The following is a 60,460-nucleotide window of genomic DNA, read 5'->3' as shown; positions in this document are numbered from 1 at the left end:
TCCCTCAATACTCCCTCGGGCCCTACCATTCATTCTGAATGGCCTCCCTTACTAGTCCACCCAAAATTCATCACCTGACAGAGGTTGAACAGGTTGTGACGTTTTTCATTGGAGTGTAGGAGACTGAGGGGTGATCTTATAGAGGTGTATAGAACTATGAGGGGTGTAGATAGGGTGAATGCACACAGTCTGTTTCCCAGGATTGGGGGATCAAGAACTAGAGGGCAAAGGTGAGAGGGGAGAGATTTAGTGGGAACCTGAGGGGCAACTTTTCCCACCAAGGAAGTGGTCAGTGTGTGGAGTGAGCTGCCAGAGGGAGTGGTTGAGGCAGGTACATTAACAACATTTAAAAGGTGCTTGGACAGGTATATGAATGGGAAAGGTTTAGGTGAAACACAGGCACATGGGACTGGCTTAGATGGGAATCTTGGCCGGCATGGAATATCGGGCCTGTGTGACTCCATGACCTTGCACTTCCCTCGCAATTCCATCTGCAGTTGCTCTGCCCATGTTACCAACTCATCCTGTTTGTGTAAGAACCGATCGGTTCTGATGGAAGATCATCCACCTCAAACAATGATACCAGTTCTTACCCCCTCCACGGATGCTGCCCATTCTGCTGGGAATTTCCAGCAGACCCTGTTGTTCCACATTTCCACCCAACCTGTTCTTTGTCCCTTTTCCCTCTCTAATTGTCGGCACCGCCTCTTCTTACCCTGACGCCACAGACATTCCTTCCGTTCTCTCTTCCCTGCCCCCGCCCCCATCTCCCTCATCAGCTTCAGAGCACATTGTTTACTTGGTGCTCCCTGTTTGGTGAGGAATCACTGACCTGAACTGCGAACTTTTATTTCTCCTTCCACAGATGCTGCCTGACTTGCTGAGTGTTCCAGAAATTTCTCTTTCAGATTTCCTGCATCTGCCGTACCTTGCTGTTAGGTGGATTTGAGACGATGTTCAGCAAACATATTGCGGGATAATAATTACCAAATATAATAATCATTTCAAAAGGCAACTGAGAGTTATTAAATCAGAATCTCTGTCTATAGTACACATTCAATGTATCCATCTGGCTGTAACCTGCTCTTGTGACCTGTTTTGTCTTAAGTGGCCTCAGAATTCATCAAAGTTTAACCCTGCTGTGGAATTTACTGAGGTGAAGTCACTGGAGTTGGCAGGAAGGACTGGAAGAACGATGGGGATGAATGAAAGAAAACACAGATGGGGGTCGTTTTCAGATGTTGAAGAGCTGACCTAGAGCTAATGAGGACTCTATTTATATTTTGTTACATACCAGCAACAATAGAAACACAAGGAGCCATGTATGTGTTAGAATCTATTTATTAATAACTACTTGTAATAATAAGAGAAATAAAATGTTAGATATTAAACATTGACCCCAAAAATATAAACTCAAAGTGTATGTGTGGCTAATTCCCAAACCCCAAGTCTAGGAATACTTCTCAAAGTTCAGTTCAGCAAGTCATAAGGTAGAACGTGAGCAAAGGCTTCTGCAAAACCACCGTTGACTGGAGAGAAAATGTAGAGAAAGTTTACGAAATCCACATGTTCCACGATGGAACCCATATGACACCTCAATCACCGAAGATCTCCACTGCTTTGTTCCAAAGTATCTGCCACACCGAGGGCATTCAATACATGGCCACCCACAGAAATACCTGCTTTCCAGCACAGGTTAATGACAAAGTCGACTCCACTTGTTTGCTCCAGAAATCCATACATGGATTGTAGTGACAGACACAGCTACTGTTCTTCATCCATTGATAGAGAGACTGGCAGTCAGTTTCTCCCTCTCCCTCTCCCTCTCCCTCTCCGACTCTCTATGCAACAGCCAGTATGCTCCAGTTATAGTCTTGCAGTCCTTAGATAACACCACACACACACACACACACACACACACACACACACACACACACACACACACACACACACACACACACACACAGCTACACTACTGTCCAGGTGGCTTAAAGGGACATTCACCAAGTAGCAACCTGGCTCATAACAATTGGAACAGAATGTATGAAAAAAACCATGTTGGTTATATCCATTGAACTAAAATTCCTTCATCGGAACTGCAGCTAACCATGATACCCAGTAATTTCTGATTGCTGCTTCAGTTCCACATTCCTATGAGATTCCTGGGTTCAATGAATTCAAATGTAGCCTCAAACGTACTCAAAGTCTGGACGTTGCTCTTGGGCAGAGAATTCCAAAGATCTGAACTCACCAAGGGGAGAAACCTCTGCACATCCCAGCCCCTAGTGACCGAGACCCAGTCCTCAGACTACACCCCAGAATGAGGAAGCTCTCTCAACGTCCACCCTCTCCATCCACCTCAGGGGATTGGGGGCTTCAGTGGGATCACTTCATGTCCTTCCCAGCTCCCGAGAGCTGCAGGCCTGCTCACAGGACAACCCCTTGCCCCAGGAGCCAGGCTGACACACCTGTGGGCACCACCTCTAAGGCAGTGACTAAACCTGCACCTGGTTCTCTGGGTGTGCCCTCACCAAAGCCCACTGAAAATTCAGCAAGCTTCCTGACCTCTCTCCTCTCACTCTCCTGTTCCAATGGCCAATGTAGAGCCAATGGTCTGAGACCCATCTCTGCTGAAATACAGTAGCACAGATATCAAACGGTGTTAAATCTCCTCAGGTGGAGTGGTGGGGATCATGGTGGGGTACCAGCTCCCCTAAACTCCTGTCACTAAATAATTTCTGCTTCCACAGCTGAACGGACTCTGCCATCAGCCATGGTGTGTCTCCCAGCTCTTCTCTACGGAGGTCTCCCTGGTATCTGGTCAATGTTCATACTGCATCTGCCTCCACTGCAGAGGTGATCTGGGCAGCACCTCTCTGCTGCTGGTGGGATCTTGCTGTACACCATCTGGCATCCTACAAGTGATTTCACTTCAAACTGAACTCATCGTCTGTGAAAATCTTCCAGAGATCCAGAGGTCAGGAGATGTTGTTGCACCCAGAATGTGGCGACTCCCTGAAATGCATTGTTGTAAAGAGAGAGAGAGAGAGAGACAGAGACAGAGACAGACAGACAGACAGACGGAGAGAGAGTTAGAGAGAGAGAGTTAGGAGACAGAGAGTGAGAGAGTTAGAGTTAGAGTTAGAGAGAGAGTTAGAGAGAGAGAGAGTGAGAGAGGGAGGGAGTTAGAGAGAGTTAGAGAGAGAGAGAGAGTTAGACAGAGTTAGACTGAGTTAGAGAGAGTGTTAGACGGAGAATTAAGATGATAATCCCTCAATAATGTCCCCAGGTGGACACCACCTCTCTCTCTGCCCCTGACTGATAGATTTTGCACCCTCAGCATTCAATATTACCAACGTCCATCAACAGGCGCTTTATAAAATCCCCTTTAAAGCTATGACATAAACACTACCCAGGACTATATTTCTTTTCCTCTCTCTCAACGCAGTCATGTCGTTATGATTATTTTGTGGTGTAAGTTAAGTATAATTCATGTTAGGTTAAGTGAATGTTAACTAGTGTTTGTCATGTCTGTACTGTACTGAGCTGCCGCTGCTGCAAAAAACTGATTTTCATGGCATTTATACCCCGTTTGCCCGTGGCAATAAATTTGACCTGCACCAACTTCACCACACGGCCAGTTACTTTGATGTAAAATTAAAACAAAGTTTGTTAGACACAATTTGCCTTTGATAAACCTAAGGTGACTCACACACATTGATCCTTGCAATCACAGTTCAGAATTAATTTATTCCTGGTTTATAGTTTCTCAAAGTGTCCTCGCCGCTGTTGACCCCCCCACCTCTCCCCCACCCCCACCCCCACCCCACTCCCTCACCACCTCCCACCCCCCCACCTCTCCCTCCACCTCCACCCCACCTCTCCCCCACCAACTCCACCTCTCCCCCCACCCTCACCCCCACCCCACCTCTCCCCCACCACCTCCCACCCCCCCCACCTCTCCCCCACCACCTCCCACCCCCCCACCAACCCCACCTCTCCCCCACCACCTCCCACCCCCCCCACCAACCCCACCTCTCCCCCACCACCTCCCACCCCCCCCACCAACCCCACCTCTCCCCCACCACCTCCCACCCCCCCCACCAACCCCACCTCTCCCCCACCACCTCCCACCTCCCCCCACCAACCCCACCTCTCCCCCAACCCCACCTCTCCCCCACCACCCCACCTCCCCCACCTCTCCCCGACCCTCACCCCCACCCCACCTCTCCCCCACCACCTCCCACCCCCCCCCACCAACCCCACCTCTCCCCACCACCTCCCACCCCCCCACCTCCCCCACCTCTCCCCCACCAACCCCACCTCTCCCCCACCACCCCACCTCTCCCCCACCACCTCCCACCCCCCCCACCAACCCCACCTCTCCCCCACCACCTCCCATCTCCCCCCACCAACCCCACCTCTCCCCCACCACCTCCCACCTCCCCCACCAACCCCACCACTCCCCACCACCCCCCCCCACCCCACATCCCCCCGGCTCTCCCCCCCCCCCTGTAGTTTGAATGTCTGCTGTTCTCGACCTTGAATATATTCAGTCACCTCCACCTCCAAAGCCCTCTGGTGTAGAACATCTCCTCTGAAAGGAAAAAGACCCCCGCCCCCTCACATCCAGCTTCAATGGGTGTCCGGTTGTTCCAGAACTGTGTCCCCAGAGATCATATCTCAGTCCCAGGCGCTCCTTCAGCGACCGTGATGTCTGTGTACACTTTGGACGTGGCAAGGTATTGGTATTGGTTTATTATTGTCACTTGTACCGAGGTACAGTGAAAAACTTGTCTTACATACCAATCGTACAGATCAATTCATTACACAGTGTAGTTACATTGAGTTAGTACAGAGTGTATTGAAGTAGTACAGGTAAAAACAATAACAGTATAGAGTAAAGTGTCACAGCTACAGAGAAAGTGCAGTGCAATAAGCTGCAAGATCACAACCAGGTAAATTGTGAGGTCAGAGTCCATCTCACCGTATAAGGGGACCGTTCAATAGGCTTATCACAGTGGGGTAGAAGCTGTCCTTGAGCCTGGTGGTACGTGCCCTCAGCTCCTGTATCTTCTGCCTGATGGGAGAGGAGAGAAGAGAGAATGTCCTGGGTGGGTGGGGTCTTTGATTACGCTGGCTGCTTCACCAAGGCAGCGAGAGGTAAATACAGAGTCCAAGGAGGGGAGGCTGGTTTCGGTGACGCGCTGGGCTGTGAACACAACTCTCTTCAGTTTCTTGCGGTCCTGGGCAGAGCAGTTGCCGTACCAAGCCGTGATGCATCCAGATAGGATGCTTTCACTGCCTTCAGTGCACTCGCTGTCTCTGTGAAATCCTCCAACTTCACGGGGGCTTGGGGGGGGGCTGGGGGGTGGTAGGCGGGGGGCGGTGTGGGGTGGGTGGTGAATAAGCGGAATAATGTCAGTGCTCTGTCCCGGGTCAACTGGCACAGCCTGCATAGGTCTGGTTGGTCTCCGTTGGATAGACAATGTCGTTCACACGCTCGACACCGGACTCTGGGAACAGACAGTCTATTCCGAGCTCTGGAATTGGAAGAAATGGACTGGAAGACCGAGGAAAATATTCAAGGGGTTCTCAAAGGTCTCCCTTGGAGAACCGCAAGATTCCCACTGACTCCGGCGCTTTTCCGTCTCTGGACCGCTCAGGGTGGGGAGGAGTGGGGGGGGGGGGGGTCACTCGGATGGTCCCTGTGTCGGGAACACACGGGCACTCGGAGTAAGCGGCGGATGGAGCCCCCCGCCCACCTGCACCGACCGGCAGCTCCTCTGCCCCCATCCGCGGGAAGGGTGTGTGGTTGTCACGCTGACCTCCTCCGCCATCCCCGGGACCCGCCGGACGGGAGTGGAAGCAAGTGGTCCGGATCCCGAGGGATCGGTGAGGAGACGCGGGAGGACTGACCGGTCCCTCCGTCACCTGCAGCTCCCGCCTCTATCAGCAAACGGAGCTGGAGCTGAGGCCGATACAAGGAGCAGCGTCTGTGCTCACACACGGGGGGTCCGTCTGACCGGGCTTCAGTGGTGCTGAGGCCAAAATATTTGCGAATAAAATTTATGAATATAGTGTCGTCCATTCTGTACATTTATAGTCGAGAAATAATTCTCCCACTTTACGTAATCCCCACCCCCGCCCCCTTCTGCTCAACCACACCCCCCACCAGCACTATGATTCTTCTTCCATTTCCTTGCCTCTTGTTTTGTACCTTCCTCTGGTGGGTGAGTCCAGGACTAGAGGGTACAGTTTTAGAATTAGAGGGTACCCATTTAAAACAGATATGAGGACAAATTTCCTTAGCCAGAGGGTCGTGGATTTATGGAATTCGTTGCCACATACAGCTGTGGAGGCCTGATCATTGGGGGTGTTTAAGGCAGAGATTCATAGGTATCTAATTAGTCAGGGTATCAAGGGATATGGGGAAAAGGCCGGGAACTGGGGCTAGATGGGAGAATAGTTTAGCTCATGGCGAAGTGGGAGCAGACTCGATGGGCCGAATGGCCTGGTTCTGCTCCTTCGTCTTGTGATCTTGTGACCTTTTCCCCTTTCTCTCCTTACCCTTGACCCATCCCCCGGTGGATCTGCTCTCCCCTCCTCCCCCGCACCTGCCTATCAATATCTCTTACCTGCATCTACCTATCACCACCCTGTGTCCACCCCGCCTCCCCTCTTTTGTCCACCTGTCACTTTTCCCTCCAGTATACTGGGCTTCCCCTTTTCCTATCTTCGGTCCTAAAGAAGGGTCCTGACCCGAAACATTGACCGCCTGCTTTTCTCCAACAGATGCTGCCTGGCCTGCTGAGTTCGTCCAGCGTCATCATGTTCTTCATCTGTATGTTTGCAGTGTTGTCAACTCTACACAAATCTGGTGTCATCAAGTTAATACAAAGCACCACTGCCACATTTGGACAACACACCCTTCACATGTCTGTGGGGCTGTTACCCCAGACCCAGCCCCTCAGTGCCCAGTAGTGGCCGGACCTCGGACTGCGGTCCTTCCCCACAGAGTCCTCGCACCTCTCAGCCCCTCTCCCTGCCCAATGTAGGTCACTTCACTGTCAACCTCACCAGCAGAGGTGGCATGGAACTGATCCCCACCAGTTGTCCCGAAGTGGTCCCTCCAGGATGAGGCTATTTGATAGGGTGCAACATATTGGGTTTCTCATTGGGACTAAAGGCCATGGAATAAATGGGAAGGAAAACTGGGCCAGTAATGGGATGGAAACGAAGCAGAGGAATTGAAAGTACTGGAGGAATGTACTGTGGAGTTCCCCGGGGTCAGTACTGGACACTGCTGTTGTTTTTGTATATTGATGAAATGGACGGTGTTCAGGGCGCAATATACAGACCTGTAGATGACAGTGGTGTCATGAACCGTGAATATGTCAAAGATCGTGGGGGTGGGCAGGTGAGAGGCAAATGACATTCAATGCAGAGAAATGTGAAATGTCACTTTTTAGTTCAAAGAACAAAAAGAGGCAAAATAAACTCAAAGGGAACAGTTCCAAAAAGGGGTGCAAGCATTGGGGCTTTGTGTGCAAGTGAGCAGGAAGAGAGGTGATGGGCCAAACAGCCTGCTTCCCTATTGTAACCATCCTGTTCTTGAGAAATCTTAATGCCGGTGTGAGATTTTGAAGTTATCCCCCTGTCACTGATTATTCCGTTTACGTTGATTGACTGGAGACAGCCTCATGGAATCTACACGCCTCAGAGAAATGGACCAAGTGCTTGCTGCTGTGTTGAACGTTCCACGAACCTTCACACTTTGTTATCTTACCTGAAGTGGAATGTTCAGTGTCAATTTCATGATGTTCATGGGGCAGTTTCAGTGGCCCAGATACTCTCAGTCAGTCTCATTTCTTGGCTCAACTTGCGTAATCTGTTGGTCATTTATGTCATGGTTCCGAGTGCTGGTTCTCGATTCTGCCCCTAATCCCCATTGATGGTGCCTTGTTGTGCAGCACATGGTTTCCATGCACTACTATTTGTCTAATGACACACACCTGAGTGCCATCAGGAGACTAGTATAAGATCCCTGGTTTCACAAACACTGGTTACCAAATTATTGGTCTATCTCTGGGTATACTTTGTCTCCTGGCTGCTTGGCGCCATTAACTCTAGAGCAGTCCTGGTTTCGTGGTTTCTCCTAGAAAACCCTTTTTGTGTAAGGAGTCCACCTCAGAGACCCGAGGCAAAATTCCTTCAGTTTATCGTTCTGTGCTTGGTACTGAGGAAGCATCCTGACTTCAGTGTTCTGCATTTGGATTCTCTGCACTCTCGCTCTTTGTGTGACATTGTGACAATTTAACTCTTCAGTTTTTGAACTCCACGTTGTTTGGGACTGAGTTTAATGGGGTGGATTTTAATCTTTCTTTTCTTCTCCTGAAAGAGACCGGCATTAGTTCCTTTCTCCTGAATTGATAACTGTAACCTAGAGTCAGTCTGGTTGACCTAGTCCCCATGTTTTCCTCAGTTATTTCTGTGCTTTGAGGTTTTGTTTTCCCTGTATCTCACCAGTGTCAGGACCTGAGTTAGCAAAATCCAGAAGGTCAAAGTCTGCCTTGCCATTAACTCATTGTTAACTGGAGCATGTGTGGCTGCTAAAGCACAGCAGAATTAAACAACTAATGCCCCATGTAGGAGAGCTAGAAAACTAGTTGTTCACCAAAGCTCACTCAGGTGTTTTAAGTTAAATGTAAATACATTTTTTAATTGCATTAACCGGTTGAAATCCTTCATAGAAATAAAAGGCAGTGCAAATGGTTAATATTGTATTATGTAAGTGTTTGCCATTCTGAACTCTTACATTTCAGCTAAGGTGGTCTATGCTTCCAGTTAAACTGTTTAAAGTGGACACTGTGGATGAGCAGAAGGTTCCTGCAGCTGTATGTTAGGGACACTGGAGCCACTGTCTCTGGTCCCCACCACAAGCTCAGTTCCCTCATCACCAACTGCACCCCTCTTCCTCCAATTACCTGAGGCTGATCTCAACCATTACATGGAACATAGAACAGTACAGCACAGAAACAGGCCTTTCAGCCCACAATTAGTAATTAAACACCTAACTAAACTTATCCATTCGGCTGAAACTCTGCCCATATCCCTCCATTCTCTGCACACCCATGTGCTGGTCTAACAGCCTCTTAAACACCTCTATTGTATCTGCTTCCACCACCACCATCCCTGGTAGTGCATTACAGGCACCCACCACTCTGTATTTTAAAAAAAAATTGCCCAGCCCATCTCCTTTGAACTTAACCCCTCTCACCTTAACTGCATGCACTCTAGTATTAGACATTTGGACCCTGGGTAAAAGATGCTGGCTGTCTACTCTTGCCTCTCATAATCTTTTAAACCTCTATCAGGTCTCCCCTCAGCCTCTGATGCTCCAGAGAAAACAACCCAAGTTCGTCCAGCCTCTCCTTATAGCACCTGCTCTTATCCAGGCAGCATTCTGGTAAACATCTGCTGCACCGTCTCCAAAGCCTCCACATCCTTCCTATAATGGGACAACCAGAAATGAACGCAGTACTCCAGATGCAGCCTAACTGGAGTTTTATAAAGCTGTAACATAATGTCCTGACTCTTTACACTGCTTACACACTTGGTGTTGTGATCAATCCCAACACCCACATCAGCAGAGACAACTGACTTCCATCTTATAAACATTGTCCAATTCCGGCCTGCCTTGGCCCATCTGCTGGAACCCTCACCCTTGCCATTGTTCCCTCGAGATTCCAATACTCTCCCAACCAACCTCCCTCATCCAAAACTCTGCTGCCCATACTCTGCCTGGTACATGGTGCCAGGTTCTGTTCACCCATCAGCCCTGTGCTCGAAGACCAATGTTGATTCCTGGTTTGGCAGAACCTCAGACTTTGGAAGCAAATGTCTGGAACAGTGTGCTGGTAAAGTTTCATATTCTTCCTCACTTTCCTGACTGGGTAGCTGATGACTGCAGCTGTGTCGAGCTCCTTATGAGCTGGGATGTTCTGTGCTCACTCACTCAGTTTGATGACATCCTTCCATAGCAGGGTGACACCCAAACCCTTCAACTCCTCAACAATAAACTCAAAGTAAAAGTCAAAGTCACGATTATTATCATCTGCATGAGTACATGTGTGCACAGAAAAACATACATCCAACATAAATTCTACACAATTTTTACAAGAGAGAACACAATTAGAACCAAAATGAATTAAGTCCATTTTAGTGCAAAGTGATCAAAGTGGTCCTCATGTTGCTAAACTGTAGTGATTAGAGTTTAGCAGGTTGGTTCAAGAACTGAATGATTGAAGGGAAGTAGCTGTTCCTGAACCTGGTGGTGTGGGACTTCAGCCTTCTGTACCTCCTGCCTGATGGTAGCTGTGAGAAGAGGGCATGGTCCAGGTGGTAGGGATTGTTGATGACAGATGTTGACTTGAGGCAGTGCCTCCTGTAGATACTACTGCTGGTGGGGAGGGATGTGCCTGTGATGTATTGGGCTGAGTCCACCACTCCCTGCAGCTTCCTGTGTTCCTGTTCATTCAAATTGCTGTCCCAGACTATGATGCAACCAGTCAGGATACTTTAAGCAGTCCATCTGTAGAAGTTTGAGAGTGTTCGGTGACATGCTGTAATGAAAATATTTTAATTTGTTCCTTGTTCTTTCCTGATTCAGCAGCAAAAGGTATTTGCAAACAAAGGAGGTACTGTACATGTTATAGAAACTACTTTACTAGAGTTATATGAAGAATAAAATACAGAAAGGAGGAAGAATACTTACAATACAGAAGGAAGCAAAACGATACTTATCAACCAATGAACTGATCTATAGACTGCTGGAGGGAACCTCAGGTGTTCGACAGCCTTTCACGCAGCCTCTGTCTGTGTCTCAGCACCGGTCGTGACCCAGCCTCAGGTAAGGTCCCGGTTTGCACAAAGAAGGTGCCCCTTTTATAGCCCTCACAAACTTAACACAACTTTTACCCCAGTACTTTCCCATTCCTCAGTGATACCAGCCTGTACCTGCTTATCACTCGTGACCCTCAGACTAGACACGTAACTTGGAAACACAACAGGTCTGCAAAGACGAAACATCCTTCACCAGTATCTAACATCAAGGATGTGCATCTGTACTCCTGTAAGTTCTCAAAACATTCCCACAGTCTGAGCTGACACCATTTTGCTACACGCTACTGCACGTACCAAGGAGGAATCAGAAATGAATTTTGGCTAATTTAACTCTTTCCTTACACAAGCTGAACATCCTTCATTTCCTAGGAAAGTAAAGACACTGGTGTGCCTTCCTTGTCGTTGCATCTGTGCTGGGCATCTGATATGTTAACTCCCAGGAATTTAAAGCTGCTGACCCTCTCCACCACTGATTTCCTCAATGTAGACTGGCGCACGTTCACCCTCCTTCCCCTTCCTGAGGCCAACAATCAGCTGTTTAGTTTTACTGACGTTGGGCGAGAGGTTGTCGTTGTGGCACCGCTCAGCAGTGCGATTGGCCGTGTCGATGTGGACTCGAGGTTGCTCCCGTTCCAAAATTCCAACTCTTTCTAAACTAAAGTACACTGGGAATTATCATCAGATTGGGTGACAACTTTAAAAAAGGAGCTGTGTTAACCATTGAACTCAATCACCTGTCAGCAGACAGGCAGAGGTCAAGAAAGAAGCACATTCTCATTTGAAGAGAGGGGGTGTGACAGAGGGAAGGAAAGGTTGGGCACTAAGTGTGCCTCTACTTCCTGGTCTCACTGGGTTACTCAGGACTGTAAACTTTTTCCTGCAAATACTAACAATTGAGTTGGGAAGTCATGTTACAGCTGTCCAAGAGGTTGGTGAGACTGGGCTTGGAGTGCTGTGTGCAGTTCTGGTCACCACACTATAGGAAGGACAAGATTAAGCTGGAGAAGGCGCAGAAAAAAATTCACAAGGATGTTGCTGGGGCTGAGTTATAAGGAGAGGCTGGACAGGCTGGGAATGTTTTCCCTGGAGCGAAGGAGGCTGAGGGGTGACCATATAGAGGTTTATAAAATCATGAGCGATGTAGATAAAATGGTCAGTCTTTTCCCCAGGGTAGGGTGAGTCTAAAACCAGAGGGCACAGGTTGAAGGGAGAGGGGGGGGGGGAGATTTAAAGGGGACCCGAGGGGCAAGTTAGCCGCACAGAGGGTGGTGGGTCTGTGGAAGGAGCTGCCAGAGGAAGCGGTAGAGGCGGGGACAATTACAACATTTGAATGATATTCGGGCAGGTACACGGATAGGAAAGGTTTAGAGGGACACGGGCCAAATGCAGGCAAATGGGACTCGCTCAGGTAGCCACCTGGGTCGGCATGGATGAGTTGGGCCGAAGGTCCTGTTCCCTTGCTGTGACTCTGAGAGCGGTTGGGCAAATCTCCAGCACGTTCCCCAGTCTGTTCCCGACCGGCCTCTACCGTTCGGGAATGGCTCTGGCCCCCGAAGGTCCGCAGGGAGCCGCCGGCGTATCCAGCACAAGTGCGGGCGGCTTTTCGGGACTGCTGGAGGAATGTGGGAATCCGCAACTTCCTGGCCGAGCTGCGGAGATGTCCCCCTGCGCCGGCCGCGGGACTCTGCACCGAGCCCAGGGCGGGAGCGGACGGTCCCTGGTTACAGAACCGCAGGCTCCATCCCTGGGAACGGGCTAGTACGGACACAAGGAGAAGAAGGGCCGCTGCAGCCGGTGTTTGACCACACGTTGAGTGTTGCTGAGTGGGGGATGCCTGCGGTGTCTGAGGTTTGCGGACGGCTTTGTCCCGGGGCCACCCCCATCAGCCCGTCTCACCGCCCGATCCCCGGCTCAGCAGCTCGGCCCGGGGACGGTCTCCACAGCGGGACTTTGGCCTCCCGGGTCCGAAGAAGGTCCAGCCGGGGTGAGGGTGAGGGTCGGCGGGAGTCTCCACTTGGTCGGACTCCTGGAGGCAGTGAGGGTGAGGGCGGTGGGACCTTTGCCAATTCTCATCCGGAAATCCCGGAGCTCCCGCAGACCAGAGTCCGGAGCAGGTCTGGGTCGGGCAGCAGAATCCTGCTCCTTGTTCCTCGGCTCCCGGGACAGGGGAAAACAGATGTCCTGAAATGCGTTGTTCTGCGGCGGCGTTGCAGTGCAGGACAGAACAATTACTATTGATGACAACACTGAATAAATAGTGCGAAAGAGCAATAACGAGGCAGTGTTCACCGTTCCTTCGTCGGAGCCCACATTCCAGCATCGGCAGTGTCCTGGGCCGCGCTCTTTCAGAACTTTGCAGGTTTTTGATAAGATCTCCAATTCTTCTAAACTCCGGAGAGCGCAGTCCCGGGCCGCTCAATCTGCCGTCACACGGGAACCCACTATCGCTGGAACCGGTGCAGTGAAGGGTCGTTTTATTCCTGACAGGCAGAAACACGGGCGCAAGACAGGGCGCATAATCTGAACACGGACGGCAGGTACTTAATTGGTAGAAATGTTTACTGTGTTCCTGCTGCGTCGTTGGGACAAATTTCATTGACTTCTGAATTTACTGACACGCCAGGCTGCTGACCGGGATCTCGCTCCCACTGTCCCAGTCCCTCTCACACCAGCAGGGTCAGAGCGAACCCCGGCCATTCCTGTGACCGCGCATGGGATGCGGTTGGGTGGAAAGCAGTGTTTGGTTTCGTCGCTTCTGTGCTCAGACACTCCCGCAGTTGAAGCCGAACACACAAGAATTTCTGCAGAGATCCTCCCGACCCCTTCGGTGAATCCGAGTCTCCGGGACTCGCCGGCGCACACACAGCATATCATGGATCTGATAGAATCACAAGACACGGTGGTGGAGCCACAGCTGACGGCACCGGAGGCCCGGGTTCGATCCCGACCTCCGACGCTGTCTGTGTGGAGTCTGCAAGTTCTCCCCGAGGGTTCCCCCGGGTGCTCCGGTTGCCTCCCACATCCCAGAGACGTGCAAGTTGGTAGGTTATTTGGGCACTTTAACCTGTCCCCAGCGGTGGGTGAGTGGTGGAAGTACAATGTGGGGCAGCGGATACAAATTAACGCAGGATTGCGGTAAATGTTGAGGGTGCGGTTGGGTCGCCGGGTCTGGATCAGCGCTGTATCCCTCCCCGACCTTCCATGAACTGCCGGGAAGCCCAAAATAGGAATAAACGGGTCTTTGTCGGGTTTTTAAATTGATATAAACGACTTGATGAAGGCACCCAGAGAACGGTTGATGAGTGGACGATACAAAGACAGGAAGGAACGTAAATTGTAACGGCGACACGGGAAGATATGGGCGGGTTCTGAATGGGCGCAGCTCTGGCAACGGGCGACAATGTGGGAAAGTGGGGAACTGTCCATTTTGGAAGAACTTTCCTGGAAGAATATTGGCGGTTATTGCCACATTTATTACCACAATATTTTATTGTCACATGTACGGAGATACAGTAAAAAATACGTTGTTTTAGAAGTATAGAACACTACAGCACAGTACAGGCCCTTCGGCCCACAATGTTGTGCCGACATTTTATCCTGCTCTAAGATCTATCTAACCCTTCCCTCCCACATAGCCCTCCATTTTTCTATCATTCATGTGTCTATCTAAGAGCCTCTTAAATGTCCCTAATGATTCTGCCCCCACCACCTCTGCCGGCAGTGCGTTCCACACACCAACCACTCCCTGTGTTTAAAAAAAACAACTTACTCCTGACATCCCCCTTATACCTTCCTCCAATCACCTTAACATTATGTCCCCTCGTGTTAGCCATTGTTGCACTGGGAAAAAGTCTCTGAAAGTCCACTCGATCTATGCCTCTTATCATCTTGTACACCTCTATCAAGTCCCCTTTCATCCTCCTTCTCTCCAAAAAGCCCGAGCTCGCTCAACCTATCCTCAAAAGACATGCTCTCCAATCCAGGCAACATCCTGGTAAATCTCCTCTGCACCCTCTCTAAAGCTTCCACATCCTTCCTATAATGAGGTGACCAGAACTGAACACAATACTCCAAGTGTAATCTGACCAGAGTTCTGTAGAGCTGCAACATTACCTCACGGCTCTTGAACTCAATACCCCAACTAATGAAGGCCAACACTCCATATGCCTTCTTAACAGTGCGTAGCCACCTTGAGGGATCTATGGACGTGGACCCCAAGATCCCTCTGATCCCTCTTGCGTGCCATCCAGACAGATCATTCCAAACACAAGTACATCGAGGTAGTACAAAGGGAAAAGCAATAACAGAATGCAGAGTGTAACAGTTACAGAAAAGGTGCAGGGAGACAATAAGGTGCAAGGGGCCACGATGAGGGAGAGCGATCCTGAGTTCATCTTTATCATACAGGGGTCTGAAATGGAGCCAGGTCTGGGTACTCAGTGCACGACTCACAGAAAGCCAGTATCTGGGTGTAGCAGACAATTTGGAAAGGCAACAGACTGTAACTGTTTATTGCAAGGAGGGTTAAGTAGAAAAGTAGGGTGGTCGTGTTCAGTTGAATGAGGCATTGATGAGACCACAGCTTGAGCAGAGGGTCTTATACCTGGAGTGAGTGGGGTGTATTTTGGGGAAAGGTCATACTGACTCACCCTGTGCTGGCTGGAATTGAGAAGAGTGGGGGGGGGGAATGTTATTGAAATAGTTCTGACCCCCAAGAGTCCTGACAGGGCGGGTGTGGAGGGGACATTTCCTCTTGTGGGTGAATCCAGAACCAGAGGGTCACTGTTTAAATATGAGGGTCACCAGTGAAGAAAGAACTGAGGGCATTTTTGTTCTCTCGGGGGGGGGGGGGTCTCGAATCTTTGAAACCACCCCCCCCCCCCAACCCCTGAAAGGGCGGTACTGGCAGAGTGAATAGTTTTTATGGCAGAAGTAGATAAAAGATTGATGAGCTGGGGGCGAAGCATCACTGTGGACAGGAGGACTCAGAGGAGGTTGTGATCAGATCAGCCGTGATTGATTTGAATGACAGAGCTGTCTTGGGGCCGAGTGGCATACTCTTACCCCCCACCCCCAAGTTCCTTTGTTCACATGTTTGTTAGTCGGCATGTTATGGCATTTCTCCCACTTTAACAGTAACTACAGATGTTCAGCAGGTCAGGCAGTATCTGTGGAGAGAGACACGGGGGGAATGTTTCAGGTCAACCAAACTTCATCAGTTCTCATTGGGTGAGTGTACTCCCAATTGAGCCAAAGCAGGGTCATAAAGAGAGTTTTTGGCACTTTGGCCTTCATCAATCAGGGCATTGAGTACAGGAGTTGGGATGTTATGTCGAAGTTGTACAAGACATTGGTGAGGCCAAATTTAGAGTATTGTGTGCCGTTCTGGTCACCTACCTACAGGAAAAGATATCAATAAGCTTGAAAGAGTGCAGAGAAAATTTACAAGGATGTTGCCGGAACTTGGGGACCTGAGATACAGGGAAAGGTTGAGTAAGTTAGGACTTTATTCCCTGGAGCACAAGAGAATGAGGGGAGATCTTATAGAGGTATACAACATTATGAGGGGTATAGATAGGGTGAATGCCTGCAGGCCTTTTTCCCCCAAGGTTGGGTGAGACTTGAACTAAAGGTCATAGGTTTAGGGTGAAAGGCGAAACATTTAAGGGGAATCTGAGGGGGACCTACCTTCACTCAGAGGATGGTGCGAGTGTGGAATGAGCTGCCAACAGCAGTGGTAGATGTGGGTTCAGTTGTAACATTTAATAGAAGTTTGGATAAGTGCATGGATGGGAGGGGTTTGGAGGCATATGGTCTGGGTGCAGGTAGATGGGACTAGGCAGAAGATCAGGTCGGCATGGACTAGATGGGCCAAAGGGCCTGTTTCTGTGCTGTAGTGCTCTATGACTCCGAGGGTACTTTGAAAGACATCTCCCAAACCTTCGACTTTGGCCAACTAGGAAGCCAGCACATCGTCAGCTGCAGGTTCCCCTCCACCTGACTGGGAAATATATCACCATTCCCTCATTGTCGCTGCTTCTAAGTCATGGAATCCTTCTCAACCAGCACTTGTGAGATCACCTTCGCCAGAGGGACTGCGGCTCACCACCACCACCTCAAGAGCCACCAGGAATGGGTAATAATCTCCAGCCTCAGCAGCAAGGGTCGTATCTCATAAATGGAAAAGAATAGCCTTTAGCTTCCTGCTTCCACCACTAGGCGGGGGTCACGAGCATTGCTCATGCCTGCCGCACTCTGGATGGACATCAGCCTTGGCTTGTCACAGTGAGAAAAATCCCAGTGTTTGATTTGAATGTCTGCTGTCGCATTACACATTTCACCTCCCCCAGTGAGTGGGGATGATATTCATCAATGGCAATAGGTGAGAATAACCGCAGGGAATCGGCCTCGAGAAAACATTGGAGATATTGAAATTCATTAGAACTTTCACCTCCTGGCCCAAGCTGACCAGGCAGGTATCCGCCCCTCTGTCCTGCACATGGGCGATGGTATCCCTGAGCAGCGCAAGGCTGTCAGAGATTTTCCTTCCAGGTACAGCACAGGTTTGGTCCGGGTGGATCACCTGTCCCAGAGCAGACCTGACCCGGTTGGCGATGGCCTTGGACAGGATCTTATTGCCCACATTCAATAGTGAAGTGGTTCTCCAATTCCTGATGTCCTCCCCCTCCCCCTTATGCTTGTAAGTGAGGGTAATGGTGCCCTTCCTCATGGATTCTGACATTCTGCCTGCCAGAAGCACAGAGTTACACATTTCCGGCAGGTCCAGGCCCATCCAGTCCCACAGAGCCAAGTACAACTCCTCCGGTAAGCCGTCACTTCCAGGAGTTTTATCGTGCCAAGGGAACGGATGGAACCAGTCAGCTCCTCCAGGGTCAGTGGCTGATCCAGAGTCTCCCGCTTGCTGTCGTCTAGCACCTCTGTGATGGAGGATGGGAAGTTCTGGGAGGCTGCGCTGTCTGTGACCTTTCTGTCATACAGACTGGGCATAAAAGGATCTGCAGATCCTCAGTATGTCTGTCTGTGAGGATGTTACTGAGCTGTCCTCTTCCTTAAGGCTGTGGATCACAGAGCTCCCCCTGTGCACCTTTTGGAAGAAGAAATGTGAGCACATCTCATCCTGCTCCACAAATCGGACTCTTGTGTTTATATGTTAGAGGAGACACAAGGGTCCGCTTTGTGGAGCAGGATGAGATGTGCTCTACAGGCTGTTGCTGGGGACACACACTGAGACAGACATCAACTGCTGCTGGAAGGTCATCAACTCTGAGAAAGACGCCCTTTGATCAGCCTGAAACTTGTTGGTCTTCCAGCACAGCGAGATGTCCGTAGGGGAATGCTGCCGGCTGGCACATTCCAGGCTGCGGGAGTCCATGCTGAGGGGCGCACTGAAGCTGGTAGCAGCCAATGCAAAGGCTCTGTGGGGACGGACCACAGTCTGGGCTCCTTCCGCTACCACACGTGGAGGAGCTGAGTCGGGTGGGGAAGTCCCTCAAACAGTGAAAAGGTCATCACCTCAGGGGGCCACATGAGTGGCAATGGTGCTGTTTGTGTTTTTTTTTAAGTTTTACACTCCTGATTGTAACAACCATGAATGTTGTTTTGTATTTTGCACTGCTTCTCCCTTACTTCTTATTATGATTTTTGAAATTAAAAGAAGAGGAACTCGGCAGGTCAGGCAGCATCTGTGGAGGGAAACGGACAGCCAACGTTTCGGGTTGAGACCATAGGGTCATTGAGTTACACAGCACGGAAACAGACCCTTCATCCCTACTCATCCATGCTGACCAAAGTGCCTGTCTGACCTCCTTCCATTTGCCTGTGTTTGCCCCATATCCCTCGAAACCTTTCCTATCCATGTCTAAATGTCTTTTAAACGTTGTAGCTGTACCCACCTCTACATTTCGTCTGGCAACTCTTTCCACACACCCACCACCCTCTGTGTGAAAAAGTTGCGCCTCAGGCCCCACTGTAAGTCGATCCCCTCTCACCTTAAACCTATATTAGACCAGTTGAGAACTCAACTTAGACCAGCAGTTTGTCTTTTTCTATATATTAGAGTTGTCTCACATTGAAGACCTGGTGAAACAGGCTGCAAGAGGCAGGGTAGTGCAGCGGTTAGCGTCACGCTATTACAGCGCCAGTGACCCGGGTTCAATTCCGGCTGCTGTCTGTAAGGTGTTTTTACGTTCTCCCGTGTCTGCGTGGGTTTCCTCCGGGTGCTCCGGTTTCCTCCCACATTCCAAAGACGTACGGGTTAGGAAAGTTGTGGGCATGCTATGTTGGCGCCGGAAGAGTGAAACACTCTACACGCCAGAACACTCTCCGCAAAAAGACGCATCTCACTGTGTGTTTCGATGTACATGTAAATAAATAAATATCTAACATCTATCTATCAGTCTGTTTCACACCACCGGTGGCACTAGTTTCACTCAGTGACCATCAACACAGCGGGCAGCCGGGTGGGGAGAGTAAAAGGAAATTAAAACAAAACCCAGAGATGGCAGATATCTGAAATATTACATATTTCCTTCAGACATAGAAAGAGGCCACTCTGCTCATCAAGTCCACACCAGTTCACAGAGAAATCTGATTGTCCATCAAGTTTCACTGTACCTGTTCTCCCTGTGTTCCATCCACCTCCCCCTCCCTCTCAGATTCCACAACTCACCCACACACGAGGGGCAATTTAGTGTCCAATTAAACATCCAACCACCATGTCTCTGGGATGCGGGAGGAAACCGGAGCACCTGGAGGAAACCCACAGGGGTCACAGGGAGAAGGTGCAAACTCCACACAGACAGCGCCAGAGGCCGGGATCGAACCGGGGTCGCTGGAGCTGTGAGGCAGCGGCTCCACCATAGTGCTGGGAACAGAATGCTGCAATCACTCAGCTGGTCAGGCAGCGCCTGTGGAAGCAGAAACGCAGTTAATATTTCATGTCAGAGACCCTCCCTCAGAACTGTGGGAATCAAGGGACACGGGAATCACATGGGACTGAGGTTCAGGATCATCCGCTGATAATTGAACAGCAGAACAGGTTCCAGATCCCTTGGGGCTGACCCCTCTTCCTATTGTGTTTCTAATGGTCTAGTGGCAGTGCCAGTGGTTTGTGGGGGAAATCCAAGACTAATCCCATCGCCCCAACCATTCCATGGCTCCACACCTTCCACTTCCATTGTTCATTTAAGGTAAAGATGTGGTGGTCTCCGTCTCACTGATTCCCTGTGGCAGGCCATCGAGCACACATCTGTAGTTAGGAAACTTTCTCATCTTTTCCCCTCAAGCCCTCTCAGTGATTATTTCAGATTCATCACCTCTAAGCACCTCGGGAAAGCAGCCAACATGATTATGTTGACCCCTCTCATACCGGTCACATCCTCTTCTTCCACCACCCTCCCATCAGGCAGAAGATACAGAAGTTTGAGAACACGTACCACCATGCTCAAGGACAGCATCTATCCCGCTGTTATCAGACTCCTGAATGGGCCTCTCACACGTTGAAAGATGAACTCTTGATCTCCCAATCTACCTCTTTGTAACCCTTGCACTGCACTTGTCCACCTGCACTGCACTTTCTCTGTGACTGCAACACTATATTCTGCATTCTGTTTTCCTTTTGACTAACTCGATGTACTCATGTATGCCATGACCTGTCTGGATGACACGCAAACAAAAGCTTTTCACTGTATCTCAGTACCTGTGACAACAATAAACCAATACCAATACCCTCACACTCAGCTGTACTCAGTTTTCTCTGAGCATTAAACTGACATGAATGAGCTGCCGCCTATTATCAAATGTTCCATATTTATGCTGCTTTGTTTTTGATGGAAATAGCATATCATATCCCTCCTTGAATTAATATTTGTAACCCAGAGTAGGCGAGGTTGATATCAGAGCATGGGCTGCGGTGGAGAACTACAGAGGCTGGTTTAGACTGAGTGGTTATACTTTTCTGCAGTGAAGCATATTCGGTCAAGTTCGTGGTTACCTCTGTTTTTCCCTCAGTTACTTTTATGCTTTGAGGTGCTGTTATCTCCCTACTGCACATCAGCACCAAACTCCAAGTAAACAAGAACCGGAAGTGAAGATCAAAATATGTCTCACATTTAACAGTGCTAAATGGAACATTTGTGGTTGTGTTAACACTGAAGAAATACTTTAACACCCTGTGCAGGAAGAGCTAAGGTATTAGTTGTCTGAAAACATCCCACAGATATAAAAAATGCAAATAAATGCTAGTTATTGTTCCTTAGAATCAGAGCTATTGCACATATGGATGAGATAACACAAAAAAAACACATGTACTTTGAGATAATAAAACACCTAATAATGAAACACGATCATGTTCCACTTGTATAACAGTCTAGGTTCTGGATGGCATTGTATAAAATGGAATACAAGTTCCGATATGTGTGCTGTATGCAGGAACGGGTTTCCTGCCCATCTCCCCTCTCAGCTGAGGTTGTTCACAGTCCGTCTCCTCCAATCTGCCACTGTCACTCCCGCTCCTTGATGGCACTCTGCAAAGTGTATAGACTGATGAGGGGCGTAGACAGGGTGAATGCGCACAGTCTTTTTCCCAAGGGTTGGGGAATCAAGAACTAGAGGCCATAGGTTTGAGGTGAGAGGGGAGAGAGTTAACAGGAACCTGAGGAGCAGATTTACACCCAGAGAGTGGTCAGTATATGGACTGAGCTGCCAGAGGAAGTGGTTGAAGCAGGTACGTTAAAAACATTTATAAGGTACTTGGAGAAGTTTAGAGGGACATGGGCCACATGCAGGCAAATGGGACTAGCTCAGATGGGAATCTTGGTCGACACAAATGAGTTGGGCCGAAGGGCCTCTTTCTGTGCTGTATGTCTCTATGGCTCTACGACCAACTCCCACCCACCTCCCCCCATCCACTCTTCCAATGAGGCCAGCCTTTTGTAAAGCTGCTGCATCAAGACCCGGTTATTGTATCCGAACTCACACCAAGTCTCTCCCACCCACCACCCTGTCCCGCTGACCAACACTGCCTCCCTCAATCTCAACATCAGTTTCCCTGTTCCCAGACCCCTCAGTGGCTGAAGCCCTGCCCGCATCTGTTCTGCCTCTTCCCCTCGCAAGGAATGAGCTCTCCTCCTGCCCTGCCCTCGTGTGCAGCCCAGATGTTGGCCGTTCACCACAGCAGCCCTGTCTTCAGCTGACTGAACCCGAAGCTCTCCATCTCTCCACCTCGCTGTCCTCCACTGAACCAAAGAGGCAGCCATTCAAAACTAATGTGGTGAGAAATTTGTTCCCTCAGAGGGGAGTGAATCTCTGGAACTCTCTGCCCCAGGGAGTGGTGGAGACAGATCATTAGATATGGAATCAATAAAGTGGAATAGAAAAATATTTAAACGATCAAGTACTTGAGGGTTTGGGAGGAAGAGGAGATGAAACCAGCACAGATCAGACTGAATGGTGGGGCAGGTTTGAGGAACTGAGTGGCCTTCTCCTGCTCCTATTTTCTTGTGTTCCTTTGACAAACGTGGCCCGGTGATGTTCTGCAAAGCAGCTCGAGGCCCAGAGAGCTCTAGAAACACAACCTGATATTTTTGTTGATCTGTGGCCTAGAACTCAGGTCAGTTCTACAGGATTCCCCACCAGTCGACCTCACTAACCATCCCCTTCTCCGCTGACTTGGTCCGTCAATGAGGACGCTGATATTCCTCAGGTCAGGACTCAGGGAGGAACAGGGATCCTTCCCAGTTGGTGCTCTGGGAAAGAGGCACTTGGGAATTCTTATGGAAATATGAACCAGACGAAGCAGTGGGCTTCCCTTTGGAGGAAGTATTCACCTACCTGACAACCCGAGGGACATTCCCTTCCTTCTGTTTGTTCCTGACCTTCATTGCAACCAAATGGCCATGATGATCTTAAAAAACACATGGTCCCTTGTTGAAATAACTGCATGACAAAGGAAATGTGTGGCCCTAAAGTTGAACATTTAACATCGGTGCTCACAAGGACACAAGAAAATAGGAGCAGGAGCAGGCCATTCAGCCCTTCAAGCCTGCCCCACCATTCAGTCTGATCACGACTGATCCATGCTGGCCTCAGCATCCCTGCTGCACCAGTTCACCAGAACCCTCAGTGGTTTCAAATATTTACCTGTCTCCACCTCAGATGTATATAATGATCTTTCCCCACCACCCTCAGAGGCAGATGCTCATTCTCGCCGGCTGGTGATCTGATGGAGTGAATGTCCCAGCATTGAGACGGGATGTTCTCTGCTGTGCCATCACTCCCAGCACCACAGGCAGTAACCGGGCCACATACCTTGTGCTTGTCTCAACTCTGCCCTTGATCTGATGTGAGCTCGGAGTGTCGGGGCGCTGTGGGATTTCTGAGGCAGAGTTGGTGACTGCTGTGAGCTGCCGGTACAACTCTGCTGACCTCAGAAACAAGCTCAAGCTTTCTTAGCGTGACAGAGTCATACAGCATGGAAACAGGCCCTTGGGCCCAACTCGTCCATACTGACCAATTTGCCCTCCAGAGCGAGTCCCATTTGCCCGCATTTGGCCCATATCCCTCTAAACCTTCCCTCTCCATGTACCTGTCCAAATTTCTTTTAAACACAGTAATTGTCCCCACCTCTACCGCTTCCTCTGGCAGCTCGCTCCATATCCCCACCACCTGCCAGGGTGTGGGGAGACCAGTGGGATCCCTCCAACACGGGCCCTGCCAGGTCACTCCGATGAAGGATGCAACCATGGATGCAACCAGAATCATAGACTCTGCTTCCCTCTCCGCAGATGCTGCTCAACACGTTGAGTGTTTCCAGCATCTTCCTGCTTTTGTTTCAGAATTCCAGCATCCGTGGAATTTGCTTCAATTACTGTCAACGTCTGAACGTATCAGACCTGAAGTCACGAATCCCAGTCACGGCAGATCGTCGCTTATACAGTGTAACGGTTAGAGTAACGCTATTACAGCGCCAGCGACTCGGGTTCAAACCTGCTCTCCCCTGTACGTTATCCCCGTGTCTGCGTGGGTTTCCTCCGGGTGCTCCAGTTTCCTCCCACATTCCAAAGACGTACGGGTTAGGAAGTTGCGGGCATGCTATGTTGGCGCTGGAAGCGCGGCGACACTTGTGGGTTGCCCCCAGAACACTCTAGGCAAAAGATGCATTTCACTGTGTGTTTCGATGGACATCAAAAGTAATCAAAATACAGAACTCTTTAACCACATCACGCAGCCTGAATTACCGACGCCCTGGTCGCCGTTCCTTCCACTGGGATCGATGGGCAGACTGTCTCTCTCTCTCTCTGCGCCTCCTGTCCCCACGGGACATCCGGACCGATTCTCCGATGTGTGAAGGGTCGCAGCAACTGCCCATCCCCGCCCTGAACTCCACGACACAGAGCGCAATTGGCCGTCCGACGGTACTTCCCCACCATCTGGTCAAAGTATCCACCTGGCGACAAAAGAGAGACACCGGGATCACGCAGACTTCTGCCATTTTCGTCTGAACTGACAACATTAACATCTTATGATTGTCTCACGTCTGATCCTAAAGGACTGTTTTAACCTCACTCACACGGCGGGAAACGGTCGCGGCCGCGCTGGGTCCCTTCAGCTCAATAAAGAGGAAAAAATGGGTGCCATGTGAAGACTATGTTCTACCCAGTCCCACCGCGTTCCCTTTCCAGAAAGGTTAAAATCCCGCCTTAGGAAATAAAATGCTCAAACACAGACAAGGTTCCGGGAAAATGTGAATGGAACAGGGTTGGACTGAGCTCACTCTGAACAAAAATATACATAGCAACATTTTGGCAAACATTGAAAATTAGTGGTACTTGGAAGCAAATGCCGAGCAGATCAGAAGTTCCCGCAGCGTTGCCCAGAAGAAAGTTAAAACAAAAACAAGACCAGCAGATCGAACTTTAGCTGCAACTCCGCTGTTGATTTCTTGAGTGTGCAACGAGGAAGGTTTAACCATTCCCCTGAAATAGAAGGGACACTCGCCGCTTTCACATCATCCCTGTTCGGCTGTGTGGGAAGGTGCTGTCCCCGACCTGGCTAATAACGACGTGAAGCCGCTCATTCGAAGCAGAGACGCGCTTTTAACTTACAAATGATCAAACTAAATACCTTTCCCAGCTCCCGATCCTGATCTCCAATGTCCTCACCCCGGGATCCCCATTGCTCAGCGTGTAAAACACAACTCCGCGCTTTGTGTGTGTTGGATTCGTTCGCCTGAAGATACCCTGCAATTACAATAAAACATGGATTAATTCTCACATATCGACACCTCACTGTGCATACGCGTACAGATTACCTTTTGTGTGCCTCCTCAAAATCTCTGTGAGAAGCTGCTGGGTCATTTCATTGTGTTAAAGTTGTTTTATTAATGTAATCTATTATTGCTGTGTCTTCAAGAAGCAAAGTTGGCCAAAACACCGGGATTTCTCGCCCCTCCTGTTCTGAAATATCACATGCCACCTCCAGCTACAGAACTCCCTCAGAGTCCATCCGGATTAAACAAATTCCGGAATTTGGCACCGTGAGGTGTTGACTTTAATTGATGGACTGGGGAATGCATGAGTCTGTTACCTGATTCAGCGATAAAGATATACATTACTGTAAGTTCACGGTTTTTCCTTGTTATTTCAAATGTATATTTTATCCCTAATAGCCTTTATCCGCAGGCGTGTCAGTCAGTAAGATTACATGGTCGGTGTGCAGGACCAGTCACATTCAACGCTCCGTGGAATGTATATGGTCACGGCAGCAGACGAGCAAACCAAACGCTGGAGGAATTTCTGCAGAGATCCTCCCGACCTCATGAACTGAACCCTTCCACTCCATGAACTTAAGTTGCTTCATTCTACGACCCCGAGTCTGCCGGACCAACTAGCTCACACAGCAGATCATCTATCGATAGAAGCAGAAGTCACAGTGGCGCAGCTAGAAAAGCTGCAGAGCTTCACAGCTCCAGAGACCCGGGTTCGATCCCGACCTCCGGCACTGTCTGTGTGGAGTTTGCACGTTCTCTCTGTGACCGGGTGGTTTCGCCCTGGGTGCTCAGGTTTCCTCCCGCACCCCAAAGACGTGCAGGTTGAATGGGCCACTCTCTGAAGGCGAGTGTTAGAATCTGGGGCGTTGATGTGAATGAGGGGTGAACAGGATTAGTGTAAATAGATGTTTGGTGATCGGTGTACAACTCTATCACTCTACATTCGGAAAACTGACCCAATTTACGTGAATTCTCTTCGGAAATCAGGCACTAACCTGCGAATCATCCATATCGTCCGTTCTGTGTCACCGCTTGAGACACGTTTTGCTCCTGTTTGTACATCAAGTGTTTTAAAACTCATAGCTTTGTGCAATAATACTCCGAGCAGCGGTTCACATCCAACGTCCACAGGTGTTTCCGAGTCTCAGCGACAGCCGGAGAACTGTTCATGATGACTGAGAGGCGGTTGCGCACATGTTAACCACAAACAGCGTTTTCCATTCTTCTCAAGGCCAGTTGGTGCGGTCTCTGCAGCAACAGGGATAAGGTCACTGAAAGAAGCGCCACTTATCGACTAGGCAATGTCCCACACATTCTGCAAAACCGGTTTTAGTTTTGACATAAAATCGTAGAGTTATACAGCACGGAAACAGCCCTTCGGCCCAACTCGTCCATGTTAGTCCCATTTGCCCGCGTTGGGTCCATATCCGCCTATCCATGTACATATCCAAATGTGTTTCAAATGTTGTTATTCTACCTGCCTCGACTACTTTCTCTGGTAGTTGGTTCCATAATTTGAAGCACTGGTTTAAATCAGTTGATTATGAGGCATTCTCTCTCTGCCTGGGTCTAACTTTCTGCACCGATTGAGTCATGGTCACACAGCACGGAAACAGGCCGTTCGGACCAACTCGTCCATGCCGACTGTGTTGCCCAGTGAGCTAGTCCCATCTGCCCGCGTTTGGCCCGTGGCCCTCTGAACCTCTCCTATCCATGCACTTATCTAGATGGATTTTTAGCACTGCTAATGTGCCCGCCTCAACAGCTATTTCTGGCAGCTCATTCCAAATACGCACCACCCTCTGCGAGAAGAAGCTGCCCCTGATGTCCATTTTAAATCACTCGCCTCTGATCTTAAACCTACAACTATAAACCTCTATTCCGCTAGTTGTCCTTGAAGCGATGGCAAGTATGGAAACAGGGATTTGCCCAATTCTATCCAGCAATGTTGCAATCTACTCTACTATAGACTCCTATAAGACCAACTTTGAGAGTTACCTTGAATTTGTACTGCTGGTTCGACCGCTACTTCATACTTAAAGGAAGTTGAAATAAGGAACTGATTCGGCGCTGATTTGAGCGGCGAGGTAGGGTGAGGGTCACTTTGCTTGAGTTTAGCCGTAAAACATTACTTCTCATTACCAGTGATGTGAAACTGGGCTTCAGCAGCGCTGCTGTGTCCCAGTGCGGTGAGGCAGCGGCAGGTTGCTCCGCCAGCGGAGGTGCGAATGCACCGAACCTCAGTGCCACACCCAGCCGCCGCTGCAGCCGGTCTCTGATCACCGCCCTTTGGTCTCCACAGACAACACCCTCACTATGCTGCCGACCACTCCCCCCGTGGAGCTGTGTTGTTGACCCGCCGCCCGTCTTCAATCAGGAAACACAGTGTCAGTCGCCCGAAGACAAATTGGGTCTTCTCTACAATTAGTGCGGACATATTTCCATTGGGAAAGTCCGCTCCGAGATCCGGGAGCCCACAGACACGGAGCGAATGAGTAAAATGGTCATTTCCACCATTCGGCTGAGATTCCGCTGAGATTGCGGCGCGGAGTCCGCAGATTGCAGGAAGCGACGTTTGGGTCCCGACACTCCCCACAGGTTACCAAAGGGTGGTTGAGGCCGGAACCAAAGGGTTGTTGAGGCCGGAACCTCAGCCGCTCCCCGGACCCGGGACTGGATGAGCATCACTGCGGACATCTCCACACCAACAGCGGCTGCACCTTCGCCCCGTGAACTCAACGTCCCTCAACAGTTGAACACAGCCCGCGGCACCATGCGGTTCAGAGAGGCTCCTGGGGTGTGCGGACTCGGTCTTTTCACTTACCTCTCTGCTGTTACCGGTGAGACCTCCCACGGTTAACCACTGGAATGATGTGTTGTCGCGTTTATTTGGGATGTAGACGTGTTGGGGGAATTATCTGGGATAATCCGCCGGTTCCACACGCCGTTCAGTGGACTAGATCTAAAACTCCCGCAGCTTCAACACTTGGTTTCTGTTCGGACTTTGGGTTTGTGTAAATAACGTCAGGGCTGTGGGGAAAGAGCGGCCGGTGATCCCGACCAGAAAGGTCTTTCAGAAAGCCGGCAGCGGCCCAATGGGCCGATTGGCCTCCTGTGCTGTCTGATTCGAATCAGAAACACTCTTGGCTGAACCAGAAGTGTCCGGGATAATTCCAGGGCAGGACTGCCGCCGGTTCTCCCAGGATGGACCCGCTCCTGTCCCACAACCTCCCAACACCGGCGCTGTTGCACCAGTCGGTGTAGAACGGGGACGGGAAGGTACAGAATTCCCGCGCGGGCTGGTCCTTCCCCGGGGACCGGCGGAATGTTGTCAGTGAACGTCTCGGACTATGACTGATGTTGGGGAACAGCTCAGACCTAGTGACCCGGAGAACAGAAAGTTCCCGCATTGAAGCTCTGGGCTTGTGCTTGTGAGTTCCACCTTGCAGAGTCTAAAAGAGGCACATTTGCAAATTGTTACCGGTTGATAGACTGATTTACTGCAGCGAATAAAAGGAAGGTAGGTCTCGGCGGAGCGGCCATTGTGTGAGTGGAGCCGGGTTAGAGTGGAGCACTTGGGGCTTTGGCTCAAGAACCTTGGGCACCAGAAGGCTAAGGTAAGTTTCTTTCTTCCTTTGATTTTCCCCTTAATTCCAGAGCCAGTGGTGTGTTTGCCTTGTGAGATGTGGGAGTTCTGGGAGACCTCCAATCTCCCTGATAACTACATCTGCACGAGGTGCATCCGGCTGCAGCTCCTTACAGGCTGTGTTCGGGAGCTGGAGCTGCAGCTGGATGACCTTCAGCTCCTACGGGATACCGAGGCGTTCATAGAGAAGAGCTACAGGGAGGCAGTCACTCCTAAGTTACAGGAGGCAGGTAGCTGGGTGACTGTCAGGAGAAGGAGAATAGGCAGGTAGTGCAGAGTACCTCTGTGGACGTTCCCCTCAATAACAGATATACTGCTTTGGATACTGTTGGGAGTGGTGGGGGGGGGGGGGGGGGGGGAACGACCTACCGGGGGAAAGTTGCAGTGACCAGGTCGTGTGGCGCAGAAGGGAAGGAGGGAGAAGAGGAGAGTGGTGGTGATAGGTGATTCAGTAGTAAGGAGGGGCAGATAGGAGATTCCGTGGACATGAAAGAGACTCCCGAATGATATGTTGCCTCCCAGGTGCCAGAGGTCGTGGTACATATTGGTATCAATGCAATGGTAAGAAAAGAGATGAGGTCCTGAAGAAGGAATATAAGGAGCTAGATAGGAAGCTGAAAGGCAGGACCTCAAGGGTAGAAATCTATAGATTGCTGCCTGTGTCATGCGCCAGTGAGGGTAAGAATAAGTTGATTTGGCAGATGAATGCATGGCTGAGGAGTTGGTGCAGGGGGCAGGGTTTCAGATTTGTTGATAATTGGGATCTCTTCTGGGGAAGGTATGACCTGTACAAAAGGGACGGGTTGCACCTGAACTGGAGGGGGATCGATATTCTTGTGGGCAGGTTTACTGGAACTGTTGGGGAGAGTTTAAACTAGTTCGGCAGCGGTATGGGAACCAGAGTGGTAGGTCAGAGGTTGGTGCATTTAGTGTACAAGTAGATGCAGCATGCAGAAAGACTGTGAGGAAGGATAGGCAGCTGAAAGGGCAAAACTGCAGTCAATTGGATGAGCTGAAGTGTTTAATGCGAGAAGTGTCAGGAACAAGGCTGAGTAAGTACGTGAGTAAGTACGTGGAACTATGACGTAGTGGCCAGTACAGAGACTTGGCTGTCACCAGAGCAGGAATGGCTGCTGGATATTCTGGGGTTTAGATGTTTCAAAAGGGACAGGGAAGGAGGTAAGAGGTGGGGGAGAGGCTTTGCTGATCAGGGACAGTGACACAGCTGTAGAAAGAGAGTATGTCCTGGTGGGATCGTCTCCTGAGTCAGTGTGGGTGGAAATCAGAAACAGAAAGGGAGTGATCACTCTATTGGGAGTATTCTACAGCCCCCCCCCCCCCCCAAGTAGCAGCAGAGACACTGAGGAGCAGATCGGGAGGCAGATTTTGGAGAGGTGCAAAAAAAACGGGGTTGTTGTCATGGGTGATTTCAACTTCCCTAATATTGATTGGCACCTCCTTTGTGTAAAGGGGATAGATGGGACGGGGTTTGTTTGGTGTGTCCAGGAAGGATTCCTGACACGGTATGTGGACAGGCCGACTAGAGGAGAGGCCATACTGGACCTGGTACTGGGCAATGAGCCTGATCAGGTTTCAGATCTCTCGGTGGGAGAGCATTTTGGAGACAGTGACCATAACTCCTTGACCTTTACCGTAGCCTTGGAGAGGGGTAGGAGCAGACAATATGGGGAAATATTTAATTGGGGAGGGAAAATTGTGATGTGTACAACAGGCTGATACACTGGAGCATGTCATAGTGAGGAAAGAGGATGTGATGGAACTTTTGAAAAACATTAGGGTAGGTAAGTCACCAGGGCTGGGCGGGATATATCCAAGATTATTATGGGAAGAGATTGCATCCTCACTGGCCACAGGAGTAGTACCCGATGATTGGTAGGTGGCAAATGTTGTTCCTTCTTTCAAGAAAGGAAGTAGGGATAACCCTGGGAATTACAGACCAGTGGTGGGCAAATTACTGGAGAAGATTCTTAGAGACAGGATTTATGGGCACTTGGAGAAGCATAGGCTGATTATGGACAGTCAGCATGGCTTTGTGAGGGGCAGGTTGTGCCTCAAGAGCCTGATTGAATTCTTCGAGGATGTGACAAAGCACATTGATGAAGGTAGGGCAGTGGATATGGTGTACATGGGTTTCAGTAAGGCATTTGATAAGGTTCCTCATGGAAGGCTCATTCAAAAAGTCAGGAGGCATGGGATCCAGGGAAACCTGGCTGTGTGGATTCAGAATTGGCTCACCCATAGAAGACAGAGGGTGGTGGTAGATGGAACATATTCTACCTGGAGGTCAGAGACCAGTGGTGTTCTGCAAGGATCTGTTCTGGGACCCCTGCTCTTTGTGATTTTTTTAAATGACCTGGATGAGGATGCGGAAGGGTGGGTTAGTAAGTTTCCAGTTAACACAAAGGTCGGTGGTGTTTTGGATAGGTTACAACAGGACATTGATAGGATTCAGAGCTGTGCTGAGAAGTGGCAGACAGAGTTCAACTCGGAAACGTGTGAAGTGATACACTATGGAAGCGAATTTGAAGGCAGAATACAAGGTTAATGGCAGGACTCTTAGCAGTGTGGAGGAACAGAGGGATCTTGGGGTCCACGTTCATAGATCGCTCAAGGTTGCCCTGCAGGTTGATAGGGTTGTTAAGAATGCATATGGTGTGTTGGCCTTCATTAGTCTGGGTATTGAGTTCAAGAGCTGCCAGGTAATGTTGCAGCTTTATCAAACTCTGGTTAGAACCACACCTGGAGTATTGTGTTCAGTCTGGTCACCTCATTACAGGAAGGATATGGAAGCTTCAGAGGGTGCAGAGGAGATTTACCAGGATCCTGCCTGGATTGGAGAGCATGTCTTACAAGGATAGGTTGAGTGAGCTCGGGCTTTTCTCTTTGGAGAGAAGGAGGATGAGAGGGAATGATAGCGGTGTACCAGGTGATAAGAGGCATGGATCGAGTGGACAGTCAGACTTTTTCCCAGGGCGAAAATGGCTAACACAAGGGGCATAATTTTAAGGTGATTGGAGGAAGGTATAGGGGGGATGTCAGGGGTAAGTTTTTTTTTACACAGAGTGGTGGGTGGCGTGGAACGCACTGCCAGCAGAGGTTGTGTGGGCAGATATATTAGGGACATTTGAGAGACTTTTAGATAGGTACATGAATAATAGAAAAATGGAGGGTTATGTGGGAGTGAAGGGTTGGATAGATCTTAGAGTAGGATAAAATGTCAGCATAACATTGTGGGTTGAAGGGCCTGTACTGTGCTGTAGTGTTCTATGTAAACCCAATGGGACCAAGAACATCACCACGCCATAATGAAATGTGTGAAACACAGTCAGTTTATTACAGTGAGTTCTACTCTGCAACCTGAGCAATGCTTGTTTACTGTTTAAATGTTGTCATTTTATATTGAAAAAATTACTATCTCCACCTTTAGCCGCTCTAACGCTGAGGGTGCCTCAGGACACTGTGAATGGGACCGCCGGCCAGTCTGTGCTCCTGCCCGTCTCCTACACCGTCCCAGACCCACACGGGTATCTGCGGATCACATGGACCAGAGCCGGGAGTGTAACTGTGGAATACACCTGCTTCTCGGGGCAAGAATGTTACCTCAAGAAGATTAGCCCACACATCACTGTCTCCGATCCATTTAAACACCGGGCTGTGCTTTTCCCGGAGAACGCTTCACTGTTACTGAGAGATTTGCAGGTCAACGACAGCGGGATTTTTGAATTATCCATTAGCCACACAACAGGAATGGAAAAACGCAACATAACGTTAGTGGTCCAGCCTGACACTGCAGGTAGAATCGTCAACGGGAACCGAAGCGACATCGGGAATGGAACCAACGCCGGGAATACAACGAGTAGGTACCTTCCCAGTGTGTGGGGAATTGTAAACACGGAAATTGCTGAAAACACTCAGCAGGTCAGGCAGCATCTGTGGAGAGATGAACAGTTAATGTTGTCGGTTGAATACCCTTGATCGGAATTGGGAAAGGCGGCAAACGTTCTCTGTGATAGGGTGAGGCCAGGGCTATCCTGAGGATAAGTCGTCAGTCATCCAGTAGGTGGGTTAATTGGGGCAGGAAAATGGAACAAACCTTTGGTGGGGAAGCAGTTAGCGGGAAGGAATACAACAGAGGAGATGTGAGAGAGTGTAAGGCATGTTCAGTGGTCAGGATGTGCTGATGGCCAGATACAAGTAGGGCCAATATTACAGAGGGCTGACTTACAACAGGAATGGCCACCTCTCCATCAGAGAAATGTCAGTTACCTGAAGTTGTGGATTCAGTATTGAGTTTGGACGGCCTCAATGTGGCCAAACACAATATGAGGTCTTGTTCCTCAGTTTATGTTGGGCTTGGTTCTGAGAGTGCAGGAGGCTACACAGAGGTCAGAGTGGGAGTGGGCTGGAGAATGAGCTCTGAGTGACCCCTGTGTACTGAACACAAGTGGTTTGCGAAGTAGTCACCCAATGGGAGATTGGATTCTCCAACACTAGGAAGGCCACATTGTGAACATTGAAGGTGGAGCTCCAGATTGGAAGAAGTGCAAGTGAATCGCTGCTTCACTGGGAAGAATTGTTTGGGTCCCTGGATGGTGGGAAGGGAAGAGGTGAAAGGGCAGGAGAGGCTCTGCTTGCACAGGAAGATGCCATAAGAAGGAGTCGTTGGTGGGGATGGAAGAGAGGACCCGGGAATCACAAGGAGAATGGTACTTTCGGAATGGTGAAAGGGGAAGGGAGAGGAAGATCCACGTGGTGGTGGAATCTCATTGAAGGAGGTGGAAGTTGTGTAGGATGAGCAATGGATCTGCATGGACAGTCCTGCTTGTGAGTGACGGGCAGGAGGCAGAGGTGGGCTGTGTGGGGTTGGCTCACTACAAGGTTGGAAGCTGTGGTGGGGAGATCTCTCAAGGAGATGAATTCCCTAACCATCTGGGAGACAGTGGTGAGTCACGGTCCAGAGTGAGACTGGCGAGGTCTGAGAGCTGACGTTTGTGAAGCATGGGTCAGTTCTTCAGACCACAACAGCACCACCTTTATCGGCAGGTTTGATGATAATATCAATGTTGATTTCTAGTGAATCAAGTGTTGAAGGTTTAGAAGAGGATAAGTCAGTGTGACTGGGGGGAAACAAGGTGGCCAATGTTGTGTCAGCAGAGCTCAAACCGCAGCCTTTCCAAAATAAATTATCGCCTCAACAATTGGAAGGGCAAATGTCACTGAAAGAATGTTTATTTATTGCCCATCCCTTCTTGCCCTGGAGAAAAGGCTGCTGAGCCTCCTTCTTGAACTGCAGTCATCCTTCTGGTGAAGGAGCTCCCACGGGGCTGTTGGGGAGGGAGTTCTGGGATTTAGACCGAGTGACGCTGAAGGAACTTTGACATATTCCCAAGTCAGGAAGTACGTCCAGCCGCAGCTCCCGACGGATCGTATGACGGCACTGGAGCTGTGCATGGATTCACTTTGCAGCATCTGCCATGCTGAGAATGTTGTGGATGGCACGTTTAGTGAGTTGGTCACACCGCAGTTTCAGGCCAAGGGAAAGACAGGGAACGGGTGATCAACAGGCAGAGCAACAGCAGGAAGATACCGCAGGAGTCACCTGTGGTCGTCTCCCTCCAAAGCAGACATACCGCTTTGGATAGTGTTGGGGGAGGTGGGTCATCAGGGGTAGGCAGCAGTAGCCAGGATCATTGCATCGTGAGTGCACAGGAGGGCAGGAAGAAAGAGTGGCAGAGTGACAGTGGTCGGGGATTCCATGGTGAGGGGAATAGACAGGAGCTTCTGTGGCTGCAAACAGGACTCCTGGTTGGTGTGTTGCCTCCCAGGTGCAAGGGTCAGGGATGTCGGAGCGGCTGCAGGGCATTCTGGAAGGGGAGGCTGAACAGCCAGTTGTCGTGCTGCATGTAGGTACCAATGATATAGGGAAAAAAGAGGGATGAGGTCCTACAAGCCGAATTTAGGGAGCTGGGAGATAAATTAAAATGTAGGACCTCAAAGTTAATAATCTCAGGATTGCTACCTGTGCCATGTGCCAGTCAGAGTAGGAACAGCAGCACAGTTAGGATGAAGATGTGGCTTGAGCAGTGGTGCAGGAGGGAGGGTTTCAGATTCCTGGGACATTGGAACCAGCTGTGGGAGAGGTGGGACCAGTACAAACCAGACAGTCTGCACCTGGGCAGGACTGGGATCAATGTCCTAGGGGGATTGTTTGCTGGTGCTGTTGGGGAGGGTTTAAACTAATATGGTAGATGGATGGGAATCAATGCAGAAGGACAGAGGGAAACAAAACAGAGACCAGAGCAAAAGTTAGAAAAGAGAGAAGTAAGAGTGGAGTGCAGAGAAGTCAAATGCAAAGGACACAAAGGTTACTAGATTCTGAAGGGACAATGAGTGTAAGGGCACTTTATCTGAATGCCCGTGGTATTTGAAACAAGGTCAGTGAACTTGTGGCACAAATCAGTACAAAGGGGTATGGTTCAGTGGCCATTATAGAAATGTGGTCGCAGGGTGGAGATGATTGGGAATTAAATGTCCAAGGTTATTGGGTAATATTGGAAGGATAGGCAGGAAGGTAAGGGAGGTGGGGTAGTGCTCTTAATTAAGGATGTGATCAGGATGAGAGTGAGAGACAATATAAGAGCTAAGGAGCAGAATGTTAAGTCCCTCTGGGTAGAGATGACAAATAGTGAAGGGAAAAAATCACTGGTGGGAGTTGTTTATCGGCCACTGACTAAAATATTACAGTGGCACAGGCAAAAAACCAAGAACTCTCTGATGCTTGTAAGAATGGAATGGCAGTTGTCATGGGGGACTTTAACTTGCACATGGATTGGGCAAATCAAGTTGGTTGAAGCAGTCTTGAGGACGACTTGATAGAGTGCATCCGTGATAGCTTTCTTGAACAGCATGTTAGTGAACCTACGAGGGAAAATGCTGTCTTGGACCTGGACTTGGACAAGGTAAAATTAACGATCTTGTAGTTAGGGACCCTCTTGGAAAGAGTGATCACAGAATTATTGAATTTCTCATCCAAATGGAGGGTGCAATAGTTTGATCTAAAACCAGTGTATTTTGCCTAAACAAGGGAGACTACAACGGGATGAGAAAGGAGTTGGCTATTGTAGACTGAACATAGCCTATATGGTGGGACAGTTGAGGAACAGTGGAAGACTTTCAAAGAGATTTTTCACGGTGCTCAACAAAAGCATGTTCCAGTTAACAGCAAGGACAGTAAGGGTGGCGAGAGCCAGCCTTGGATAACTAAAGAAATAAAAGAAGGCATCAAGCTAAAAGCTCATGTATACAGAGTTGCCAAAAGTAATGTGAAACTGGAAGATTAGGGAAGATTTAAAGAGCAACAAAGAACCACTAAGCAAGCAATAAGGAAGTGGAAGATAGATTATGAAAGTAAACTAGCACAAAATATAAAAACAGATAGTAAAAACTTTCATAATTGTGTAAAGCGGAAAAGGGTGGCTAAAGTGAATGTAGGTCCCTTGGAAGATAAGGGGGAACCAATGTTGTGTAATGTGGAAATGGCTGAAACAGGAGTGTTTTATGTCAATCTTCAGGGTGGAGGACACATCTAACATGCCAAAGAGATGTTATGGATACAATGGGAGGTGAGAACCTCGATACAATCACTGTCACTAAAGAGGTAGTGATGAGTAAACTAGTGGGCCGAAAGGTAGACAAGTCCCCTGGTCCTGATGGGATGCATCCCACAGTACTGAAAGAAATGGCGGAAGTTATAGTTAGATGGATTTGTGGTGATTTGCCAAAATTCCCTGGACTCTGGGCAGGTCCCAGTGGATTGGAAGGCAGTGAATGTCACGCCACTGTTTAAAGATGAATGTAGGTAAAACGTGGGTAATTATAGGCCAGTTAGCTTAATGTCTGTAGTTGGGGAAAATGCTTGAAGCAGTCATTAAGGAAGAAATAACAAGACATCTAGATAAAAGTGGTTCCATCAGGAAGATATTTCATGGATTCAGGAAGGGCAGATCCTGTCTGACAAACTTATTGGAATTCTTTTAAGATATAATGAGCGCAGTAGATAGAGGGGAACAGGTGGATGTTGTATACTTGGATTTCCAGAAGGTGTTCAATAAGGTGCTGCAGAAAAGACTTATCCATAAGATAAGGATCCATGGAGTTGGGGGTAATGTATCAGCATGGATAGAGGATTGGTTAACCAATAGAAGGCAGAGTTGGGATAAATGGGTGTTTCTCTGGTTGGCAATCAGTGGTGAGCGGGGTGCCGCAGGGGTTGGTGCTGGGCCTGCAACTGTTCACTATATACATTAATGATTTGAAAGAGGGGACCGAGTGTAGCATGTCTAAGTTTGATGATGACACTAAATTGAGTCGGAAAATAAATTGTGCAGAGGATGTGGAGAGTCTGCAGAGAGATATAGATAGGTTAAGTGAGTGGGCAAGGGTCTGGCAGATGGAGTACAATGTTGGTAAATGCGAGGTCATCCAATTTGGAAGGAAAAATAGAAGATCAGGTTATGATTTAAGTGGTGAAAGATTGCAGCATGCTGTTGTGCAGAGGGACTCGGGAGTGCTTGTACATGAATCGCAAAAGGTTGGTTTGCAAAAAGGCAAATGGAATGTTGGCCCTCATTGCTGGAGGGACTGAATTTAAGAGCAGGGAGGTTATGCTGCAACTGTACATGGTACTGGTGAGGCCACACCTGGAGTACTGCGTGCAGTTCTGGTCTCGTCACCCGGGGAAAGATATACTGGCTTTGGAGGCGGTGCAGACGAGGTTCTGTTGCAGAGAAGTGGCATTAAATTACACCGACTCGGAAGGCATCTGCTTCAGAAATCCTTATTGTAGCATGATATCATGGCGAGCTCAGACTCCAAAAAGTGTTCTGCAGCTCTGCCCGACCAAGAGATTACAACGTTTATTTATATTACAAGCGTACGTGACTATGAGTATCCAAGCACAAATAGCAGAAATGAATAGCAGAAGTGAACAGCAGAAGTGAGCAACCATGGTTTCAGCCTTAGTCTAGCACTTTTAAGGAACAAAGTATAATTGGATTGCCGTATCCTGCATGGAATGTGACAGATAAGAGACAAAAGTCTAAGGCAGTGTTCATCACCTAATTCCTTAGTTATCAGCAGAACAAAAGTTAACCCTCTCGTTCCCCTGCTGCAGAAATTCGAGAACATTCTCAATTTTCTTTCACGTTTCTCCCACAGGTTCACCAGGTTGATTCTGGAGATGAGGGGTTAGCCTACGAGGAGAGATTGAGTCACCTGGGACTATACTCGCTGGAATTCAGGAGAATGAGAGGGGATCTTGTGGAAACATATAAAATTATGAAAAAGATATGTAAGATAGAGGCAGGAAGGTTATTTCCACTGGTAGGTGAGATTAGAACCAGGGGACATAGCCTAAAGGTTCGGGAAACTGTGGAATTCTCTGCCCAGGGAAGCAGTAGAGGCTACCTCATTAAACATACTTAAGACACAGTTAGATGTATTTTTGCATAGTAGGGGAATTAAGGGTTATGGAGAAAAGGCAGGTAGGTGGATCTGAGTCCACGGCCAGATCAGCCATGACCTTATTGAATGGCGGAGCAGGCTCAACAGGCCCGATGGCCTCCTCCTGTTCCTGTTTCTTGTGTTGTTATGTATGTGACTTGGGGGGGGGGTGGTGTGGTGGGGTTGGAGTCCACAGGCAGTGGGTGTTTTCCTACACTTGCTACTCTTGCCCTTCGTGGTGGAAGAAGCCACTGGATTCGGGGAGACTGTAGGAGTAGACATGGCAAGTAACTTCATTCCATAGACGGAACACACTGAAGCTACTGTATATCAGTGGTCAAGCAGATGAATGTTTAGGGTGGTGGATGGGCTGCCTTGCCCTGGAGTTTGGAGTGTTGCATTCATCCAGGGTAGTGGAAAGTATTGTATTGTGTTCGTGACATTTGCCTTTGAGATAGTGTGACGAGGTGAGTCACTTGCTGCAGAATACCAAGCCTCTGATATGTTCATATTGTGTAGCTGGTTTGAATGGGACTTCGGTCAATGATTGTTCACAGGATGTTGGTGGTGCGGGACTTGGAAGAAGTGTCCTTGAATGTCAAGAGTAGGTGGTTAGACTTTTGTTGAAGATCTTAATTGCCTGGCACTTCTTCAGTGCAATTATTACTTGCCATTTATCAACCTGTGCTTAATATTGTCTGAGTTTGCTTCTGCACACAAGCAAAGTGTCACATTTACTGAGAAGTGACAAGTGAATTGGAGGAACCATCAGCAAATATCCCCACCAATGACCTTGTAATGGAAAAGAGGTCATTGATGAAGCAGCCGAAAATATTAGGCCTAGATCTTGGAGTGATGTCCTGTGGCTTGGATGTCTGTTCTCTAATATCCAAACCATCTGCCTTTGTGCATGGTTTGACTCCAAGCACTGCAGTTTTCCCCTTGATATTCACCGATTAGGTTTTTTTAGGAGTCCTCGTAGCCGCACATGGAACAATGCTGCCTCAGTGTCAAGGGCGATCACTTTCACCTCACTGCTGGAATTCAGCTCCTTGTCCTGAGCTTGGACCAAGGTTGTGGTGAGGTCTGGAGTGAAGTGGCCTTGGTGACACCCAAACTGCCCACAATTCAGCACGTTATTGGTGAGTAAGTGCGGCTTGAGAGCGCAGTCGATGACAGCTTCCGCACTTTGCTGCTGGGTGAGAATAGACTGGGCAGTGATGAGCAGGATTGGATTTCTCCTGCTTTTTGTGAACAGGACATACCTGGGCAATTTTTCACATTATCTGGTAGATGCCATTTGTACTTGTGCTGTGCAACAGCTTGGCTAAAGCCACATCTAATTCTGGTCTTCAGTACTGTAACTGGGAGGTCCCACAGCCTTTGCTGTGTCCAGTGCTGTGGAGTGAACAGAATTATTGAAGTCTGGCATGTGTGAGGATGGAGATCTCTGGAGGAAGCCAAGGTGGAAGCAGCTGTGGCTGAACATGGATGCAGATACTTCACCCTTGTCCCCAGTGCTGTTGTGCTGAGTTTTGCCTTCATTGAGTCTGTATATATTCTGGGAACTCCTTACTCTTGTTGTTTAATTGTCCACCACAGTTTATGACTAGATGTGAGATGACAGAATCTCACTCTGGTTATAAAATCATAAAGCTCTGTCTCTTGTGGTTCAGCACACATGTAGTTATGTTGCAGTGTCACCAGGATGGACCTTATTTTCAGGTGAACCTGGTGCTGCTCCTGGCGTTCTGGTTCGGCATCACACTGAACCATGGTTAGCCCCTAACTGGATTATAACAGTGGAGTGTGGGACGTGCTGAGCAGTGAGGTTACCGATTGTGGTCATTTACATTTCTGCTGCTGGTCATTGACAGCACCTCAGGGGTGTCCAGTTTTGACCTGCCAGATCTAGATTCAGTCCATCCCATTTAGCATGACGGTGTCACACGATATGATGAAGGCTGCCTTCAGAGTGAAGATGGGACTTCTACAGTGGTCACTTCTACTGATGCAGTTATGGACAGATGCATCTTATTGGTTTATTATTGTCACATGTACCAAGATGCAATGAACCATAGAACCACCGTAGAACCATAGAACCATACAGCACAAAACAGGCCCTTCGGCCCACCATGTTGTGCTGTCCATCAGACCACCCTCACACTACCTAACCCCTTCCTCCCGCATATCCCTCTATCTCACGTTCCTCCATATGCCTATCCAACAAGCTCTTGAACCTGTTCAATGTATCTGCCTCCACCACCACCCCAGGCAGTGCATTCCATGCACCAACCACTCTTTGGGGGAAAAACCTCCCTCTGACATCTCCCCTGAACCTCCCACCCATAACCTTAAAGCCGTGACCTCTCGTCTTGAGCATTGGTGCCCTGGGAAGGAGGCGCTGACTGTCTACTCTATCTATTCCTCTCAATATTTTATATACCTCTATCATGTCTCCTCTCATCCTCTTCCTTTCCAGTGAATAAAGCCCTAGCACCTTAAGCCTCTCCTCATATTCAATACTCTCCAATCCAGGCAGCATCCTGGTAAATCTCCTCTGCACCCTCTCCAATGCCTCCACATCCTTCCTATAATGAGGCGACCAGAACTGAACACAGTACTCTAAGTGTGGCCTAACTAGAGTTTTGTAAAGCTGCATCATCACCTCGCGGCTCTTAAACTCAATCCCGCAGTTTATGAAAGCCAACATCCCATTGGCCTTCTTAACTGCTCTTTCCACCTATGAGGCAACTTTCAATGAACTGTGAATATGAACCCCCAGATCCCTCTGCTCCTCCACACTGCCAAGTACCTTGCCATTTACCCAGTACTCTGCCCTGGAGTTTGTCCTTCCAAAGTGTACCACCTCACACTTCTCCGGATTGAACTTCATCTGCCACTTGTCAGCCCAGCTCTGCATCCTATCAATATCCCTCTGTAAGCTCCGACAGCCCTCCACACTGTCCACAACACCGCCGATCTTAGTGTCGTCCCCAAACTTACTAACCCAGCCCTCCACCCCCTCATCTAAGTCATCTATAAATATCACAAAAAGTAGAGGTCCCAGAACTGATCCCTGCGGGACACCACTAGTCACTGCCTTCCAATCCGAGGGCACTCCTTCCACCACAACCCTCTGCTTTCTACATGCAAGCCAATTCCTAATCCACACAGCCAAGCTTCCTTGGATCCCTTGGCCTCTGACCTTCTGAAGAAGCCTACCATGAGGAACCTTATCAAATGCCTTACTAAAATCCATGTAAACCACATCCACCGAACTTCCCTCATCAATCTTCCTGGTCACCTCCTCAAAGAACTCTATCAGACTTGTGAGGCAAGATCTTCCTTTCACAAAGCCATGCTGGCTGTCCCTAATCAGTCCATGATTCTCAAGGTGTTCATAAATCCTATCCCTTAGAATCCTTTCTAACAGCTTACCCACCACAGACGTGAGACTCACCGGTCTATAATTCCCTGGCTTATCCCTATTACCTTTTTTGAACGACCACATTCGCAACCCTCCAATCCTCCGGCAGCACCCTCGTAGACAACGAGGACTCAAAGATCCTTACCAGCGGTTCAGCAATCTCCTCCCTAGCCTCTCAAAGCAGCCTGGGGAAAATCCCGTCAGGCCCCGGAGATTTATCTGTCTGAATATTATTTAACAACTTCAACACATCCTCTCTCTTGATATCAACAACCTCGAGAACATTACCCCTACCAGCACTCCCTTCCGCATCATCAAGACCCCTCTCCCTGGTGAATACCGAAGAGAAGTACTCATTCAGAACTTCTCCCACTTTCGCCGCCTCCAGGCAAATTCTCCCACCTTTGTCCTTAATCGGACCTACCTTCACCCTAGCCATCCTCCTACCCTTCACGTACTTGAAAAAGGCCTTGGGATTTTCCTTAACCCTACTAGCCAAAGCCTTTTCATGTCCCCTTCTAGCTCTCCTCAGCCCTTTCTTAAGTTCCTTCCTCGCTACCCTATATTCCTCATGGGCCCTGTCTGAACCTTGCTGCTTATACCTCACGTATGCTACCTTCTTCTCCCTAACAAGTCATTCCACCTCTCTCGTCACCCACAGTTCCTTCACCCTGCCATTCCTTCTCTGCCTCACCGGGACATATTTAACCCTAACATCCTGCATAAGATCCCTGCATATCGACCACATCTCCATGGTACATTTTCCTTCAAAAAGGACATCCCAATTTACACTCCCAAGTTCTCTCCTTATAGCCTCGTAGTTCGCCCTTCCCCAATTGAAAAACTTCTTGTCCTCTCTGCACCTGTCCCTGTCCATGACAATTTTAAAGGTTATGGAGCAATGGTCACTGAAAAGCTTTTGTTTTGCTTGCCTTCCAGACAGATCATTCCATATGTGATTACATCAAGGTGGTGAAAAGAGAACAGAATGCAGAATATAGTGTTACAGACACAGTACGGGTCGACATGAAGTGAAAGGGCCACCACGAGGTAGATTGGAGGATCAAGAGTTCATCTTTTAGCGTGTGAGGGGTCTGTTCAAGAGTCTGATAACAGTGGGATAGAAGCTGTTACTGAGTGTGGTAGTTCATGCTCTCAGGCTTTTGTATCTTCTGTCCGATGGGTGAGGGGAGAAGAGTGTGTGGGGGTGGGAGGGGTTGATTATGTTGGCTGCTTTCCCAAGGCAGCAGGAAGTGTAGACTGAGTCAACGGAAGGGAGGCTGGTTTTTGTGATGGACTGGGCTGTGTTCACAACTCTCTGCAGTTTCTTGTGGTCTTAGATTGCTATACATGAAAACAGATTTCTCTTAGAGAAGGTATTAAATATTGGTGCTTTGGGTGTCTTTGTAAATAAATTACTACAAGTTAATGTGCAGGTACAAGAAGCAGTTCGAGAGCCAGAGCGAATATTGCTCCTTATTGTAAGGTGCTGGGTGCAAGAAGGAGGGGGGTACAAAAGATGGCAGATACTGGATTCTGGAGCAAAACCCAAACTACTGGAGGTATTCTGGGTCAAGCAGCATCTGCGGAGGTGAAGGATTTGTCAAAGTTTTGGGTCGAGATCGTGTATCACGACTGAGGGAAAATGAGAGAGTCTTGCTACAGTTGGAAGGCCTCAGTTGAGACCACACTTTGAGTACTGTGTGCAGATTTGGTCTCCTTTGAAGGATATACTTGCCTTGAAGGCAGTGAAACAAAGGATTGCTAAGTTGATAGGAAACAGAAAATGCTCATCAGGTCAGTCAGCATCAATGGAGCAAGAAACAGAATGTTTCGGGGCCATGGACTTTCATCAAAGAAAAGTTCCAAACGTGGCATATTTTAAGTTGCAGAGGAGGGGGGAGTTGGAGGAAAGGCGGGGAGTGTTGCAGGCTTGTGATGGTGAAAGTTTGAGGTGGTTCTAAACTCTGGTTAGACCACACTTAGTATTGTGTTCCGTTCTGGTCACCTCATTATCTGAAGGATGTGGAAGCTTTACAGAGGGTACAGAGGAGACTTACCAGGATGCTGCTTGGATTAGAGAACATGTCTTATGAGGAAAGGTTGAGTGAGCTAAGGCTTTTCTTTTTGGAGCGACAGAGGATGAGACGTGACTTGATAGAAGTGCGTAAGATTATGAGGGGCATAGATAGAGTGGACAGCCAGCACCTTTTCCCCAAGGCAGTAATGGCCAATACTAGAAGAGGTGAGTGGAGGAAAGTTTAGGGGAGATGTCAGAGGTAGGTTTTTTACACTGGTGGGTGCCTGGAAAGCACTGCTGGGGGTGGTGGTAGAGGCTGATAGGATAGGGACATTTAAGAGACTCTTAGATAGGCACATGGATGTAAGAAAAATGGAGGGTTATGGGCTGTGTAGGAGGGAAGGGTTAGATTGATCAGGGAGTAGGTGTTTATATAGGTCGGCACAACATTGTGGGCTGAAGGTCCTGTTCTGTGCTGTATTGTTCTATGTTCTAACCTACTGCTGTGACAGTTCCTTCTGCTCTTGTTCACAGGTACAGACTGGAGTCCAACGGTAAAGAATGAAGTCATCATTTCAGCTGTTGTGCTCGCTGTTGCTTTGATCATCTTGTGTCTTATTGTGAAAATGGGAAGAGGTAAACATGACAGAGTCTCAGGTAACCGAAATGTGCTGAGTCTGTCTTTGGATGGATTTCTATCAATAGAATTAACCCTGAGTGTTAATCTCAATTTTTTTTCACATCACAAAAGCTGGTAAGAATTGTGCTTTGAAAATAATATTTAACCTTTCCTGACGACTGGTCATTCTAATAACATTCCCTTTTCCCCTCCTTTCGTCACTTTATAACCGATGTGTTGCATCACACCAGAGTCACCATTGAAGTATTCAGTGAGAACACCGTGCGGATGGGGGCTCCAGTGCAGGGAGTACAGTGGTTGGAGACCAATTATCCCCTTCCAATTAAATTATGACTGATCTATATCTGAACTTCTTTGTTATAGATGAGATTTCAATTGACCTCCAAACATCAACAGCATTTGGAGAGAGAGTTCAATATTTCCACTCTTCCACATGTGAAGATGTGTTTTCTGGCATCAGCTTAAAATGTTCAAGCTCAAATTTTAAAGATATTCCACTTGCCTTGGGCAACATTCCCATCCCACCCCACTGCGACCCACCTCAATGCACTCCCAGAAGAAACGGAAGGAATAATTTCCATTAACCTATTGAATTCTTTGAACGCATCATTGGTATCCACCTCTCTTCTATGATCACAGGAGTACGGGTTTACTTGTCATGGCATCTCTCATGTGAGACCGACCCCACTCTGAGGCCAATATTTTAAATCTCTGGCAGTTCATGGAACCACCAGAGATTTATAAAATTGTGCATTACTTATATTTTTAACCAGAAAAAATAAACTTTATTCATAATAAAAGACAAACTATATACAACAATAAAATAGTGCAAGCCTTTACATTCGTGTACAGATCAATCATTAGTGTTACCTTTTTATATAAAAAAAACATGGCACCGATGCCACTTGTGTGGCTCCCTGGTGGCTACCCAGTCCCATATTTACAATATTTAAGGGGCTTTCTCGCCTGACCCTACCCCTCTCCAGTGGTAGAAGAACCCTAAACTGTCGTCCTTCCCCAACAAGCCCTTGTGTTGGCTGCACCCAACTTCAGTGCATCCCCCAGCACGTACTCCTGCAGCCTGGAATGTGCCAGTCTCAGCATTCCTCCACAGACATCCCACAGCGCTGGAAGACCAACAAATTTCAGGCAGACCAAAGGGCGTCTTTCACCAAGTTGATGACCTTCCAGCAGCAGTTGATGTCCGTCTCCGTGTGTGTCCCCGGGAACAGCCCGTAGATCAAAGAATCCTCTGTTACGCAGCTGCTAGGGATGAAACATGACAAGGAACCTTGAATCTTTTGCCACACCCTCCTCTCAAACGCACAGCCTGAAAAAAAATTGTGCATTACTGTGTAGCTTCTTGTTACTTGGAAAGTGCTCTGATTGACCTTTCTCAGCCCAGAGTGGATGACCTTGTGCTCCCTCACATTTATGTCCAACTGCCATAAGTTCACTTATTCACTTCACCTGTCAACATCACGTTGCAATTTCCTACTGCCATTTGTACCACCTACGTCGGTGCCATCAGCAAACTTCAATACATGTCTCTCTGATCATGAGTGACCTCTATCCAAATTGAAAGTGAAGAGTTAGGAGCGACTGAAATGGATCCTCGGTGGGCACCTCCAATCCGATTACAGACCTCTGCTTCCTCTCCCATTTCCTGGATAGGGGTTGGCTGCCTCCAGTCCATGAGCTCTCATTCTTGTTAAACTGCCTCTTGAATGGGATCTTATCAAATGCCCTTTGGATGTTCATACAATTAATATCCTTAGAAACTCTCTTATCTACCTGTTTGGTTACCTGAACATTCAGGTAGTTTGCTTGAGATGAATTAATGTGCAATGGTTTATGTTGGCTCATCCTGACCAGCTCATGTTTGTCAAAGTCGATCACTCCAGCTGTGGTAAATCACTGTGACAACATCCCACTAACAGATCAATAAATTAATATCATTAGGGCTAAAGTTTCCTATGTTCAATCTCATGCCAGTGATATTGGTAGTTTTCTAATCTAATGGAACAATTCCTAAGTCAAGAGCATCGTGAATTCTTGTGATGAGTTGATCTATTTTCACAGTATTCAGGACCTGGTGATTTGTTTATCTGTAGTCTCATAATTTTCTACATCACCTTTTTCCAACCATTGCTAATTCTTTCCTTTGATTTATTTTCATTTTCCTGCAAAGTTGGTTTCTGCATCTCTGGACTTCCGGACTTCCAGTCCACATTATTCAGGAAGGCTAACAGTATCGTCAGGGATGCCCACCACCCCGGCCATTCCCTTTTCTCTCTTCTACCTTCTGGGAGAAAATACAGGAGTCTGAAAGCCCCGACACCCAGACTCAAGAACAGCTTTTTCCCCACCGCTATCAGACTCCTGAACCAACCATCCCTTTCCTGGTGGAGCTGCCACGTTCTTGAATCCCTAATTCTACCTCTTCTATTATTGTCCTTTTAGCATTTCTTTTTTTCACTCCTTCAGCTTGCACTACAAAACTTTGCACCATTCTGTTGTTTTGCGTTCGTCATTATTTACTGTTGTATTTATTATTACTAAATATACTGTTCACTCTGAGCTTCTTGCGAGCAAGGAATTTCGTTGCACCCTGGTGTATTTGACAATAAACTAAACTGAATCTGCACCATATCTCAAGCTGAATCTATAAACCCTAAACTAATTCCGGTTATGTATAAACTCCATGGTTGCTTCAGCAGACATGTCTACTGAAAAGTAGGTATTTGTTGTTTGCTCCAGGCAGAACAGCATAGAAAATCCCACCAAGGCTATAATTCTGGTGTAACGTGAAGAAGGGCTCGAAGCTGTTGACCTGCAGTATCCTGGCCACCCTAAACCAAGGCTGTCAAAGTCAGCTCACAGGACTAGCACTGAAGGGTGTGCAGCAGTAAACCTTCACTGCCCCAGACTTCCCTTTAGTTAACAACCATCAGAAATGAGTGAATTTTAAGACCAATAATTGATCATTACTGCAGGAAAATTAACAATGGTTTTCCTCTTTAGTTTGTCAAGGATCTCAGAAACAAAAGGAAGAGGAACATACTACACAGGATTATTGGGTGAGTGCAACACCTTGTCTGTTACCTGGAAGTTGATTTGAATCTTTTCCAAACCTTGTGGAAGTACAAACACAATTCCTGGCCTCTCCATGATCTGATGTACAGACTCTGTATCCTCATTGACAGAGAATGAGGAGAAGAATATATCAGAAAAGATTGGGTACGATTAAGTAGGAGAGCTTTCTAATGGAAGTGAGTTGGGGGGGGGAGGGGAAAGAAATACAAGATAACATTAAATGTGAAGACAGGGCAATTAGTGGCAAATAAGCTTTAACAAAGAATAATGAGGTGATGCGCTTTGGAAGTAGCTGACTGACTCCAAATGGAAGTGACTCAGTCTGCTCCCCATTGAAGCAAGGAAATAGTGCATGATCATATTTACACAATAAACCAGAAATCTGGATCATTAGATCTTAAACATGAGAAAGACCAAAGGCAAAATACTGTGAATGCTGAAAATGTGAAATAAATACAAAGGACACTGGAAATACTCAGTAGATCAGGCAGCACCTGTGGAGGGAGAAACGATGTTTATGCTTTAGGTTAATGATCTTTCATCAATGTGTTCTGATGTTTAGCATTTCTGAAAGAAAATCGATAGTCTCGCGTACTTCATCATCACATTTGTTTTGTTATCACTTTTACTTTTGTGCTGCTTTTCTGTATGGGGAATAGTTAACCATCAAGCAAAAGTATTGGGAATCCATTCAGTGCAGAAACAGCCCCCCACCAGCCTCCCCATTCTACCCACCTCCTCCCAGCTTCCCAGTATATTTTTCCATTCCCTTTTCCTTTCTGATGTCTTTCCCAGAATATTCCAGCAGTTTGCCTCCAGCACATCCTGTGGTGGTGAGTTCCATGTTCTAACCCCTCACTCAGTATTTAGACTGTTGGGTTTAGTCGTGACTGCCTCAACTGAGGGCGAGTGGATGCATTTTCTCCACATCCATCCAGTGGAAGATATCCCCACTCTCTTCAATCTTTCCATATCTATTTGTTCTGCTTCCATTCCTGTAAATCAAGTTTGCACTTTCTCCAGTGTTTCTGTCCTTTTTTATGAATATGAAGCCCAGCCTACTGTTATGTGCAAACTGGGCAAGATCTTGTGTAAGTTGAAGATAACTTCACTAATGTTGGAGTGGAAACCATCATGGTCAAGGATTTAGGTGATTTCTTACACAAGTGTAGACGGGATTGGTAAAGTTTCTGATCCATCAGCATTAAGAGTTTTGTCCCAACAAGGACATTGACATTAAGAGATCCATGTTCGCCGGGTTAAAATGACAGACCAGACTTGGTAGTGGCTGTTCCTTGCGTAATTCTCCTGTCTGAAGGGTGCGGCAAGCAGTGGTGTTCTGTGTGGCCACACAGGTGTTACAGGTGAAGCTGAGAGCCTGGCTGGTTACTGCAAAAGATACAACCAGGTCAAGAGCAAGTGCAGCTTCACAGGAAACAAGTTGCAGAGTGCGTACTGTTTACCTCTAAATGGAAAGAGCATGTCGTGCTGTGGTCAGGTGTGAGCTTGACAACGGAAAGCAGTTAACACAAAAATAGGTGTGACTCTAAGTGTTTGTGGCAGCCACACCTGATGTGTGAAGTTGTTTCTACGTTGTAATGCAACCGCTCTTCCATCAGTTTTCCAGAGCTGACTTCATTTTAACTTGGCATGTTGTAGTCTTTGGGCGCAGTATGGAATTTAACAGTTTCAGGTAACACACTTTCTCTGTTTGTGTTAGAAGGTTATCTATCTGTGATCCTCACTGTAATTCTGTCTCCACAGACCGTGCCTGATTTCCTATGCATTTCAATGTTCTCTGGTTTCAGTTCTGAGCAACAGCTCTCACCTGCCTTTCACACCTTTTACATTGTTCCCTTGTTTACTCTCTCTTCGAACTGTCGCAATTAACCTTTCAACCACACATCTTATCACCATGCTAATCATTACCTAACCCTGTCGTACATACTCCCTTTGTCCTTTCCATTCCTTCCCCACCCTCCCTGCAGCTTAGAACTAACTTGTTTTCTCACTTTTACAAGGGGTCTCTGACCTGAAACATTCGCCCTGTTTCTCTTTCCACAGATGTTGCCTGACCTGAGATGTTTCCAGAATTTTCTGTTCTTATTTCTGATTTTTAAAAAAAATCAGAGTTCCCATGAGGGTCCTCACTGATACTTAGCACTTAACATGAAGTTGCTGCACTTTCAACATCAATGTAAGTTATTCCCATGGCATCCATTTGGCATGGGTAGCTAATAACCCAAAGGACACCATAAATAAGGTCTGTCCCTGATACAACACTCAACCAAAGGTTCAGAAAGGGAGCAATGAAGCTCTGGAGTTCCACTGCAACAGGTAGTGAATTTTCTTGGCGGTTTTAATACTTTGCATCCATCCAGGCAATAATTCTGTTGCACTCTTGCCATCTCTGTTTTATAGTATCCAGGTTAGTTTTGGAGAGATGAGGGCTTTTTCAGCAATCAATAACACAAATATTTCCCAAAATAATATTTTTGGACACAGTACATGTATAATTTGAAGCATGATGTGGTAAACATCACTTGGTTGAGAATAAAAAACGATATCTTGGACCTGTTCTCAAAGCTCTGCACCACTGCTGTTTTCTTTGTGACATCTCTGGGTGTGTCTGGATAAATTAATAGTCAACAGAGTTGCTTATTTTTGTAACATCGCTACAGAGAGAGAAGAGGTGATTCACGTGGTCTGTAATAATCTCCCCCTTGGAGTGTCTGTTCTCATGAGGAACATGCAGATTTTCTTTGATCCTGATGGACAGTTGGTTCTATATTTCAAAGTCAAAGTCGAGTTTGTCACCTGCACAAGTACATGTGTGCACAGGTGCAATGCAAAACTTAATTGCAGCAGCATCACAGGCACAGAGCATCAGATACACAACAGTCACAAGAGAAACAGAAATTGAACATAAATTGTACACAACTTTTTCAACACAATTGGAACAAAAAGGTCAATTTTAGTGAAAAGTGATCAAAATGGTCATAGTGTTGCTAAACTGTAGTGATTAGGCCTGTGCTGGTTGGTTCAAGAACTGAATGGTTGAAGGGAAGTAACTGTTCTTGAACCTGGTGGTGTGGGACTTCAGGCTTCTGTACCTCCTGCTCGATGGTAGCTGTGAGAAGAAGGCATGGCCCGGATGGTGGGGATCTTTCATGATGCATGCTGCTTTCTTGAGGCAGTGTCTCCTGTAGATACTACCCATGGTGGAGAGGGATGTATTGAGCTGAGTGCACTTCTCCCTGTAGCTCCTTACGTCCCTGTGCATTCAAATTGCCGTACCAGACCATGATGCAAGCAGTCGGGATACCTTCAACAGTACACTTGGAGAATTTTGTTAGTGTGTTCAGTGACAAGCCAAACCTCCTTAACCTCCTAAAGAAGTAAAGACACTGGCGCACTTCATGAACAAAGTGTGATAGACACATCACAGAGCTGCCCCGTCACACCCTTTGTGTCCAGGGACAGTACAGTTGCCAAACACAATTGTCCTTTGTTCCCCTCTCTTTTCATTCCTCTCTTGTTTCTCCTCAAACTTATTCTTTCTTTCATCTCTTTAAGTCTGTTTGTTTGCAATTTGATCTCAATTGGTCCAATTTCCACCTGCTGTTTGCTGTACTTCTTTCTGACCTTTTCATCCATTGGTTGTTGTGCTGAGCACAGTGTGGCTGAGGTCCCACTCGTCACACTGACCTTGCTACCATCGACCTGTCCATCTACAGCTAGTGGAGGTGCCAATACAGTACAAGTTGAGTGATGAGCTAAATGTGCAATTAATGTTGTTCACCAAAAGCTGTGGCCTAAGGTTAAATCTGTTTCCTGCTTAGTACATACATGGAAGAAGTCATAGGGGTTCTACACTGCACAGCAATGGAATGGCCGATCTTTCCAACAACAATGACAAGATAAAGTTAACACTGACAACAAGTAGCACATGAAGTTATGCTCCAATAGATTTTAAGATTCAGGATTTTGGTGAGTAGGTGAAGTGACAGAAAGACGTGCTGTCCCGGTACTATATTTTGACTTATCTCCATTTATTTGATTCAATTGCTATGTCAAGGCACCTTAGACCCGTCAAATTATATCATGTCACACTCCAGAATACTTCCTGTCTCCTGTTCAATTCTCTCTCCATTCCCCCTCACTGTCTGTCTCCTCCCTGTCTCTGTCACTCTGTGACCTCTCTCTCTCTCTGCAACCCCCTCTCATCAATCCTTTTCTGCACTCTCTCTCTCTCTCTCTCTCTCTCTCGCTCTCGCTCTCGCTCTCGCTCTCGCTCTCTCTCTCTCTCTCTCACATATATAAAGAACTAGTAGCAGGAGGAGGCCATCTGGCCCGTTGAGCCTGCACCACCATTCAATAAGACCATGGCTGATCTGGCTGTGGACTCAGATCCACCTACCTGCCTTTTCCCCATAATTCCCCTACTATGCAAAAAAAACTTTCTAACTGTGTTTTAAATATATTTAATGAGGCAGCCTCTACTGCTTCCCTGGGCAGAGAGTTCCACAGATTCACTACTCTCTGGGAAAAGCAGTTTCTCCTCATCTCTGTCCTAAATCTACTCCCCCGAATCTTGAGGCTATGTCCCCTGGTTCTAGTCTCGCCTACCAGTGAAAACAACCTTCCTGCCTCTATCTTATCCATCCCTTTCATAATTTTATGTTCTGATAAAATCCTCTCTTATTCTTCTGAATTCCAGCGAGTATAGTCCCAGGTGACTCAATCTCTCCTCACAGGCTAACCCCCTCATCTACAGAATCAACCTGGATAACCTCCTCTGCACCGCCTCCAAAGCCAGTATATCTTTCCTCAAGTAAGGAGACCAGAACTGCACACAGTACTCCAGGTGCGGCCTCACCAGTACCCTGTATAATTGCAGCATAACCTCCCTGCTCTTAAATTCAACCCCTCCAGCAATGAAGGCCAACGTTCCATTTGCCTTCTTGATAACCTGTTGCACCTGCAAACCAACCTTTTGTGATTCATGTACAAGCACTCCCAAGTCCCTCTGCACAACAGCATGCTGCAATCTTTCACCATTTAAATAATAATCTGATCTATTTTTCCTTCCAAAGTGGATGACTTCACTTTTACCAATGTTGTACTCCATCTGCCAGACCCTCTGTCTCTCTCTTTTCCCCCCTCTCCCTGTCCAAAGCTCTGGCATCGGAGCTCAAGCAACAGCTGATATCACTTCAGTCCACCCACACTACAGACTGTGGGCAGCACATTACACATGGCAGTTGTCCCGCCACTTAAAATCACAAAGCAGGCAGAGACTCAGTGACAGATGGACAGAAGAGCTGGTAGTTACTTACAAGGCTAACCAAAGTCATCTTGCTCTCTAACCAGTACCTGGTTCTGGACACAAGTAGGGAAAACAGCTCTCCTGGGGAGTGCAGCAGAGCCAAGGTGTCCTGGGTGCCTCAGCAGTACAGGGAGGGAGGAGAGAGGTCAGGAGGATAAATAGTTGTGGGGAATAGTATGGGCAGGGGAACAAGTAGAAGTTTCTGCAGTGGCAAACATGATTCCAGGATCGATTCAGAATCAGATTCATTGTCATATACATTGCGGTCCAATGAAATTTCTTGCTTGCATAAAGCTCAGAGTAAACAGTGTCCATGGTAATAATCAATACCAATAAGGAATTTGCCTCCCTTGTGCCAAAGTCAAGGGTGCCACAGAGTGCCTACGGGATATTCAGGAGGGAGAGAGGTAACGGACAGATGTTGTGGTCCATCTCAAAATGGTTAGAAAAGAGATGAGGTCCCCAAAACTTTAGGAGTTTGGAGGTTACGGACAGGACTTCACTGGCTGTAAACTCCAGAGTACTCCCAGTGCCCTGTGTCAGTGAGTATCAGAGAACAGTGGACATGAAAGCATGATTGAAGAGATGGTGTATTGCTGTACTGTTCTGTGTTCTTTGTAATGATAAACCAAGAAAGGTAGGTTAATTAGTTTAACATTGGTGGTGGGCAAATTGTTGGAATCAGTTTTAAGAGACAGTATAAGTGTTCATCTAGAATGACATAGATTAATCAGTGAGCGGTTAAGGCAAAGTTGTGGACAACTAAACTTGATTGAACTTTTGACGTGATAACAATGAGGGCAGCACACTTGATACAGTTGATGTGGATTTTAGCAAAGCTGTAGACAAGGTTCTGCATGGTCAGCTGGTCAAAATAAAACCCATGGGATCTAAAACTGGTTTAGTGACAGGAATTAAAGGGTATCAGTTGGGTGATGGCTCAGCACTTGGTCTCTTGCTTCTCTGTCATGCATATTATTGAACTTAGATGATGTTAAGCAGAACCAGCATTGATCTTTGAAAGGAAAATCACATTTGACTCATCTTCTGGAGCTCTTTGAGGAGATGACTAGTAGACTGTTCAAGTGGGTGTGGTGTATGTGGATTTTAGGCTTTTAATAAGATCACGCGCAGAAGATTGGTTGACAGGATTAGAGGATGTGGAACTGGGGGGGGGGGGGTAATATTCTGACAAGGATTGAGAATTGGTTATCAGACAGAAAGTAAGGAGTGGGAATAAACAGATCCCTCTTCAGCTGAGATGTGGGGGTCACTGTGTGGTCCCCGGCTATTCACCATCCACATCACCGATTTGGCTGAGCTGACCAAATGTTTGCTGATGATACGAAATGAGGTATGATTGTGAGTGCAGAGGAGGATGTAAAGAGGCTTCAAATGGACACAGACAAGCTGAGTGAGTGAGAGAGGAAACGTGGCAGAGTTCCAGCCAACTTCTATCACCCTGTCGAACAAGTGTCAGATGTCCCACTCAAGCGTCACTACATTTAACACACAGAATGGCTTTCAGAATCTGCGTGCAGGTAGAGCACATCACTTCATGACTTTTGGAACACATTGGGAACTTTTCAGAGGGAATTGTGTTCCTGTACAACTACCATGTCTACCATCACGGTATTCCAACTGTTTTTGTCCTTGCTGTAATACAACAAACAGGATACCTACAGCTGGGTAATGTGCATTCCCGGATTTCCACTGAGTGCAGCGGCTTTATGGTTCTTGCTCTTTGTGCTTACAATGGGTCACGTTAATTTGAAAAAGCCCTCTGGCAGATACTTGCTGTGAAGCTTGTGCACATCTGGCAGAGTTCTTATTGCAGCGGTCTCACCGAGGGCTCTCTTCTTTATTCACGATGGTGTCTGATGCACACAGTTGTGTGGATAAGTCCTTCTCTTCCTTGTGCTTTTTAAATTTCGTCACTGTTTCTGTTGATGACATTTTATAATTGAGTTATACATGATTTACTAATATTATATACATGGTTTATTAGTGAGTTATTGTAGAGTTGAGGATGGACTTTATAATGCTGTGTGCAATCATTTTAGCGGCTGCTTTGAAACCTGACAGGTTTTTTTCTGGTAACCGTACAAATATCAAATGTACACAATGTACAGCCATTGGTAAGACCCCAATCCTTATACAAAAAAAGTTCATACTCCGTTTGTTTTTGGGACCCTTCTTCCTGCAAGTTTATATTGAAGTGACAGATTTACAAAATCACATGTGCAGCAGGCTGCTTAATTCTGAAATGACTTTGTTTTAGTTCCAACAATCAAGGATACAAGTAGCTGACATAACTGCTTGCAGCTTGGGTAAAATGTGCATATTCCAGAAGTTGTGCAGATCTCCAAACCCTCCCCTTCCCCTACCTGGCTCGATCTGCCCGTCATCATTTACCACCCCCCCCACCCCCCACTCCTTGGTCCACCAATTACCTCTGGCCCCTGTCTCACTCCTCCCCCTCTCCTCTAAATACCAGCTATCTCCCCTCTCCACTCCCGCTCCTGATCCAAGGCTTTGACCCGAAACAACATCAATGGTTCCTTCCCCCCCCCCCCCCCCCCCCCCACAGATGCTACTCGACCTGCTGAGTTCCTTCCGGCAGATTACTTGTTGGTCCAGATCCCAGCATCTGCATTCTCGTGTGTCCCTAAGTTAAGTGTGTCTGACAGACAGTGGCAAAGCCAGATTATGTTCACAGAGGACCAAGTGAAACTTCACCCTTTCATTAACGTGTCTCTCTTTAATAACAGGAACAACAGAAGAGAGCTGATGTGCTCTATACTGAAATTGGTTGGATTCAACAGGCTAATCCAAAAAGGAAAATGCACACAACCAAAGAAACAGATGCCCATGCTTCAGTGCAGGAAGTAAGCATTCAATGCCCACCTTAAACTGTCATATATCACATGTATAAAATACATGAACCTAAATACCAGTGGAAAAGTTGTGTGGGTCTTCAGGCTCCTGTACCTCCTCCCTGATGGTAGTAACGAGAAGAGGAGGTACAGGAGCCTGAAGAGAGACACTCGACATTTTAGGAACAGCTTCTTCCCTCCGCCATCAAATTTCTGAGCAGTCCATGAACACTACCTCGTTACTCCTCTTTTGCACTACCTATTCACTCATTCATGTTGCTTATAGCAATTTTTTGTCTTGCACCATACTGCTGCCACAAAACAGCAAATTTCACGACATATGTCAGTGATAATAAACCTGATTCTGATTCTGAAAAGCATTGCTGCAAAATATCCAGGTGGCATATTGAATAAGTTAGTTTTGGTTTATTATTGCACATGTACTGACATATAGTGAAGCTTTTGTTTACCTGAATGATAGAGAAATAGGGGGCTATGTGGGAGGGAAAGGTTAGATAGATATTAGAGCAGGATAAAATGTTGGCACAACATTGTGGGCTGAAGGGCCTGTACTATGCTGTAGTGTTCTATGTTCATCCAGACAGATCATGCTATACATAAGTATATCGAGATAGTCAAAAGAAAAACAGAATACAGAACAGAGCTGCAGGTACAAAGTAAGTGCCGTGCAGGTGCACAATGTGCAAGGGCCACGATGAGGTAGATTGGGAGATCAAGAGTTCATATTTTAGTGTATGAGAAGTCTGTTCAGATAACAGTGGGATAGAAGCTGTCCTTGAGCCTGGTGGTACAGGTTTTCAAGCTTTTGTATCTTCTGCCCAACAGGAGAGGGGAGAAGAGAGAATGACTGGGCTGGGAGGGGGCCTTGATTGTGTTGGCTGCTTTCCCGAGGCAGCAGGGTGTAGATGGAGTCAGTGGAGCAGAGACTGGTTTTTGTGATGGACTGGGCTGCGTTCACAGCTCTTTGCAGTTTCTAGTGCTCACGGGCAGCAGTTGCCATACCAAGCTGTGATGTATCCAGCTAGGATGTTTTCTATGGTGCATTTGTTTCAAAAAAAATTGGTAAGAGTCATCAGGGACATGCCAAATATCCTTAACCTTTTGAGGAGGTAGAGGCACTGGTGCGCATCCTGTGCCATAGCATCCACATGGTTGGACCAGGACAAGTTTTGGTGATATTTACACCTAGGAATTTGAAGCTCTCAACCATCTCCATCTCAGCACCATTGATCCAAACAGGAATGAGTAACACCACCCCACTTCCTGAAATCAATGACCAGCTCCTTCGTTTTGCTGACATTGTTTCATTTGTCTGTGCAGTCATCCTGGTACTTTGGAGCCCAAGAGAGGGCCTTTTCTGTTTTTTAAGGATTTTTTTAATATCCTGGTATCATTGAACAATTTTGAATGGGGACATTTTTTGGGATGTTTTTAAAAAAAGATTTAAAAGCAGTAAACCAGAAAAGGATAGGTTGGGGATTCAGTGTCACATTTTATCAAAGTTTTCTACTCCTGTGTGCAGACATTTAGTCACAAGATGAAGAAGGCCTTGCTCTCACCATCCTACAGAACTGGTACCTAAAAATTGAATGTCTTCCACCCTTGCAGCCCTAAATGGTTGCTGTGTGTCAATGTGTATAGGTCCCCTGCAGAAAACTCATCAAACCATTTTTGAGCACTTTGCATCCAAAATCGTATGTTAAAATGAGATGTGTGCAGTTCCACAGGGAACCTCATCCATTTGGTACAACCACAGACACTTTCCTGTGCACTAATCTCAGAGGGGCATTAGGCTTTAAAGGCACACTCCCCATAACACACATTACAGCTGAGAGGGAGAAAAGAGTTCCCAGATTTACACAGGTGATGGCTGGGGGAGGTTCCTGTGTGCCAGGGAAGGTGGGGAGGGGGTGGGGAGTTCAGAAGACCAGCCATGCCTGCCATACAAGTTGGAGGTGGCTGATATTCAGTCTGCCTGTGATGAGAATCCACAAACCATCAATAAATGCCTCGTCCCCAAAACTCACCCCAACGTTGACATTCCAACCCTCTACCATCCACACTCACTTCAAGATTCCGAAGGGACAAGAACTAAAAGTTTGCTCAACGTCCTTCACCTGTTCCGCTTTGGAAAGAAACAACGAGGGGGCATCAGGAAAGCTGCCAATTCGGGAGTGGGGCCCTCGCCAGTTCGGTGTCGTCCTCCATTTGAGGAGATCATCTTGAGGCTGATGGGCAAGGGACCGTCAATCTCAAAGCAACATGTTCAGTCACTGACATCTGTAGTGTCAGGAATGATCACTAACCAACCTTCATACTGCTTTGTACCTGCCCTGTCAGTTAGTCCATTTTACACACACACTCAGTATCATCCATGTTGCTGCGTCGTCATTAAACTGTTGCTGGCACTGCTTAGGGGTGCAACTGTCCAGTTTTGTCTTTCCAGGGTAGAGAGAGAGGTGTCTGCTTCCCCGTCATGTGAAAGGGGGAGGAGGAGATGGAGCAGGAGTGATTAATAAAGCCCATGAAACAACGTCATTGCCTGTGAATGTGGCAGAGATATTCCCTTTCCTCAAGAGTATACAACTGTTAACAAGCTTGAACTGGTCTAAGAGAAGCATAGTGGTGGGGGAGCTGTGGATGGCAAAAGACTCGTTCACTCACTCATGTACACGTTTCTTGTCCTACTGGCAAAGAACATTAAAAACATGCAGCAGACACCGTTAGTTGGAGGGCAGCCCCTCCAGGGTCAACGACTCACCAGTCTGAAGGTGAAGGTCTTCACATTCACAGCTGATCTTTCACCTCAGTGCCATTTTCCTGCATGAAACCCATAGACCTCGATTCCATAAAAAAAATATCGATCTCTGTCCTGAATATAATGCCACAGCCCCTTTGTGTGGGAAGTTCCCAAACTTCACCAGTCTTTGAAGAAATCTTACCTCAGTCCTGAATGGTTGACCCTTTATTGTGAGATTGACTCCTGGTTCTAGACACCAGACCAAAGGGGAATATTGTCCCTGCACCTTCCCTGCCAAGCCCTGTGAAATGCACAATTCAGAATCACAACTTGCAATAGGACAGACAGAGAGTCATGGTACCAGCACACCTTGATGGAGTTTACACTCTGTGCCTTTGCTATTGGCAGTGCTGCTTCCAGGTGTTTTTGACGTGGAGGAGCACTGAATCGTCAGCTGAGGGAGGATGGTGGGTGGTAATCAGGAGGTTTTCCTTGCTGATATTTGACCTGATGCATTGAGACTTCATGGGTCCAGATTCAATACCGAGGCCTCCAAGGGCTCCTCCCTCCTGCCTGTACAGCAATGTGATGCCACCTTCTGGTGGGACAAGGTATACCCAGGGAGTGTGATGGAACCCATGAGTCCGGCACATTGTCTGCAAGGTGTGATTCAGTCAGGCTGTTCCCTGACTGGTCAGTGGGGCAGCTCTTCCAACTCCCCAGATGTTAGTGAGGAGGACTTTGCATGGTTGAGTGGTTGGAGAACAATTTTACTGTGTTTGCAATTGGTGGTCGGTCAATGTTAGGTTTACAGATTAATCGATTGCTTTTCCACTCCTAACTCTCTAATCTTCTCCAGCGATGGGGTTTCCAATCCTGGTCTCTTACAGAAATTTCCATTTCAATTGTCCAACAATTGTCTTCTCCTGGCCACGGCTAAACTCTGGCGTTCCTTCCAAAAATTGTCCGCCTCTTCCTCCATGAAGCAGCTTCCTAAAATCCATCCCTTTAACCAAGTTTTCAGACATTGATCCCAGTATATTCCACAGTGCCAACTCTTGCTTCATTATCGTCCTTTGAAATGCCTTGGGGTTTATTAGAACTTCAACTTGTAACCAGGTTTGTTTTATTTGCTCTCAGAATTCATCACCAAACTGCCCTGCTGTGTTGTACACAGAGAGGAAGTCACCGGACGTTCCAAGAACCGACGGAAGGAAGATGCAGAATCCTGAAGAGGATGTAGATTATGCTCAGATTCAGATTAGGAAATAATCAGAAGATATTGATTACCCGATTTATATCGGTAAGGAAACTGATGAATTAACATTGTTGCTGCAGTGAATGAAGAAAAGAATATATTTACAGTAAGTGGAACCATTGCTGTTTACGATTTTAACGGCTCAATGTGCAGATGGTTGAGTAAATGTTATACGATATGTCTAAACATCCAATAAAAAGCTGACATTACTGTGTGCCTCTAACTGTGAATATTAAACTCAGTTTGTAACTCATCAAGATGGTCATTATATTTATTTCCTGCTTCACTGTTGAGTTTCTACGGTCAGACGGAGGGTGTGTGGATCACACCGGGAGGGGATTGACCCTCTCCCCCTCCTTGAGGTGAGATATCGATCGACTAAATTCATTTCTGTTTGACCTGAGAACAGATTTGTGTGAGTGAATCTCCAGTTCCCCAACAAAGCCAATGTCCACTTCCCGACATCGACAGAGTCACAGAGCAATACAGCACAGAAACAGGCCCTTCGGCCCAACTCGTCCATGCTGACCAAGATGCCCATCTGAGCATGTCTCATTTGCCTGCATTTGGTCCATCACCCTCTAAACCTTTCGTGTCCATTATGAGCACTGAATGCTGCACACTGGATTGGAAAATGTACAACTGAATGGCTACCTCACCTGGAGAGACTGCTTGGGTCCCTGGATGGTG

The 60,460-nt window shown here is 47.6% G+C and overlaps 1 protein-coding gene across 1 annotated transcript; it reads left to right on the top strand.

The window, feature by feature from the left end:
• The first annotated feature begins 27,637 nt into the window (after nucleotides 1–27,637).
• On the top strand, nucleotides 27,638–59,784 carry LOC127585843 (uncharacterized). The gene is made up of 6 exons (XM_052043544.1): nucleotides 27,638–28,032; nucleotides 32,287–32,715; nucleotides 44,345–44,467; nucleotides 47,475–47,530; nucleotides 55,647–55,763; nucleotides 59,653–59,784. The coding sequence occupies exons 1-6, from the start codon at nucleotides 27,870–27,872 to the stop codon at nucleotides 59,782–59,784; spliced, it is 1,020 nt and encodes a 339-aa protein (XP_051899504.1). The 5' UTR covers nucleotides 27,638–27,869.
• Nucleotides 59,785–60,460: the final 676 nt, after the last annotated feature.

This window comes from Pristis pectinata, chromosome 34 (genome assembly GCF_009764475.1).
Source record: "Pristis pectinata isolate sPriPec2 chromosome 34, sPriPec2.1.pri, whole genome shotgun sequence".
Classification (NCBI taxonomy): Eukaryota; Metazoa; Chordata; class Chondrichthyes; order Rhinopristiformes; family Pristidae; genus Pristis; species Pristis pectinata.
This window is presented reverse-complemented; position numbering and strand designations above follow the sequence as displayed.

Bases quoted from the DNA above. Each gene is read 5' to 3' on its own strand.
- LOC127585843 (XM_052043544.1), top strand. From the start codon at position 27,870: ATGAGCATCACTGCGGACATCTCCACACCAACAGCGGCTGCACCTTCG. The intron at 32,716-44,344 runs GTAGGTACCTTC...TCTTGTTCACAG, and splicing joins CAACGCCGGGAATACAACGA to GTACAGACTGGAGTCCAACG. The intron at 47,531-55,646 runs GTGAGTGCAACA...CTTTAATAACAG, and splicing joins ATACTACACAGGATTATTGG to GAACAACAGAAGAGAGCTGA.